The 72089-nt window shown below is 34.6% G+C and overlaps 1 long non-coding RNA gene across 1 annotated transcript; it reads left to right on the top strand.

Moving 5' to 3' along the window:
- Positions 1-16626: 16626 nt before the first annotated feature.
- On the top strand, positions 16627-17588 carry LOC136216658 (uncharacterized). The gene is made up of 3 exons (XR_010683355.1): positions 16627-16999; positions 17086-17217; positions 17318-17588. It is a non-coding gene; the product is annotated as an uncharacterized lncRNA (long non-coding RNA).
- Positions 17589-72089: the final 54501 nt, after the last annotated feature.

The following is a 72089-nucleotide window of genomic DNA, read 5'->3' as shown; positions in this document are numbered from 1 at the left end:
CTACTGGATTGAAAACCCCTGGGCCGTCTCTTATTTTAATGATTGGCTTTTGAAGTACGGGGACTATGAGGAGTGGCTCGAGATCCTCCATGTCGCCCCGAATCTCCCATACGGGCTTCTTGTATTTGACATCAGGGAGGAGCTAGAAATGCGGGAGGATGGGATTCACATCCTAAATCGATATGTAGTCCATCTGGAGAGCAACTATGCCATCAACCCCATGCAAGACCCGATTAGGAACAGGCATGCTTGGCTGGATGTCAAGCAAAGGTTGATGATGTATAACAATTACCATATTGATGATGTGCCTCTAGCCTTGTTGAATCCCATAAACTACCATTTTGATGGTAGGGTCAAGCTTCTCCCCTCAGTCATCCCATTGGGGGTGATAAATTCGCAAAGGCACGCAGCAACTCATTACTACACGGCCCCGCTAGCTATGAACGGTTTAGACCTAATCCAAGATGAGAACATACTCCAACACGACCAGCCAATGAACGCAGGGGAGCCGATCCCATTTGATTATGACAGTGGGGAGGATGATGAAGAAGGGGGATCCCAATCAGAAGAGGACAGTGAAGATGGAGAAGATGATGAGGAAGGAGGATCCCAGCCAGAAGAGGATAGCGAAGAAGAGGACGAAGAGGGGGATCCGAGAGAGCAAGAGGTGGCGTCTTCAGAGTCCACTAATCAGGAACCCATGGAAATGGGTGATGGTAGCCAACCTTTGGGAGTTGAAATCAATCAGAATGTTGAGCCTTTGATGGCTCCGATAGGCCAAGCAGCACCAGGACAAGTCATGCAAGAACTCGACATGGAGCGTCACGAGCAGTTACCCGAGGATATTTTCGAATTCCTCAATGATGATATGGTGATCGGAGGGCTTCAAGAAGCCCTTGAGGCAGATTGGTAGTGTCCTCCCAGCAGGGTGAAGATGACAAAGGGGAATACAGCCTTGAACAAGAAAGACGAGCCTTCATCCTTCTTTTTTTGTTATATATATAAATTAGGAGCCTTGTAAAGCGAGATGATAGTGGATTGATCTTCATAGAGAAAATGATGAAGATAGCCATCTATCATTTCATTCTAGTAGATGCATATATTAGTAGATATTTTGTAAAGGAAAGGTTGAAACCAGCCGATTACTTCTTAGGGCCATATCATTTTGTCGAAGTCCCCTTTGGAATGTAGGATTTTGTAAAAAATGAAACAATGGGTGATGAGTTCCAAAAAAAAAAAAAGAAAAAAAAGGGGGACCAATCACCCTTGTTTCATTCAGATAGATGCACATGATGGGGCAAATATTTTGTAAAGATAACTTTTGGAGGAGGATGACACGTCTTAGTATCAGTTCTGTTCAAACGTTATCGATTAGGGCCCATTACCACAGGGGTAAAGTGTAAAAAGGGATTAGTCTAGATGAAGGAACAGTCATCCTTCACGTGTTCTTCAAAAAATATGTGATACCTTATCGTTATGAATGATATCCTTTTCCTGGGAAATCTGTTTGTTATATCTTAATCGTAATAAGAGGCGCATATCATTCAACCATGCATAATCATCACTTATACATTTTTTTTATTTTTTTTTATTTGTTTTTATATAACCCTTTATCTGAAATATGCATAACACAGGATATTCAATAAAATCTCAATGGAATTACCTACTTACGAAATATTCGAAGAAAGGGCAGTGGAGACATGGTCAAGAGAGAGCCAACAAAGGCTAGGAGATGTTGCGGCTGTAAATGTGACTCCCGACCGGGTAAAAACAGATTTCAACCAAAATGATTTAGAGGAGTTAAAAAACATATTTGGGATGTTACCAGCTGCAGTGGTGAGGGCTTTCTCCCATGAGTATGGGTGGATACGACACTTGATATATGTACCAACTCACCCCACTATGCTTAAGGCATTGGTCCAATTCTGGAATCCTAGCATCAGATGTTTCATGTTCGGTATGAACGATTTGACTCCCACCCTAGAAGAGTACCACTGTTTAACTCATATCCCGCTGACCAAGGAAAGCAGACTCTTCGCTTATAATAACAATGAAAAGGCAAAGAAACAGCTAGCCAGATTGATAGGGCTTCAAGCCAAGGATATAGAAGGGTGGGAAACAGATCGAGAATTCAGTGTACCTAAGATGATGGCGTTTGCAGTAGATAATCTTTGCAATGACAATGGAACTCGGATGCTGGCTTTATTACTTTATGGTCTAGTGCTATTTCCAAGATGTTTAGGAAGGGTAGACTCATCGGTTGTTGTCTACTTCTCAAAGGTGGTTCAGGGTGCTAAAGGTGTAAACCCTGTAATAGGGATATTAGCGGAAACCTTCCGTTCTTTAGATTATTGCAGAATCAATAGAGGTGGAAGGTTCGTGGGGTGCGCGCCACTGCTATGCATATGGGCTCTAAGTCATTTTCACTGCCCGGAGCGCTTTGGCTTCCCAGAAATAAAATACAATAAGAGTTACAACCAGTACAAGAACTATGTCACAGATTTTGGGGAAGCTATATGGCCAAAGAAACGTCCATCGAAAAAAGAATGGTCTAGATTCCTTCAGAAAATAGACTCGTCCGACATCGTGTGGTTACCGGCTTGGAAGGAAAAGCTTCACACCATATATCGCTGTGGCGAATTCCTTTGGGTACCTTTGTTAGGTCCATGGGGAGGAACCGGATATGCCCCTTGCTTAGTAAGAAGACAGGCCGGATCTCGTCAATTTGTTCCAACTACGTACGGTCTGGATCAAGCCCACTTCACTTATGGAGAAACAAACACGAGGGACAAAGTCAATGCCGTAATAAAAGCTTGGGAAAACTTGAAAGTTATCTCAAATCGGGACCAGACCGGGGGCATTAGCGGAGAATATATTTCATGGCACCAAAGGTTTGCGGCTGAACTCACTCTATGTTTGCAAGAGGATGAAGTCTTTGAATCTAACGAGTTGCCTCGATCCACCAACCTAGATGAAGTTGTTGACGCTCAGCCTATGGCAATTGATGGGTTTGAAGCGCTTGAGGAACGGATGATGGGAATGAGGATAGAGGAGTTAGAAAGGAGAATAGCTTATGTAGAGCATGAAAGAGACTCGGCAATCCACGAGAGGAACTTGGTAATCCATGAGAGGAATGCAGCGATTTATGAAAGGGATTTAGTAATCCATGAACGAGATGAGGCAGCTCTTAAACACCAACTTTGTGTTGAGGAAGCAACCGGAAAACTTCGAGAGAATGAAGACCAGATCCGGGAACTCAAAGCTTTATATCAGTCTAGCCAGCAACAAGTGAATAACATGTGGGACGATGTGCAGCGGCTGTATGATCAGGATAAACTCCATCAAGAACAAGGAGACTTGACGAAGGAACAAATTAAGAGGGCCATGACCATTCTCAGGGAAACTGCGGCACGAGCTCGATGCATAGCACAAGAGTTAGCACAACTCAAAGACCAGCTAGTGATAGCCGATGCTAGTGGAGTTAGTTTATCATGTTATCTTGACGGACTCATCAGAGAACTAGAGTTCTATGGCAATCACGGATGAAGATTCTGATCGAGATTTTATTGAATATTATCTGTTATGTCATATTTTGGATATTGTGTGAGAAAACTTGTTTTGATGTATTGTAATCTTCATATAAGTATTTGTCTGCATGTCATTGGTTTTTCTTTCTTCTCTCCTTGCTATACATAAATCATGAAAATAAAGATTTTAATTAACAATTCATTTTAACGCCAGCAGTTCGCCAAGAACGATATAATCACCCCTGGCTCATTTTTACGAAACCCGGGCGAGAGTAAGAATGATGAACGAAGAGGCATATGAAGAAATGAGGAAAGAAATGGAAGAGTTAAAGGAACAAATGGCTAAGTTGGCTGGGCTAGCAGATCTAAAGGGTCAAATGACTCAACTAATGGATATTGTGAAAGGAAAATCAACAACAGAGACTTAAAAAGCGCCTGAATCACACGGCGCTGGGACCTCTTCTTCCTCTCACGGGAAAAAGAAAGATACTATTTTTATTGAAATACCGAGGAATGAAGAGGTTCATCAAGAAGCACCCGTCGTCCCAGATCTTGACGACGTAAAAATAAGGGATGAATTGAGAAAGTTTGCTACTGAAAGGAGTCTGCTGGAAGAAAGGTTGAAGACCATCGAAGGGGTCAATGGAACCACAGACGCTACGACACTTTGTCTGGTTTCAGATATCGTGATACCCTACAAATTCAAATCTCCCGAATTTGAGAAGTTTAGAGGGGCTTCTTGTCCACAAACTCATATGACAATGTACTGCAACAAGATGGCAGCCTACGCCAGCAATGATAAGCTTTTAATGCATATTTTTCAAGAAAGCCTTAAGGGGCCGGCATTAAGGTGGTATACCCAACTTGATCGAGCTCATATTCGCAAATGGAAAGACTTAGCAGACGCTTTTATGAAGCAATACAAACACAACATGGATATGGCCCCTAATAGAGAGGATCTGAGGACCATGGAGAAAAAAGATTCTGAAACCTTCAAGGAGTATGCCCAGAAATGGAGAGACAAGGCGGCAGAGGTGATCCCACCTTTGTCCGATAAAGAAATGATATTTAGCTTTTTGGATACTCTTAAACCACCCTTTTACAATATGATGTTAGCCAACACAACTGGGAGCTTTTCTGATTTTGCTGTGGCGGGAGAAAGGATAGAGCAGGCCATACGAAAGGGAAAATTAGAGAGTAGTTCGCCAGACAAGAATGCTTTTCGGAAGGGTATCGTAGGAAAAAAGAAAGAAGAGGAGACACATATGATTCACGGGTATCCATCTACAGAATATTCTAACTTCTCTCAGGGACCAAGTGCTTTCACCCCAAACATACCTCAAAATGGGTTTGTTGCACACGCCGCAGGGGGTTCGCAACAAAGGAATTGGAACAATACTTCCAATCAGGGGAATAACTTTTCCCAAAACACCATGGCCAGGAGACCCCAGGAGCCGATTGATCCAATTCCTATCACGTATGCTGAACTGCTTCCCCAACTACTCCAAAGCAGACATGTGTCAATTAGTCCTATAGAACCCATGGCACCGCCATATCCTAAATGGTACGATGCTAATGCCAAGTGTGAATACCATGCGGGAGTGTTAGGGCATAATATCGAAAATTGCACTGCTTTTAAGAGAAAAGTTCAGCAACTGGTCAAAGCGGGATGGTTAAAGTTCAATCAACGAGATCAGAAACCAGACGTGAATAAGAATCCACTTCCTAACCATGATGCAAAGGTAGTGAATGCGGTGACGAATGATGATCGTTGCTTGGTCAAGACCAAAGTAGAGGAAATAATGATGCCAATGGAACACTTATACCGCATAATGTGCAAAATAGGACTACTCGAGGAACATCCTGAAGGGAGAACCACATGTAGCTATCACGCGGAGAAAGTGGGACACCTAATCACGGAATGCGATCAGTTCAAGCAAAAGGTCCAAGAATGTATGGATGCGAAGATGTTAATTTTTGAGGCATCGAGTCAGAGAGTAGCAGGTGTGAACATGGTGCAAAGGGAGGAATCATCATTGCCGGTTCCTATAGTGATTAACTATGATGGAAGGCAACCAGCTCTCGTTGGGGATCTTGAATCTACTTTCATGACAAAGTTGATCATTCAGGCTCCAACTCCTTTCCCATTTGAGAGTACACGGGCAGTACCTTGGAAGTATGATAGTATGGTAGTACCACAAAATTGTAGTACCAGTCACGTGGAGGGTTTGGCTGACATTTCTGGAACGACGAGAATGACTAGGAGTGGCCGGTGTTTCACATCAGAGGAAGTAGAAAAGAGACGTCGAGAAAATACAGAAAGGCGTAGAAAAGGAAAAGCAAAAGAGGGTGATACGGTAGAGGACCCTTTGGAGAAAGAATTCGATACCTCAGATAAGTCATCCACTAAGGAAATTGTTACGGAGGATGAAGCTTGTGAACTCCTAAAGTTGGTAAAGCAAAGCGAGTACAGAGTGATTGAACAATTGAACCAAATACCGGCTCGCATATCCTTATTGTCATTGATAATGTCGTCAACATCCCATAGAGCAGCTTTACTCAAGATTTTGGACCAGGCATATGTATGCCATGATATATCGGTGGAGAACCTGAATAATATAGTAGGTAATGTGGTAGCATCCAACTATCTCACCTTTACAGATGATGAAATACCGATGGAGGGTACGGGGCACACCAAAGCGCTGCATATCTCTGTTAAATGCAAGGATCACGCTGTTGCAAGGGTGTTGATTGATGATGGGTCATCCCTCAATATCATGCCCAGATCGACTTTAGCTCGATTGCCCGTGGATAGTTCATACATAAAGCCTAGCAACGTTCTAGTCAGGGCTTTCGATGGAACTAAAAGAGAGGTGATAGGTGATGTGGAGTTGCCAATTCAAATTGGACCAGTGACATTCAACATCGCCTTTCAAGTCATGGACATCACCCCTGCATATAGTTTGTTGCTTGGAAGACCCTGGATCCATTCTGCAGGAGCGATCCCGTCTTCGTTACATCAAAAGATCAAGTTCATAGTGAATGGGAAGCTAATAGAGGTATCTGGGGAGGAGGATATCTTGATAAGCAAATGCCCTTCGATGCCTTACATCGACGTCGCCGAAGAGTCAATCGAAAGCTCATTTCAGACCTTCGAGGTTGCAAGCACAGCCTATACTACCAAAGGGCCGCAAATTTTTATGCCCCGACACTCTAAGGCAGTAATGGCAATGGCCAGGGAAATGATAAGAAGCCATTATCAGGCGCAAAGAGGTTTAGGAAAGGATAATCAAGGAAGGGCTGATTGTTTGGAACCTTTGGCAAACTACTTTCGAGTAGGATTGGGATACCACGCTACTAGGCACGAAAGGTGGAAGATACAACAACAAAAAAGAGAAGCCCGCCTTGCTAGGTTGGAAAATAGGGAGGTCAATGAAGATAAAAGGGAGTTTCCTCCCATAAGCAGTGCTTTCATAAGTAAGGGGAGGTTCTCGCTAAATGACGGGACGATGGTCATTTCAGTGATAGGGAAAGACGAGGGTGATCCAGGACCAAGTGACTGGGTGTCTGTTTGTGAAGGAGAGCTCCAGAATTGGAAAACTTATGATCTTCCTGTAAAAAAGTAATAATAAGCGTTAATTTCTTTAAATTATGCCTAAGGTTTAAAGAATGAAATGTTATCTGGCGCCCTTTTCTTTTTCAATAAAAAGTTATTCAATAAAGTGCAAGTTTTCACACCTACGACCATCTTTCTTGTCTTTTCATATATCTATACCAATATTTATTATTTCTTTTTTTCTTTTTCCTTTTATGATGTGTGCATTCAGGAGCAGTGATGAGGTATTTGACAATCATGATAATTATGAACCAATTGGCAATTTCGATAATTCGGTCTATGAAATGGACTTTGAAGGAGAAATTGAGGAAGAAATCCCTACAGAAATTGAAAGGATGTTAGAAGCAGAAAAGAAAACCATGGAACCACAAGCTGAGGCCCTAGAAGTAGTAAACTTAGGGACGGAAAAGGAGCCCAGAGAAGTTAAGATAAATGGAACTTTGGACCAAGACTTGATCTCAACGGGCTCAAAAAGGAATAAAGAGTCATATCTTGAATAAAAATGACTTGAAAGCAACAAAAATGTATATCGTAAATAGAAATGAATTAAAAGTAATGGAAATTTACATCCTAAATAGAAACGAATCGTGAGACTTAATCTCAATGGATCTAAAATAATAAAGATCTTTAATTTGAATAGAAATGAATCGTCAAACTTGACATCAACATATTCAACAAGGGTAAATTTCTATCTTGTATAGACATGAATTCTGAGACTTGATCTCGAGAAGTTTAGATGGAGACACTAAGTCTTGAATAGAAGTGAAACCTGAGACTTAATCTTGAGGATTTAGAAAGGGATAAGCATGAATAGAAGTGAATTTTGAGGCTTGATCTCAAGGAATTCAAAAGTAATAATTCTATTGGGTATCAAAGTGAATCTCGAGACCTGGTCTTGAGGAATTAAAAATGGGAGAACTTCTATCTCGAACAGAGGTGAAATTTGAGACTTGATCTCGAGGAATTAAAAAAAAATGATAACATCTATCTTGAAATAAAAATGAATTCTGAGACTTGATCTCGTTGAATTCAAAAAATGGGTAAATTTTTATCTTGAATGGAAGTGAATCCTGGAGACTTGGTGTTGAGGAATTCAAAAGGAGTAGAAATCTTGAGATTCGATCTCAATGATTTCAAAGGGGATAAATTTTATCATGAATAGAGACGAATCGTGAGACTTGATCTCAGTGGACTCAAAAAGCAACAAAAAGTTATATCTTAAACAGAAATGACTTAAAAACAGCAAATATTTATATCTTGAATCGAATCATGAGACTGGATCTCAGTGGACTCAAAAACTAAAAAGAAAAATTTATAAACTGAATAAAAATGACTTAAAAAGTAACAAAAATTTATATCTTAAATCGAATCATGAGACTGGATCTCAGTGGACTCAAAAAGTAAAAGGAAAATTTATAAACTGAATAAAAATGACTTAAAAAGTAACAAAAATTTATATCTTAAATCGAATCATGAGACTGGATCTCAGTGGACTCAAAAAGTAAAAAGAAAAATTTATAAACTGAATAAAAATGACTTAAAAAGTAACAAAAATTTATATCTTAAATCGAATCATGAGACTGGATCTCAGTGGACTCAAAAACTAACAAAAGGTTATATATTGAATAGAAATGAATCGTGAGACTCAATCTCAATAGGCTCAAAGAGTAACAAAATGTTATATATTGAATAGAAATGAATCGCGAGACTCGATCTCAGCGAACTCAAAAAATAAGGATTTCTATCTCGAATACAAATGAATCGTAAGACTTGATCTCAGCGGACTCAAAATGGGTAAAGATTTCTATCTTGAATATAAATGAATCGTAAGACTTGATCTCAGCGGACTCAAAATGGGTAAAGATTTCTATCTTCGTGAGACTTGATCTCAACAGATCCGAAATGAATAAAGATTCCTATCTTGAATAGAAATGAATCGTGAGAATTGATCTCAACGGATCCAAAATGAAGATTTCTATCTCGAATAGAAATGAATCATGAGATTTGATCTCAGCGGACTCAAAGGGGATAAAGATTTCTATCTTGAATAGAAATGAATCGTGAGAATTGATCTCAACGGATCCAAAATGCAGATTTCTATCTCAAATAGAAATGAATCATGAGATTTGATCTCAGCGGACTCCAAGGGGATAAAAATTTCTATCTTGAATAGAAATGAATCGTGAGACTTGATCTAAGCGGACTCGAAAAAGAATAAAAATTTCTATCTCGAACAGAAATGAATCGTGAGATTTGATCTCGACGGACTCAAAATGGAGGAAGATTTCTATCTTGAATAGAAATGAATCGTGAGACTTGATCTCGATGGACTCAAAATAATAAAGATTTCTACATTGAGTAGAAATGAATCGTGAGACTTGATCTCAACTGATCCAAAATGAATAAAGATTTCTATCTCGAATAGAAATGAATTGTGAGACTGGATCTCAAGTGATACAAAAATAAAGATTTCTATCTCGAGTAGAAATGAATCATCAAACTTGATCTCAGCGGACTCAAAAAAGAATAAAAATTTCTATCTCGAACAGAAATGAATCGTGAGATTTGATCTCGACGGACTCAAAATGGAGGAAGATTTCTATCTTGAATAGAAATGAATCGTGAGACTTGATCTCGATGGACTCAAAATAATAAAGATTTCTACATTGAGTAGAAATGAATCGTGAGACTTGATCTCAACTGATCCAAAATGAATAAAGATTTCTATCTCGAATAGAAATGAATTGTGAGACTGGATCTCAAGTGATACAAAAATAAAGATTTCTATCTCGAGTAGAAATGAATCATGAGACTTGATCTCAGCGGACTCAAAATGGGTAAATATTTCTATATTGAATAGAAATGAATTGTGAGACTTGATCTCAATAGACTCTAAATGGATAAAGATTTCTATCTCAAATATAAATGAATCGTGAGACTTGATCTCAACGGGCTCAAAAAGGAATAAAGAGTCATATCTTGAATAAAAATGACTTGAAAGCAACAAAAATGTATATCGTAAATAGAAATGAATTAAAAGTAATGGAAATTTACATCCTAAATAGAAACGAATCGTGAGACTTAATCTCAATGGATCTAAAATAATAAAGATCTTTAATTTGAATAGAAATGAATCGTCAAACTTGACATCAACATATTCAAAATAAAGATTTCCATCTCAAAATAGAAGTGAAAGGTGAGACTTGATCTCAGCGGATACAAAATAAAGATGTCTACCTCCAATGGAAATGAGTCGTGAGACTTGATCTCAGCGGACTCAAAAAAGATTTCTATCTTGAATAGAAACGGGTCATGAGACTTGATCTTAGTGGACTCGAAATAATATAGATTTCTACGTTGAGTAGAAATGAATCGTGAGACTTGATCTCGACTAATCCAAAATGAATAAAGATTTCTATCTCGAATAGAATGAATCGTGAGACTTGATCTCAGCGGACTAAAAAAGAAATAAAGATTTCTATCTCAAATAGAAATGAATCGTGAGACTTGATCTCAACGAATCCAAAATAAATATTTCTATCTCGAATAGAAATGAATCGTGAGACTTGATCTCAGCGGACTCGGAATAATAAAGACTTATATCTCAATTAGAATTGAATTGCGAGACTTGATCTCAGCAGATCCGACAAGGAATAAAGATTTCTATCTCGAATAGAATTAAATTGTGAGACTTGATTTCAACGGATCCAAAAGGAACACAAGTTTCTATTTTAAATAGAAAAGAAAAATTTCACTAGAGGAATTTTTGAGAAAACTGTATTTTTTTATGTAATGTAATGTGGTTATTTTTTTCAGAATATCCATAATGAGATAAAAAAAATTGTCGATATCAATTTTTTTTACATAATTATCGATTTGGCTCATTCATATGCTTATAATCCAAGAAAGATCAAGATTGCTTTCCTGGTACCTCAACTTAATCTCGTCAAAATACATGTGTTCGTGCCTTCACTTGTAGTAGACAACAATTTCTTCGAATTGGATAAACATACTCTCGGTCTGCAACATTTCTTCTTGAAGTGGTTTAAAAAGATTTTTTTTCTAGAATTTCATGTATGACCAATGTCCTTGTCTAATAGTAACTTGTGTTGAATCATGCAAACTCATTCCACAAAGAGTAATCAGCTCGTTTGATCTTGAAATCCATGAATCTTTGTGTTGTTGAAGATTATGATTCTTTATAATGTGTATTTTTTCCAAACCATTCTCATTCTTCATGTTTGTCGAAAGGTATCTTGCCCCCAATTCTTTCTTCTATTGGTTCTTTAACTCAAGTAGAAATGTAGCTTTTTGCTAGAAGGGTCATCACATTGCCCCCGATATTAGTCAGTTGTGCATGCTTAAGCTTGTAGAGAAACATCATCTTCATGATGTGTATGGACGTTGAACCAAAAAAAAATGGGGTACTATCTTGATAACTCGTTGTTCAAATCAAACATGACACTAGAATTGAAAAAATTCATTTCAAATATTCTCAGAATCATAATCATTTAATAAATGCACAAGACCATTTTCAGAGAAAAGATTTGGCAAATAATGGAGTAAAGTGTAAGCATGAAAGCTATATGTTGTTAGAAATGAGTGTCATACCTCAATGGTGTGAGATTTTTATTGTGAGATTCGGTTCAAAAGGGCTTATCCGAAAGTGATTGTGACCATAAAGTTATTTGAAATTTTTTAATGATCATGAAATAAGGAAGATTTCATTGTTCAACACATCCCTACATGATGTCATTGTTCAAAATCTTGAATCTTCGTTGGTTTCAACACTTTGAGTGCTCCCACCTTGTCGTTGAATAATGAATTTCGCCATCAGAATCAAATGTCATTTCACTTTGATGCTTCAATGATGCCCCCAAAGTTGAGTGTGCTGCAACTTTTGCATAAATCGCCCTTTGCGGGTTTTCGACTTAACATGCCTTGGTTTTTGCTTGAGTGATCCTTTGTAATTTTCTCACTCAGCATGCTCTTTATTTTATTGCCATTTATTTTCTAGTTAGATCGCCCTTGCGGGTTTTCGACCTAACATGCTAAATTTTTGCTTGAGTGATCCTTTGTAATTTTCTCACTCAGCATGCTCTTTATTTTATTGCCATTTATTTTCTAGTTAGATCGCCCTTGCGGGTTTTCGACCTGACATGCTAAATTTTTTTTCTTTTTAATCATTTTTTGCATGCCTATTTTGAGATGAGCTCACTCCATCTTCTGACTTGATTTATCTTCTTCCGATGCATTGCTTGACTTCCTTGCGCATGTCGTTAATGAATATATGTCATTGAAATCTCATTCATAGTGTTGATCTTGATAAACTCTCAATAGTTCTAGAGTAAATGCTTTCCCTTGAATGATGAGAGTACTCCTTTTATCGTTTGGTGAGGGAACACTATAACTCTTGCTCTTGTCCATGTGTTCATCTTGATCATAATTTCATCTTCCTCAATCAATGTTTATGATAACATGCAGTCTCAAATAAAATTTCGAGGTTATTGAATCAAATTAATTTTGCATTAAAACTACCATATGCTTATTTTTCATACTCATCTCCACTAACCGTAACTAACATCATGATTAGGGATCGAAAGGTCTTTTTAGGTTAAAGGTAATAATGAGGGAAAAGGCTTGGAAAACCAGTTGAATTTGTCAATTTTCGTATGTCACGAGGAGATTTATTTGCTCTAACTCGGCTGATTTGACCTGATCGTCTTACGACTGTATGTACTTGACCTGCCTTAATTTTTGCCTAGATTGAGGTTTTCAACCTAGCAGGCTTACCCTTTCTTTTGCCTAGACCGCCATTGTGGGGTTTTTGGTCTAGCGGGTTCTTTTCTTCTTTCCTTGCCCTATTTTTGCCTAGACCGCCCTTGTGGGGTTTTCGATCTAGCGAGCTTTTTTCTTTTTGTTTTAGCTGCATTTGACATTGTATTGCAGCATCTTGGAACATCTATTGATTGACCTGGTATTGGTCACTTTGAAGGTATATTGATTATATGACTTTCGATCATCCTTCAGTTAACTGGTTTTCTTGTAGGAAAAGTGAGAATTTCGTGATATGAAAGAAAGGTTTATCATCGGCTCAAAGGGCGAACAAAGGAACATGATGAAAGGGTAGGTAAAAGGCTGAATGAGTGATTCAAAGAAGGCCTTAGTCATTTTCCTAATCATGAGTTAGTCAGATATTTCGCCTCGAGGAATAATCAAATAAGTTCTAGAGTTTTGAAATTAATTTAATCCATTAACCAAGATAATTTTTCTAAGACATGCACAAATCACTAACATAACTATCTACAGTAGATTGAGATATCTGAAATTGAGTTTATGTTGCACAAGCCTCCTTGACTTCCTCAATATTCGAGTCGATAGTCATATGCACTTGTTCTCTGAAGATTCCTTTTTTACATAAACCTATTGATGTATCAACACCAGTCAGAGTCCGAAAACTTCTTCACTTATCAGGCGTGCTAGAACAATGAAAATCTTACCTTCATTCATGAACACTATAATTTCTCAAATTATTTATGGCCATTTTGTAAGGTATGTACAAACATATGGTGAGTATTATGAAAAAAAAGAATAAAATATTGAGGCATGACATGGAAATGATAAAGTGCATTCACTATAAAATGATAATCCTGAGAACATTTGAAACGAACTCCCGTTTTTACAATTCTTTCCTTAAATTGAGGCAGAATTCCGATAAGTCAATGCCAATTATTTCTTCATGTTTCTGAATAAAAAATGTAGAAACTATAAACCAAATTTGTATGGTTAAGGAGAAATCAATTCTTTCTTTCCCGTCGAGCGTCTTGGTTCTTTCTTTCCATTTGACCATTATCCGGGTTGTGGTAGTAACAAAACTTCAGAAGGTTAACATATCCTGCTATGCTCTTCAACCAAATTCGTCATTATTTTTTCATCTTTCTCTTTTGAACCCAACATCTGAGTTATCTTCTCAACGTCGTCCTTCACTTCTTACAGTAACTATTTATCGATGATCGTTGTTTTTTTTTCCTTGGACTATATGAACGAGCCAAATAAAATAGTTATGTATTTTTTCTTTTTCTTTTTTTTTGATAAAAAAAATATTTATTTAAGTGTTGAAAAAAAAACTGCAAATATTAAAAATAATGTCAAAAATTTTTTTTTTTGAAGAATTCCTCAAGAGTTTTTTTTGAATAATAGTTGGGAGAAAAAAAAAAAAAAAGAATTGAAGTTTCAACCACTTTGTATTAGAGATCTAGACTAGACTAATAGAAGATAATTTTTCATCAATCAGAACCTGACCGATAATGAAGTATATATATATGATGAATCTAATTAAGCTTATATGATTTTTTATAAAACAAACAAAAATAAAAAAAAATGCTTTTTCCTTGAGAATATGACATATACGCATATTTACTAATATGAAAGTAAAATTAATTTGATTTTTTTTATATATTTAATAACCACAATTGTAAGACCAAATTTTTTCAATCTCACCAGAAATTTAATCAGTGTATTAATTAATAAATTTGAAATAAAAGTGAATTTTTTTTTAACAACCTAGAAAAGTAATAACATATTTATTTCAAAAAAAATTATACAACAATTAAATTAAATAACCAATATTTAAATAGATAAATGGGTAATTATTGTATCAGTGAGATATACTATAATTATATTAAAGATCCGAGGTTAAAGTAATGTTATTATAGAAAAATGTATTCCTAAAAGGTATTATTGAAGACAAATGGGTAGCTTTTGATCTAATTCTAACGGGTGGGTTTTCAAACCATTTTTTATACTAACTCTCGAACCGAGTTTAGTAAAATCTTTCCCTTGGAAGAAAGCGGTTTGAGTTGAGAACGTTTCACGGGCCTAACCAGGTTTCTCATGGCGGCACCCCTACTTTGTTCTCACCTAAAATCCTAAAAAAGGTAAGACCAGAACCTGGCCTTTGAGTGTTCGTGTGATAGTGAGGATTATGACATGTACTAAATAATGTGATAAATATAAAATAAGATAATAATAATAAAAATACATCGCATATATTAAAGAAATAAAACAAATAAAACAAACAAGCAACTTAATACAAACCACATCTTGGATTAGCTTGATTATCCCCAGCAGAGTCGCCAGCTGTCGCTACCAGATTTTTCAGGGGCACGAACGCCGGAAGCTAAATCGGTTAATAGTTGTTCCTAATTAAAACTATTTTTTAGAGTCGCCACCAATCAGAATTAAGGCGTGATTGGACACCGGAAATGGTGGAATTTTAACGGATAAGGGGGTCTGCGAAATAGAGATTTTTGGTCCGTTTGTCGGTTACGTGTAGGGAAGAAAAACTTGATTAATCACCCTACCCCGCCCAAATATTGGTACTAAAAAAATGTGGTTTTTGTGTTAAATTTATTTGATTTATCTCAATTTTATTTGTACTTTCATAATATAATAAAGGCATATAATTTAATTAATTACATGATTAATGTCGTAGGTATTTAATATTTATGTAACGTTAAATCATTAATTGTATCCTTTTAATTTTAATAATTTGGACAACATTTAATTCACATTTCTATAACATATAACTACGAATTAAAACGTTTAATTTTATATAATTTGGGTAATGGTTAATTCATATTCCTATAACATACTAGAACTGTGAATTAACTCATTCAGTTTTTGTTTATTTAGTAACGTTTAATTCTTATTTTTATAACATAGAAATAACGAACTATCTCGTTACCCTTTTTTATTTTTTATACCCTTGTAGCACATACATATAAATTGAAACATTCCACGTTAATTAAGTTTTTATTTTTTTTTATTATCGTTTTCATACCTCTATGACATAAAAATATAAATCGATTCATCTTAACTTTATAGTGTACACGTTTGGTTTATATCTCTATGACATAGAGCTATAAATCAAATCGTTTATTTTTTCGTAAAAGAAAAAGGTAGATTAAATTTAACCATATGAAAACAAATGATATTTTACTAATGATATAACACATATGTTACGTGAAAATAAATTGGTTGAACTATGTAAGTAATATGAAATTAAGTGATGAAGGGTCCAAATTAGAAATGAATTAAAAGGGATTGGAAAGTTAAATTAGAATTTTAGACAATTAAAAGAGGGCCTAATCTAGCTTAACTCAAACAATTAGGGACCTAATTAAAACATGAGGGATTTAATTACAATTTGGATTATCAAAGGAAATTAAAGGTAACATGGGGGGATTAAATTGCAGAATAAAAAATGAAAAGAGTCGAATTGGAGAATTAAATAAACAGGGAGGGGGCGAAATGTAATACGGAGGGACTTGATCTAAACAGTTAGAATGATGTGGGGCCGAATTCACAAATTATAGAAAAGGAAGGTATCAAAACGAGATTTCGCGGGGGTAATTTGGGAATCTAAAATAGTAGGGTATATATTTGAGTTTTTAGGGTTTTATCTTTAGATTGCCAGCCACCTATCTCCTTATTCTTCCTCTTCTCTCTTCTTTTCTCGGATACCCTAAGCCTGGAAGCTCAAAGCTTCGACAATGGCGTCCCTTTCCCTCTCGTTCACTTGCTTCTCCGACTTCCCTCCACCTTTTTCTCCTTTTCTTCTCTTTTCCAGAACCCTAACACCTTCTCCCATGGCAGCCTCTATTTCTGAATCTTCTTCAACCTTCGAGAAGATCTAAAGCTTCTTTACTATCCATGGCTTCTTCCATCTTCATCCTTCAACTTCCTTTTCGAAGACCCGTGAGCCACGGCCGCCATCCTTCTTTCCTTCTCTGTTGATCCGACGATCTGCGATGGCTTTCCTAGCGGAGGGAGATCAGTGGTGGAGGTTCAGTCGGTGAGTTTTTTTTTCTTTAATCTTTTCTCTGCTTGGTTCGGCTCAAGTCCGACGTCCCGGTGACTAAACTTCCTCGGTTTTTGCAGGTGAAACGGAGCTAAACTTCTCCGATCTACCTTGTCCGTAGGGTTTACAGACGGGCGGCCCTTGCAGAGGGCGGACGGCCATCGTTCGGCTCCCTAGAGGTCCAATCTACCCCTGATCTGGTTTCTCCTGAGGTAAATAATGTTTATTGCGTTTTTTCCTTTTCGTATTTTCGTCGTTAACGGAAATGTCACTGATTTATTTCTTTTCTTGTTCGTTGGACCCGCACTGCAGGTTGGTGGTGACTCATGGGTTTACTACAGATTAAAGAAAACAAAGACCCTTATTTGTGACATTCTGTGTTTTTCCTTAGAAAAAGGACTTGCTGTTGATCTGAAACGGAGATGCCGTGTTTTACTCTTTTCAGAAACCTTTTTATCTTTTGGTTTTGGTTTAGTTGCAGATTCTGTTTTTTTCTTATTTTTTTGGTCTGGATCTGAGGAAGAGTATAACCTCATTTTTTTTTGTTGCATTGTAAATATATTTTTAATGTGAAGCAAAAGAGTCGAACAGTGAATGAATGAAAGAAGATGAAGATGAGATACAATGGCTAAGAAAAAAAGATAAAAAGGAGTGAAATAACAAATGATATGATTTTTCTAAAGCAGGGGATTTCCAGATCTGGAAAGTAGAACCTATATTCCAGATCTTTTGGAATCCCTTGCATCTTTAATGTTTTTTTTTTAAGAAAATGAGATAGATGAATGAGAAGAGGATTGCAATAACAAAAAATGCTGAATTTTTCAAAGCTGGGATTTCCAGATTTGGAAAGTAGAACCTATTTTCCAGATCTGTGAATCCCCTTACATCTTTAACATTTTTAAGGAAAATGGAATGAAAATGATATACACTAGATCAGAAAAAGATAAGAAAAATATTGAAATAATAAGAAAGATAGAACTAGATCTTTGTATTTGGATACTGGCTTCTTAAAAACTCAGCCTTTAAAAGCTTAAAAGAAGAAAATAAATTTTATTGTTATTTTAAAAATGGTAGAAGTAGATGAATAACTGAGTTTGAAAACAGTAGAGGAAAAGAACTAATAAAGACAAAGAAGATGGCTTACATGATCTTATTTTTCTGCTTCTTTTTGACATATCCCACATGCTTTTTTTGACCCTCTCCTTCCTCTCTTTTTTCTTTTCTTCTGTCTCCTTTTTTTTTTTGTCTTATGCTTGGCCCCTTTCTTTATATAGAGAATTTTCTAATTAATTAAGGACTAATAAAGTGTTAATACAGCCTAATTAGAGTTGATTTGGATTTGTGCTTGATTGGGCTTGAGTTCTGAATTTGGGCTTGTTGGAATAGGTTTTGACCCCTGAAATCTTATAATTTCTGAAGTTATTTAACAAGATATTCTGTTTATTATTATTTAAACATTTTAGATTTTGTTTGTAACTACATCAATAAAATTAAACATCATTTCATTCATATCTAATTAAAAGAAATAACGTTCATTTAATTAATAATGGTCGTTTTAATCAATCGATTTAATCCTTATAACATAAACATTCAACCGATTTTAGGGATTATATATATAATTTCAATTCTTTTTTACAAATATTAGTTTATTAAGTAAATATCTACAATAAAAATATTTATGAAATAAATTGGTTTAAAAATGTAAAATTATAAGAAAAAATGAGAAATTACCTCGGACAAAATGGGTATCTACATACGTCAATTAGAACAAGTTTATATGTTATAGCTACTCCATCTGAATGTAGATTCTAAGTATAAAACTGTGTAATAAATTAAGACTCCATTAACGGCATTTCTAACAAAATTTCATTTACCATTAATTTTGTTTCATGGTTGCACCACTCTAAGCTCCATCAGCTTTTATGCGTAATCGAAGTTAGTGTTAAAATTTTATAATTTTTACACAGCGTCTAAAATTATGTTCTCCTCCTAATACACATATTGCTAAATTTATATTTTATGTGATCAAATGTGGAACCAAATTAACCATAGATTGACTTGTGATGAATCTTCTCTTGATGAAATATGAAATTGCCCCACCTAAAAAACTTTAGTTTTAATATCACATGATTTTCTACATAAAATCTAAATTTATTTTTCTAATAAATCAAAGAACTTTTTTAGCTTATTTCTAATAAAAGAAAGATTTTAGTACGATGTGATTGTGAAAAAGAAGACAAATCCAGGTTGAAAACGGCCCATGAGATGCTCATCTCATATGTGATCTTATTTTGAGGGACCTTGGTTATGATTTGAGGGATACCTGTCCAGGACCCGTAAAAATAAAGGGCTAAAAAATATTTCTATATTGTACTTATAAAAACGGATATGAATATGAAACATTAGGATTGATTGGTCCAGTTGGTCTAAGGAATTGCTTTAAACTGTCAATTTAGCTTTAGGTTGGAGGTTAGAATCCATCTTCTAATTCTATTTAGTGTACTCGCTACTACACTACTAAGGTTATAAAAAATAAATAAGTAAAATTTTAGTCATTTTTCAGTTTTTTCTTTTACATTTTTGCTTTTTCTTTTCTTGTTTTTGTGTTTTACTTTGATAGTGTTAAAATCAATTGGTGGCTTTTGTAATTATAGAAACATTAAAAATTTAGTTTGTATTTTTCATTTTTGGTGGTATATATCTATAAATATTTTTATATTTTTAGCCTAGTTATGCATAACACCAATAATAATTATTTAGCTTTTAAACTTTATAGTATAAATTTAGAATTATGGGTAGCTTTTACGTAGAAAACGTTGCATTTGAAAGTTTGGTGCAATTTCAAGCTTAGTTGATTAAAAATGAGTTTTTTCCATTAACCTAAAATGTGCAACGTCAAACCATATTGAATGACCATAATGGTGGATGTTGGAGTGAGGATAAAACATGAAGTTACACGTAAAAAAACATCATTATCGTCAATTAAGTTTGAAACTATTCCAACAACATCATTATCGTCAATTAAGTTTGAAACTATTCCAACTAAGTTTAAGATTGCATTATTTTGTGCGTGGATGCTAATTACTCCCTTCCAACATAAAAAAACAGAATTATCGTCAATTAAGTTTGAAAGTATTCCAACTATGTTTGAAATTACTTTGTCCCTTGTTGTCAAGCAGTTCCACTTTTTCGGTCCGAGAAATGCATTATTGGCCCTTCCGCGTGGCGACATGGGGGCGAAAAAAGGAAAGAGAGGGATGAGGTTTCTCTCGCTTTTGGCATAGCAGCCCCCCGGTGTAATAAAAAAAGTTCATCTAGCCTCCAACATAAAAATAAAATAAAATGTATATATGAAGGAGTCCAAGTTTATCATAGTAATGAAAGTATGCTTAAAAACTGAAACAACATAAATCCTTCATAGAAATATGAGATTTGACTTTGGAATTATAGCAACGCAAGTATGCTTAAATATTCTAGCGTGTAATGTAGAAGAGCACATGCAGACCATCAAGTCTCGATTTTGACTTCATCTTCAGTGTAGAAGCTACTAAAATCATCAATCTATTAACTAGTAAGTCGAGAATCAATGATCTCCTCATGGAAAATATGATAAAAAATCAAAGGATATCCTTTTAGAAATAAACAACAATAGCTTTAGTCTCTTTCTTATTCGCACACAAAACTCCCTTTATTCTTAATTTGAAGAAGCTATTTGTATTTTTTTTTCTTCCATTGGTTTTAGAATGAAAAAATCTAATATTTATTCCCATCTAGGAAGTCAAATATTTCTAGAGCACTAGCGTCATATTATAGTCTATTTCTTCTGAAGCTGCACAATCTTTTAACAATGTTCTAAAAATCGCTCGTTTAGGCGGGGATTTTTAGAACACCATCCCCATTTCCTCAAGTCAGCGGATTTAATGATTTTTGACCGTCCATGCGGTCATAGACGGATCTAGGTGTCTCATAGGCAGTTACAGACAACCTTTTTGAAAAAATTAGCCTTAAATTTTATGTCAATTTTTTTAATTTTAAATAAAAGGGTTAATTACAAATAACTGCCATATGGTTTGGTCGATTTGTGATGTGGTACCTGTGGTAATTTTTTTTTTGTTTGCAAACACAGCCTCGAGGTTGTCACTGTTAATAAAATCGCGGCAACTAATTTAACACTGTTAAATCACATGGGCAATTATGGAAAAAAATTTGACCTTTTTTTGACTTTTTTTTGTTGAATTTACCGTTTCTTCTTGTTCTTGTTCTTCTTCTTCGCTTTCACTCCCCTTCTTCTTCTTCCACTTTCTTTTCTTCTTATTCTTCCATTTTCTCTTCTTCTTCTTCCTCCTTTCATTTCTTCTTATTTTTCTTCCTCATTTCTTCTTGTCTTCTTCCTTTTTTCTTGTCTTCTCTTATTTTTTTTATTCTGGAATTTCAAATGTAGAATGTCTGGATTTTCCAGACGTTCATCATGTCTAGAATTTTCAGACATGAAGTTCACATCTGGAAATTCCAGACGTGAAGAACGTCTAGAAAATCCAAACGTTCTTCACGTATGGAAATTCCAGATCTCTGAAATTCTAGAATTCTGAAAATTTCAGAATTTAAAAAAGTAGAAGAAAAAAGAAGAAGAAGAAAATAAGAAGAAAAAAAGAAGAAATGAGGAAGAAGAAGAAGAAAAGAAAGGAGGAGGAGGAGAGGGAAGAAGAAAGAGGGAGAAAGAAAAGAAAGAAGAGAGACAAGAAAAAAGTAAAAAAAAAAAATTCAAAAATTTATTTTTTCCAAAATGCCCATGTGCCATATCAGCAACTTAATATAGGTTACTTTTGTGCCTTTGGTTGTAAATGTTTCATTTTAAATACTAAGGACAACCTTGCTAAATTTTAATCCAATGCTGATGAAGCCATTTTTCTAGGCTATTCAACTAACAGCAAATCATATAGGATTTTCAACAAAAGAACTCAGATCTTAGAAGAGTCAGTACATATTGAGTTTGATGAGACTAACCCTGCAGATAAGGCAAATCAAATCTTAGAAGATGATCCTAGCCCAACACATGCTAAGCTAAGCACCACTCCTAAGTCATTCCAGCTCGGACTCACCAAAGGTAAAAGCGAAACTGAAATTACCTTTGCTGACCAATCCACTGTTGCAGATATTGTTGAAACACCCAACATTGAAGGCATTACGATACCAAGAGAAGTCAGAATCCCTAAAGGACACTCTTAGAGTAACATCATTGATGCTGGTGAGAAACACCTAATGGCTCAGCAATGTTGCGTTCGTTTCAATTCTGGAACCCAAAAACTTTCTAGAAGCTAAGAATGATGAGTTCTGGATGAATGCTATGCAAGAAGAACTTGACCAATTTAGAAGAAATGAAGTTTGGGACTTAGTACCACATCCAAAGACTCAGAAGACTATCGGAACCAGATGGATTTTCCGAAACAAGCTGGACGAATAAGGAAACGTCATCAGAAACAAAGCCAGACTTATGGCACAAGGGTACAGTCAGCAAGAAGGTGTTGACTATGGTTAGACCTTTGCTCCAGTAGCAAGGCTAGAAGCTATTCGAATATTGTGTGCATACACCAGTTTCATGAACTTTAAATTATTTCAAATGGATGTCAAAAGTCCTTTCTCAAATGGAGTTATAAATGAGGAGGTCTATGTCAATCAGCCTCCGTGGTTTGAGGATCCAAAATTCCCAAACCATGTTTATAAACTCAAGAAGGCTCTGTATGGTTTGAAACAAGCACCACGTGCTTGGTATGAACACTCAACAAGCTTCCTTCTAACTAGAAATTATGTTAGAGGTAAATCTGATACAACCTTATTCATTAAGAAAAAGGGCAAGGACACTCTATTGGCACAAATATATGTTGATTGTATTATTTTTGGTGCTACTAACGAGTCATTTTGCAAAGAATTTAGTAAACAGATGCAAACTGAGTTTGAGATATCCATGATGGGAGAACTCAACTTCTTCCTTGGACTTCAAATCAAGCAAGGAAAGAATGAAATTTTCATTAGCCAAATAAAGTATGCTAAGGAAATATTGAAGAAATATGACATTGTAAGTCAATCTCAACACGTATGGGTACTGACACTGGCCTCTCAGCAGACGAACATGGTAAGTCAATAGATAGAAAATTATACTGAGGTATGATTGGCTCTCTACTTTATCTTACTGCCAGTAGGCCAGATATTCAGTTCTCAGTATGCTACTATGCTAGATTTCAAGCTAACCCCAAGGAATCTCATTATATAGCTGTAAAAAGAATCTTTAGGCATTTGCAAGGTTCTGTGAATGCAGGTCTATGGTATCCCAACACTTTAGAGTTCACACTTCTTGATTACACTGATGCTGACTATGGACGAGACAAGCTGGAACGAAAAAGTACCTTAGGAGGATGTCACTTTCTCAGCAACAGCTTGGTGTTTTGGTTCAGCAAGAAGCAGTCATCAGTAGCCCTGTCAACCACAGAAGCTAAGTACATTGCTGCTGGAAGCTGTGTTGCTCAAGTCCTCTGGATTAAGCAGCAGCTGGATGATTACGAAGTATATATTTATTGAGGTCAGGTGTAAAAACAAAAGCGCTATTAACCTATCTAAAAATCCAATCCAGCATAGCAGAATGAAGCATGTCAGCATAAAACACCACTTCATCAGAGATCATATACTAAAAGGTGAGATCAAGCTGACCTATGTTCCAACTAAGGAGCAGCTTGCTGACATATTCACAAAGCCTCTGGCTCGAGAGCAATTTTGTACGTTGAGAGAAGAAATAGGTATGTTTAATCCTCTTTAATAACTCCGAGTATAAATTGTTCTGAGTGAGAAACTGACTTGCATGCTTTGAGTTCATACTGAGTAGATGACACATCTTCTAGAGTTAGCACGCGTACCTAGTTAATAACTAGGATGACATCATCATCATCATCATTACTTGAGAAACCAAGCACCGTAAATAACATTAATGTCAGAATTAAGGGCTCTTAGTGGTTAAACTTCTGACGGTTAGGTTTCTAACCTCTCACCTTACTCAACTTCGTCTATAAAAAGAGAAGAAACTTCTCTCATTTTTTCTTTACGCTTGAAATTCCGCTATCTCTCTCTCTCTCTCAATTCCTCTCTTCTTTCTGTAAACTTGTTCTTCATTTCTCACGAACATCATGTCTTCATCTCAAGATGGAAGAACCTCCTCCAGTGTCTCTCACTAATATTTTACCACACGCTTTTATTAGTATATAATTTATTTTGTGTTTTTTTTAACGCATGTATGTGTATTTAGTTAATAACATTATTTTAATTTATAAAGTATATATTTATTGCCACATACACAGTCTTTTGCTATTTTTCGACAACTGCAGATGTGAGAATAATTAACACGGCATGTGGAACTATCAATGTGGATTATGGGCGGATCTCTGAGATTATTCCGCCTCTGGTCTCGCAAGAAGACAACGAATCTCTAACTAAGATGCCCGATTTTTCAGAAATTCGAAACGCGGATTTTAGCCTTAACAAGGAAAGTGCACCTGGGCCAGATGGGTTCGGAGGTTTATTTTATCAGCATTACTGGGAGATCATTGGCACAGACGTATGCAACATGGTCACCCACTTCTTCGAAATTACATCCTCCCGAGTCAAAATTCGAATCTTATGACGTTGCTCCCGAAGACTGAATGTGCGAATCAGATCTCTCAATTTCGTGCCATAGTGATGAGTAATTTCTCCTTGTTAAGCCCAAAATATACCTAAAATATCATCAATAATTACATCAATATTGCTATGAATTTGTGCTGTTTATATCTGTTTAGAATACTTTTACTCTCGAATATGTTTCTTTTATGCAAGGTACATAAATATTTGGTAAAATCCAAATAGGAATGAAAAGAGCTCAAAAACAGAATAAAAACCTTACAAAAGGAGTCAAAAACGACGAAAATTAATAACGCCAAATCGAGGACGAGAACGAAGTCAGAAACGGAAGAAAAATTCATATTCTCGGTTGAGAATCCAAATTCTCGGTAGAGAATTTTGGGGCCGCGACCGAGAATCCTAAATTCTCGGTCACGACACGTGTCGTCCAGATCTCCCTCCCTTTCGTCCGAAGGCTGAAAAATCACTTCCTCATTCTCGGCCGAGAATTGCCATTCTCGGTAAAAGCAGAAATTCTGCCAAGCACAACAAATACATGTTTAAAATCCAAGAAACGCGTTCGTTTGAGTGGATAGAAACGTCTCTTCACAACGGATACGACCCTTCACAGCGGACACGACACTTCCTTCACGACTCTTCAACATCTATAAATAAAGAGTTGATTGAGAGTTGAAGGATGAATGATGAGAGAGTTAGATTTTAAGATTAGTGCAAGAGTTATGAAGAAACTCTGACTCAGAAATGAGTCAGAGATTAGAAGTTCGATTCTGTTCAAAGCAATATGATGTACACATTGTTTATTCAATAATAACAAACACAGTAGCATTTAGACATTGTTCAAATTTAGTTTACATTTTGGTAGTAGATAGACCCCGTCTCTATTACGAAGATTCAACGAGAAGATTGAGTAGAGGATCCTCCCCTGAGCCTGACAAACTCTAACGAAACCCAAGGAAAGGATTGACAACCCGTTCACTTGCAAGTCGTCGAATGTTTCCATGCTCCATGTTCTCTGTAAACTTGTATCAATTTATATTTCATCTAATAATGTCCGTTCTATTCGATAGATTTTTATGCAGCACTTTGGTAAAGGATCCGAAGTGGATTGATGCTGGTGTTTTCATTAAAACGTATTTAATTCAAAATCTTTACAAGGAAACTTTGTTGAACACTTAGGCAAATTATTATCTCGGAAGAGTTTTAATTTGATTAAGGGCAATTATCTCGGATAAGGGTTTTGTCATGTTCAAAGCCTAATAATTAGAGGTTCCATTATTTATTTCATCTTTATAATTCATACAAAGTTTAAAGTTGTTTTCTTTGCTTAATGCAAACAAATACATTTGTTTACTTTTCTAAAAAGTACTAAACGTTCCTGTCTTGCAAATTCATTCTTAAATCATAATATTTTCTAACATCTTCATACTCTAATCTAATTCTTATCCTAGCAATTTCAAAACCAAAACCGAGTAAACGATTTTCCATATTATAAACCTTAAAAGTAAATTTAACCGATTCAAAATAAGTTTTGTTTGAAAAAACGTTCCCTGTGGGATCGATATCTTTTATTACTACAAGCGTATACCATGCACTTGTGGAAATCGCTCAACAAGTTTTTGGCGCCGTTGCCGGGGAACGCCAAATTTTTAACAAAAATTTATGTTTTTCGTGTTTTATTTCGAACCTTGGTTTATAATATATTTATTTATTTATTTTATAATTTTATTTTATTTATTGAGGATGGTCACGAGGACTAAATCCTTGTTATTATTTAACATTTGCAATTAGATGTTTGCAGATAAAAAAAATTCAAGTTTTTTCACAGATAACCTGGAGATTTGATCATCAGTATAAATGCACAGAAGGAGTCTACAGAAAAGAAATCCAGTATACAGATACATCAGAAAGGAAAAGAAATTTTTGAAACAGGATGTCAGACGTGACAGATATAATTTTTTCCAGAAAATTTACCTTTTTCCCAAACACATTTACCTCTTTTCTATACACTTAATCCTTCACCAAAACATCATATCTCTTTGTTAAGAAGATATCAATTCCTACACTAAACCCAAATAATTTCCTTTTTATCATTTCCTTAAAAACACCTACAATTATCTCTTTAAGAAACAGCTGATCAACTCTTCTCAGACAGATGAGCAAGTACGATGAAATTATCTTATCCGCCAGGAAGGAATTGTATACTTTTAATATAGTTTTGAAAGTTTCGGTTCATGTGCGTAGTTTTTGTTCGTGGCCAGAACTAGAAGTTCGGGCATTCAACCGAAATCACTAGATCCTTAAATTGAGAAAACGCTAAAAAAAAAAGAAAAGCGCTTAAAAAATGTTAAAAAAAAATATGTACAATACTAATTTCAAGTTGGGGGTATAGTTCTACTTTTTAACTCCCGCTTAAAATTATTTCCAGGTAAGTTAAAATGGACAAGTCCATATTTAGTTAATAAAATATTTTGAATATGAATAAGCTCAAATTCAAGCAATTGAATTTGTAAACATGTTCTTTGAAAATTAATTCGCTTAGTTTTACGTTTAGATTTTCATACTTCTTATCTCTTATTCATAATTTTTATGTTTATTTGTTTTTAGTTTAATTTATTATTGTTTTATTTTTATTTCATAAGTTTGATTTGTGTATAAACAAGTTTTATCCAATAAAAATTCTTTAAAGTCATGTTTCTAAATGTTTTGCAAAAAAAAAATTTATTTCTGAACTTACTGAGAATGTGAATTCTCAGTTGAGAATCTTACTTTCTCTGCCTTGAAAATTTCTGAACTTACTGAGAATATGAATTCTCTACAGTAGAGAATTCAGGATTTCCAAGGAAAGGAAGAGGAAAAAACTTCTGAACTTACCGAGAATCGAAATTCTCGGTCGAGAATCGAAATTCTCGGTAACTTCAGCGAGATAAAAAAAAATTTAACTTACCGAGAATCGAAATTCTTGACCGAGAATCTAAATTCTCGGTAACTTGAGCATAATCATAAAATTTTTCAGAGAGATTTTCTCTCTGAAAATGAATTGTCGCGACCGAGAATCGCCATTCACGGTCGCGACATGGGCGGTATCAGACATATATTCTTTCTTTTCTTCTTCAGTTCATGCACCATTGCTAAATATTACGAACAATTATGATCATTCATGTTCAAATGGTGCGAATTTATACCTTTTCAATCCCAACAGACTCATTGATTTGTCCTGCATCCATCATTAATAATTAGAGGAAATCGGAATTCTTTATTTTTCCTTTCTTTTCCTCTCTATTCTGATTTCTTCTCAATTATTGAGACCTTTTTCAAAAAGTTCCAGAGACTTTTTCCTATTTCCAACACATGCCTACCAAGCATAAATCTTCCATGAAGATTACTGCTGCACGCAGTAAGCGTCCTGATATATCAGAATGCTACAGTGCACCATTTCCCATTTACACACATAATGAAGAACGAAAATATAATAAAACTGTTTGTTGTGTATAGTTTGTACATAGGTTTGTTTTCATTTTTATATATGTATGTTCTTTGTGTTCTTATGTATATGTGTTCTTCTAATTTTAATAAACTATCAAATTTGATTCTTTGATTCTTTTTGCTTAAAAATACGTTAACCATACAAGTTATACGAATACATCTGAATCTAAATTTAAATGAAATAGTTTAACTTTTAATTTGAATCTGTATCCATTTCAGAAATGTTTCTGAACATCTGACTTTTCATATATATTACATGCTCATAAATTGTAAATAATTAATAACTATTTCATGAACATTCATTTTATATGATAATTCTAAGTTTTGTTCTGTATATATGTTTTTCAATTTTGATAACATATCAACTTTGATTCTTTGGTTCTTTTTGATTCGTATGTGTTAACTATGCAAATTATTTGAATGAATCTGTATATATGTTCATATGGAACAATATCACCTTCAGCATGAATTTGTCTATAATGTTAAAACGAATCTGTATGTCATTTCATTATTCTGCATAAGTTTCAATGTTTCAGATTTAATATGAATCAGTGATTAATAATTTGATTTGTTTAATTTTCATTTGTTTTTGTATATAGGTTTGTTTCTAATCTTTCTTGTACATATGTTAATATTCATTTATGCAAATATGTGTTATGCAATAAAAATTAATTTATTTTCATACTTTAATCTTATATTATGGTTTATGTCTGTTCAAATTTATAAACTATTAGCAAATGAATCTGTTCATATATATCTTCAATGTTAATAAGTTATGATCATTATTAACTATACTAAATTTTCATTTTCATGCAACCCGTGAGTTTAGTTTTAATTATGAAATCATGAACTTATATCATGTTGATTATTATATCAGTATGAACTTATTAAAATAAAACATACAATTTCATATGAATCCGAATCAATTAGAATAAGGTTAATGTTTAAGGTTAAATGTTTCTTTATTTGAATGCTGCTTTAATTCGAATAAGGTTCATGTTTAAGTTTTATGCATGAATAAATACCTACATGAACTTACATTCATTATCTTTTAGAAGATTAATTTACCTTATGTGACTTAATGCACATTCATGATTAAATTCAATTCTCTAACAGCGTTAATGATCATTTATGATTCATTTAATTCAGTTCGGTCATTAATTGATTCATTAATTCAGTATTTATAAAGGCTAAACCTTTGGTTTACCTTGAATTTAGTGTTTTAAATTTGTGTTCTTAAGTGCAGGTACAGTTTACATTAAGTACAGGACACATTTAACCAATTAAATTAAACAAACCAAGTTAACATAGGACATAAACAGCCACTTTGGACCTATCCGCGGCCGAGAATTATATATCCTCGGTAAGTCCAGCAAAAACGGACCGAATTCAGAGCAAAATGTTCTCTGAATTTCGCGTGCCGCGACCGCAGATCGGCATTCTCGGTCGCGACACGCGACCTGTAGGCCGATTGTAATCCGGATTTTTGACAATTTTGCAACCTTTTCCTCTACCTACACTACTTCCTAACACATATATAACCCTATCACTTATACAAACATTACACACACTCTGTTTAAACTACATTTTGTTCTTCCACAATCAAATCCTCACCATATCACCTTTACTTTTTACCACAATTTTTACCTATCCAAAATATTTGTTTCCCAAACACAACATCCATAACCTAACCCTCTATTCCACACCATGCCTAAACATCAGCAGGTTTCCTCTACCTCCATTCAACATTATTTCAGATGGGGTCGGGCAAGTGGTACAAGCACTATTATGGACATAGTGCGTAGTGAAACAGACATTATTATGTTGGTTACTCTTTCCTATGATCCAGAGAATGTGGGGATTACATTTAGGGATTTCGGTTAATTTAATGAAGTTGGGGATGACGAGATGAGTATTTGGTTTGGATATCATACAAAATAATTTATTGTTAAGCCCTCAATTTTCAAACCAATCCGGGTTGGACATAATTTGCCTAGTTTAGATAAATTTATTGGATCAGGATTCGCCGTCCGGCTTTGTTTGTTACTTTTGGATTACATCTTCAAGGATTTCGTAGTAGATAGGATTGGACTACTTTTTGATAATTTTTTTCCATCTCAACCAATAAGCACGTTGCTATGCGTACTTTGATTACGAGTCTTGTTTTGGATGCTACGAGTATTATGGAGCAGTTTTTAATCACTTACTCCTACTTATTTTCGATGTTGGATTATGCCACAACTTTTACACATTCATTTAGTGGTTAGCCACAGTTGGCTGGTTTTGCAAGTTCGATGTTGAAATTCCGGGTTCACATTGTAATGGTATTAAAGAGGATGGTAATGCGCAGATACATTTTGGTAAGAATGACGATATGCCTGAAGATGAAAAGGATGAAGAAGGTGCGGGGGTGGAGCATGTTGATGCCTACACACAAGCACAAGGACATGTTGGTAACGAGCACAATGATCAAGTTAATTTGCCAAGACTTTTGAACCAAATACATGCACGCAACCGGCAAATGAATTTACGGTTAGATGCTATTATGGAGAACAATCAAGCGATGAGTTCATGATTAAACACGGTGGATGCACATATCCATACTTTGAGGAGAGATCACACGTCAACATGACGCCAGTTATTATCATTTTTCCGTCGTCACGACGTTATGAACGCACCATCTCCACCGGGTTCTTCTTCACAAGAATAGGTTTTATCTTTTCTTTTCTCAACTCATTTATCTCTTATGCTATTTTTGATTAAGTTTGGTACATTTTCAATTTCTATTTATGTTGGATAAAATCCATTTCATATTTATCTATTTTCTTTTCATATGATTTATTTCGTACAATTTTTCGTGTTTTATCATTTTTGCACCAATGAGGACATGGTCCAATTTAAGTGTGGGAGGAGATATACATATATCATTTTATTTTTAGTACGAATAAATGCAACGAATAATATTTTTATGCAATGAATAAGAATAAATTTATAAATGCAACACTTGTTTTATGCAAATGCAACATATATTGCAACACAATTTATTTAACATTATTTTTCATAACGTTACATTTTCATAACTTATGATTATTTTTAGGTTATCATTATCGTTAGAAATAATATTTCTATACGGGTAATATTTTTCAAAATTTTTCACAAATCTCCGATACGATTTTAAGTAAAATTGTCTCGAGTGAATGTATTTTAGTTAAATAAAATTCTTTATATTCAATCTCTATTTTATATCATGCAATTCATGATACAATAAATCTTATTTTAAATTTTCAATTAGGTTTATAGGCATTAAATTGAACTAACAATTTTTAGGTCGGTTTGATCTCGTCTTACATTAACACCAATTGAAGTTTCTAAGGAAACTTTAGCCATAATACATGTTGAATTTTAAGTCAATATAGGATGAATGTGCTATCTTTCTTTTTCCCAAGATACAAATTTGTAATTCATATTAATTAATCAATTAGTTGAATTCTTAACTTTTGGCCACGATTGAGACCAACCTTATCACAATCGAGGTATGAAAGGGAAGAAAATTAAGTACCGTTTACTTTTGGCCACGGTTGCGACCACCCTTATCACAATCGAGGTATGGAAGGAACGTTAAAAGCAAAAAATATATAAGCGTGTTTAAGTTTAAAGTAACGATTGCGTCCATCCATGGCATGGTCGGTACCTCTTAAGCGAACATAAAACAATAAAAATACGTATAAAGTTACGATCAAGACCACCATTATCTCGGGCGTAACTAAGCAAATAATTAACCTAAGTACTTATTTAAATATACAATATATCTCATATATTAGTTTAGGTTTGGGAAAGGAAATTTTGTGCTTTGAAATGCCGTGAGACGAAAGACTCAATAACATGTGTGCTTATATCGTCCCGAATGCTTCAATTCAAAATTGAAAATACAAGACGAATGATATATTGTATTTATACTAAGTTAGTTTGATATTTTGCGTATAAATTTGCCATGCGAAGTTAGTCTTTTCGGCTTAACTAATTTAAGAGATAATACCAAGATATATGTTTTATTTTCATAAACGAGATTAGTTAAAGAATAAATTTAGTGAAATTTTGCTCGGGACTAGCAAAAGATTAAGTGTGGAGATTTGTTAAGCCCAAAATATACCTAAAATATCATCAATAATTACATCAATATTGCTATGAATTTGTGCTGTTTATATCTGTTTAGAATACTTTTACTCTCGAATATGTTTCTTTTATGCAAGGTACATAAATATTTGGTAAAATCCAAATAGGAATGAAAAGAGCTCAAAAACAGAATAAAAACCTTACAAAAGGAGTCAAAAACGACGAAAATTAATAACGCCAAATCGAGGACGAGAACGAAGTCAGAAACGGAAGAAAAATTCATATTCTCGGTTGAGAATCCAAATTCTCGGTAGAGAATTTTGGGGCCGCGACCGAGAATCCCAAATTCTCGGTCGCGACACGCGTCGTCCAGATCTCCCTTCCTTTCGTCCGAAGGCTGAAAAATCACTTCCTCATTCTCGGCCGAGAATTGCCATTCTCGGTAAGAGCAAAAATTCTGCCAAGCACAACAAATACATGTTTAAAATCCAAGAAACACGTTCGTTTGAGTGGATAGAAACGTCTCTTCACAACGGATACGACCCTTCACAGCGGACACGACACTTCCTTCACGACTCTTCAACATCTATAAATAAAGAGTTGATTGAGAGTTGAAGGATGAATGATGAGAGAGTTAGATTTTAAGATTAGTGCAAGAGTTATGCAGAAACTCTGACTCAGAAATGAGTCAGAGATTAGAAGTTCGAATCTGTTCAAAGCAATATGATGTACACATTGTTTATTCAATAATAACAAACACAGTAGCATTTAGACATTGTTCAAATTTAGTTTACATTTTGGTAGTAGATAGACCCCGTCTCTATTACGAAGATTCAACGAGAAGATTGAGTAGAGGATCCTCCCCTGAGCCTGACAAACTCTAACGAAACCCAAGGAAAGGATTGACAACCCGTTCACTTGCAAGTCGTCGAATGTTTCCATGCTCCATGTTCTCTGTAAACTTGTATCAATTTATATTTCATCTAATAATGTCTGTTCTATTCGATAGATTTTTATGCAGCACTTTGGTAAAGGATCCGAAGTGGATTGATGCTGGTGTTTTCATTAAAACGTATTTAATTCAAAATCTTTACAAGGAAACTTTGTTGAACACTTAGGCAAATTATTATCTCGGAAGAGTTTTAATTTGATTAAGGGCAATTATCTCGGATAAGGGTTTTGTCATGTTCAAAGCCTAATAATTAGAGGTTCCATCATTTATTTCATCTTTATAATTCATACAAAGTTTAAAGTTGTTTTCTTTGCTTAATGCAAACAAATACATTTGTTTACTTTTCTAAAAAGTACTAAACGTTCATGTCTTGCAAATTCATTCTTAAATCAGAATATTTTCTAACATCTTCATACTCTAATCTAATTCTTATCCTAGCAATTTCAAAACCAAAACCGATTAAATGATTTTCCATATTATAAACCTTAAAAGTAAATTTAACCGATTCAAAATAAGTTTTGTTTGAAAAAACGTTCCCTGTGGGATCGATATCTTTTATTACTACAAGCATATACCATGCACTTGCGGAAATCGCTCAACAAGTTTTTGGCGCCGTTGCCGGGGAACGCCAAATTTTTAACAAAAATTTATGTTTTTCGTGTTTTATTTCGAACCTTGGTTTATAATATATTTATTTATTTATTTTATAATTTTATTTTATTTATTGAGGATGGTCACCAGGACTAAATCCTCGTTATTATTTAACATTTGCAATTAGATATTTGCAGATAAAAAAAATTCAAGTTTTTTCACAGATAACCTGGAGATTTGATCATCAGTATAAATGCACAGAAGGAGTCTACAGAAAAGAAATCCAGTATACAGATACATCAGAAAGGAAAAGAAATTTTTGACTCGGAAAAATCTGTTGGGAGCTCATCCAAAGTAATTCATTCGTGATTAACCTCCTCAGATCCCGTTTCTTCTACCCCTCTGGGCAGGCCAAACTCTTTATCAGCAATTCATCAGTCTCGTCATCTTGCAAAACCTGTTACCACACAATTTAGGGGCAAATTAAATAGTGGATTGGCTTAGACTCCAGTCTAAACTTCTGGTTTGACAAGTGGATTGACCCACCGGTTGCGGTTCAGCTGTTAATTCCGATAAAGCAGCAAACTGAATTATTTAATCCGATAAGCGATTTCTTGACTGACGAGACTTAGTCCAACATCGATATTTTCCTAGAACATATTCAGAATAATATCACCAGGATTCGGAGGGGTCTAGACGAGGACGACAAATGTATCTGGAAATCGGCTAAAAATGGCATTTTCACGGTAAAGGACTGCTACAATACTATAATGTTACCTGACATCTCAGTTGATTGGGGCGGTTTTATTTGGCGGCAGTACATACCACCTAGCCGCTCTATTTTATGCTGGAAGCTTCTCCACGGTAAGCTAGCAACGCATGACATTCTACAAACCAGAGGTTTCTCCTTAGCGCCCAAGTGTGAGCTTTGCAAAGCTAATGTTGAAAACATTTTTCGTTTATTGACGTGCAATTGCGGCTGACTTCGGCATAAGTCTTCCTTCCTCAAGCTCGTTTAACGAGTTTTTCAGCAATCTGCAGCTTGCGGCAAGACGCCCTTGGGGGAGAATTTGGAACCTTGCAATCATCACTTGCCCGTGGCTCATCTAGCGCACTAGAAACGCTGCCATCATTGATGGCGAGCTCCCTTCAATCCAAAATTTGGTAAATCGGTTACAGGGCTTTATCAGAGAATGTCGTAATGCTTGGCCGCCTCTGCTGACTAATCGGATCAGACCTCCTCCGGAACCAAATTACATCCAGGTGCGTTGGGTCCCTCCCCCGGCGGGTTGGATCAAAGTAAACACAGATGGCTCAGCCTTAGGCTCGCCATGACCTGCTGGTGTGGGGGGGATATACAGAACAGCGAGAGGATTCGCCATGGGTTCCTTCGCCTTCTCAATTCCAAACTCCTATGCACTGTTTGTGGACCTTAACGCTATCACATTTGCAATTGAAATGGCTTGGGAGAAGAATTGGCACATGCTATGGATCGAAACAGACTCCGCTACTGCTGTTCATATGCTCCGTACCAAATCGACGAACATCCCTTGAGAAATTCGTCAAGATTGGCTCCGTTGTCTGGCCCGCGGATCGTCCATGGAGATTAATATCACTCACATATACAGAGAAGGGAACTAAGATGTAGACTATTTAGCTCGTCATGGGGTAACGACTTCGGAGATCACCTGGTGGCCATCTGCACCGGAGTTTTGCAAACAATTTATTTTTGAGGATCGTTGTAATATTGCTCACTTACGTTTCTTTTAGACTCTTTCTCTCTTTGTATTCTTTTGTTTTTTAATAATATTGGGTTCGACGAGTCCCAGGGGTGTCAACCTAGTTGGGATGTCTGGGCTCTCGTCTCCGTCCCAACCTTCATTCAAAAAAAAACTAATTGTTTGATAATTGAAATTAGATTTAATACATCATTTGATTCTTTAATTTGTTTTAAAAAACTTGATTAGCTTCCTGAATTTTTAAAGTATTATGATATCTCCATCAACTAGCTTGAAATGTGTTACCGATATTAATCGTTTTACTTTTTCAAGGCACGTGCAACACTCCTTCCCCGTATATTAAGACTTGAAATTAAGTTGGAAAATGATTTTTGGGGCTAGGGTTTTATAACTCAAACGAAAAGGAGAAGACTTTTCTTTTTCATTTTTTTAGCAAGTGAGGTATCTACATATGCATAAAATAGAGATTTTTATACAAGGAATTTTTATTGGACAAAGCTGATTATTACATTCTTAATTTGAAGGTGAAATATTTTTAAATTAATGAGAAATCAATTGTTTTCTTTTATTGGATATTGTTTTAGTAATTTAAATGAAACCTTACATTTTAGTGATTTATTACCCATTACTAAATTTTCACTGCACCGACACAAGGCACAATAGAAGAATTCAGGCATTTAAAAATAATAATAAAATAAGAATAGACAAAACTGGAAAATATACGTGTGTAGAACTAAATTAGAACAAGAATTGTTTAGAGATTGATATTAATAGTACACCTAAATCAATGAGAAAACTTCATTCAAAAAATAACCCACTCAAATCGAGTAGTAAAGGATACATGTAATTTGGAGCAACATATACATTTGAATGTAACTATAGATTTATTAACTAAGGGATCGCCATGTGCTAATCTACAAAAACGTATGGCACCACCCACTATTATAATATATATCAAGTACAATATTCAAAAGGTATTTACTCAATCATTCTCCTACTCGCCTAAGCTCACATGCTTCACCGTATTTCTTTACTTACTTAGGCATCAGAGTATGTGGTCACTAGTTTCCGGTTCCTTCTTTGAATACTTTTCTGTCTTAACTCAAACAATCAGTACATCCAGTATGATCAAGTTGGAAATCAATACATCAAGTGGTGCGGTGAGTGTAGAAGAATAGAAGTGTCTAATGACATGAATACGTTCGTAATCTAACCAACCGCTGACATTCCTTCTTTTTCAGCGCGGCTCACAAGAAATTGATACCTGGTAAATGCAAGCAACAACCTGATTAGAAATCATCAGACATTAGATCATCAGATAGAGTTCAAGATTTTTGTTAATTTGTGTAGTTTAGGATGCTAATTGATTTTGAGCTTATTAAGGGTGAAATGACATTTATACCTCAATTAGAAGAAGTTTATATGTTATAGCTACTCCACCTTAAAAGTAGATTCTGTGTAATAAATTCAGACTCCATTAACAACATTTCTAATGAAATTTCATTTACCATGAATTTTGGTTCATGGTTGCGCCACTATAAGCTCCATCAGCCTTTATGTGTAATCAAAGTTAGTGTTAAAATTTTATAATTTTTACACGGAGTCTAAAATTATGTTCTCCTCCTAATATACATATGGCTAAATTTATATCTTACGTGATCAAATGTGGAACTAAGTTAACAGTAGATTGACTTGCGATAAAATATGAAATTGCCCCGCCTAAAAAACTTTAGTTTTAATATCAAACGACTTTCTACATAAAATCTAAATTTATTTTTCTAATAAATCAAAGGACTTTTTAGCTTATTTCCAATAAAAGAAAGATTTTTGTACGATGTGATTGTGAAAAAGAAGAAAAATCCAGGTTGAAAACGGCCCAAGAGATGCTCACTTCATGCATATGTTATATTATTTTGAGTGCGGATCTGGGTTATGATTTGAGGGATGTCCATCCAAGACCCATAAAAATAAGAGAGCTAAAAAATATTTCTATATTGTATTTATAAAAACGGATATGAATATGAAACATTATGATTAATTGGTTCAACTGGTTTAAGAAATTGCTTTAAACTGTCAATTTAGCTTGAGGTTGGAGGTTATAGAATCTCCATCTCCTAATTCTATTTAGTGTACTCATTACTACTACACTGTTAGAGATTATTATAAAATCTATAATTGGGTCTTAACTATAAGTTTGAGCTTTTAGTTAAATCGGTTCCATGACATGGTATCAGAGCATTTAGGACCAAACGGTCGAGGGTTCAAGTTCTGACAATCTCATTAATTTGTAGAATTAAAAACACATGACGTGATTGGCCTGTGTTGTGCACGCTGCAAGCCCAAAGGGGCATTTGCGTGTGGAGGTGTGTTAGAGATTAATATAAAATCTGTCACACCCGACCCTAAACGACATCGGGTATAAACAGAAAATAGAATAACGAATTTCTAACAGTCTAAAAGGCGAACCGATTTTATAATAGATAAAAATTTATTCGGACTACCTAAAGTTTATTTAATTATTTGGCTTGAACTCGATAATTCTATCGAGCTTCCTACGTATTCCGAAAGTCTTTTAATCTTTAAATCGGAATCAAAGCCACATAGTTCTACCTATTTTAGGTAGTTCTCTTAATTAATTGATACGTTGATTGACACGGTAATCATTTAATTGTATAATTTACTTACTATATAATTATATATAAATCTTTTTATCAAAACGAATCAAATCAAATCAATGTTTTATCAAACTAACCCATAAATAAATATGCGTTTTATCAAAACCAATTCGTAATCAATTACACATTTTATCAAACCAACTCGTAATCAAATAAATCGCTTTAACAAAATAACTTGTAATCAAATAAACGTTTTATCAAACTAGCTCGTAATCAAATAAACGTAAAACATTATATTTCAAATCATTAAGCATTTTCAAAACATAATACAAAATTTGTGTGTGTCCATCCTCGAATTCCACCCGTGTAGTTTCTCATAACATCAACAATATCAATAATCGAGATATCTCATTCATATCTCGCCTTGCCTAACGTTAGGACTTCCAACTGTGCTCCCTGGCCATACCGCCCTTAGGTATGGTCTTACTATAGGTCCCGTGTAACGTGACAGTGTTAGTTCCAAGGGGGGGGTGGTTAGGAACTATTATAAATTTTTGTGTTAGTGCTGACTTAATTATTGTTTAAGACTTCAACTCAGTCTTTAGGTCAGCACGGCTGAGTAGGATTTGAGACAGCTTTAGTCAACTGATGACTAGAGCCGTTTCTATCGTGAGTTAGGAAGCAACACTTTTGTCTATTTCCAACTCAGCTCCCAGATTACTCAACTCAGCGTATAAAAGTTATTGTTTTACTGAGTAGTATTTAGCAAACAATATATGTATAAAGAGATAAAAAGGGTTAGAAGTTACTCAGCAGACTTATCCTGGTTCGGCCTCTCCGCCTACGTCCAGTCCCCAGAAATCCTTCCGAGCTTTTTGAATCCTCTACTGAGCTCTTTAAAGGTAGATCACAAACCGTTTACAATAGCAACTAAGTATGCAAGAGTACCTTCCTCTATTCCTCTACTCAATCATATCTCTACCGCTGAGTACTATAACTGAGTAACTCAGCCTCACTTTTCTAACCTTTTACAAATGATACAATAATTGTTCTTAGTGAAACAAAGAACACTTTAGATGACTAAGTCACTCTAGACTTTTACACAAGAATAGGAGTTGGTGTAAGAGCTTGCTTTTTGCTTTTCAAGATAGAGCTTCTATTTCGTATTTTTATCAATGAATTGACTTTGTGAAGATCTACTATGATTCAAGTGTTGAAGAGGCCTATTTATAGTGATGTCCGAGGTATCAATTATTTGCATCCCGATATAACCGTTGTGAGAAAAAGTTCTTCTTTCGTCATCACTTGGTCAGCACTCAGTGCTGCAGGCCAATCATTTCTTCTGTCTAAGTCAGGCGCTAGGTCTGCCTGTCTGTTGACATCAGATAGTCCATGCTTCTTCTAGAAAAGTCTTCCCGACAAATTTCTGTGGCTTCTGAATTGTCATAATGCTTTGAATCAGTATATCCTGTTTCGTATTCGGAGTAGTATTGGGTTTGGGATTCCTAGTTGGATTAGGATCATGGGTTCCTAGTTGGATTGGGATCATGGGTTCCTAGTTGGATTGGGATCATGGGTTCCTAGTGGGATTAGGTTAGATTGGGTATTATAAATACCCCATTATGTAACCTAATCATTGTAATCTGATTTTTGCCTCCTAATAAATACTATTCTCCTTCTGCCGTGGACTAGCCAACACAACGTTGGTGAACCACGTAAATCTGTGTTTTTACGATTGCTTGTTTATTTATCTTTCATTTATTCCGCACAATAAACTAGTATCAGAGCTTTCGGTTTCCGATCGGGGTTTTGTTTTCTGGAGAGAAAGATGTCTACGATGAACGTGAAAATCGAAAAGTTTACTGGGAGAAATAGTTTCAGTCTATGGTAGATCAAGATACGGGCTTTGTTAAAACAACAAGGTCTGTGGACTCCATTGAAGAAGGCAACGGGAGAAGTCACTGCTGAGATGATGATTCTGGAAGAAAAGGCACATTCAACAATTATGTTGTGCCTCACAGATGACGTCAGCACTGAGGTCTCAAACGAAGAGACTGCTGCCGGTCTGTGGTTGAAGTTAGAGAGCTTATACATGACAAAATCTCTAACGGACAAACTTCTTCTGAAACAACGTTTGTTTGGCCTGCAAATGCAGGAAGGTATGCAACTCAGGGATCATTTAGATCAATTGAACACATTATTACTAGAATTACGTAATATTGATGTGAAAATTGAAGATGAAGATGCTGCTTTGATTCTGTTGGTGTCTTTACCGCTTTTATATGAGAATTTTGTTCAATCATTTATTGTTGGTAAAGATTCTGTGAATCTGGAAGAAGTTAGGTCATCTTTTCATAGCAGGGAGTTGCGCCATAAGGCGAGCAATACAGGTGCAGATAATCAGGCCTCTAAACTGGTTGCCAGTGGCAGTAAGGGAAAGCGAAACGGTGGAAAGAAGAAGTCTAAGAAGTCGTTCTCAAAGGGTCCCAAGCCAGACGAGGAGAAAGGACATTGGAAAACTGATTGTCCAAAGAAGAAGAAGAAATCAGAAAATCAACCAGGTTCTGCTGCTGTAGCAGATGGCGACAGCAGCTCTGAAAATGATATTGCTTTAGTGTGGGTTCTTGATTCTGGAGCATCTTACCATATTTGTCCAAGGAGAGAGTGGTTTTCAACATATAAGCAGGTAGATGGAGGTAGCATTTCAATGGCTAATAGTCATGTCTGCAAAGCAGTTGGAATAGGCTCGATCAAGTTGAGGACACATGATAGTAAGTTCTGCACGTTGAAAGAAGTCAGGCATGTTCCATTGATGATGAAGAATCTGATATCTCTGAGTCTGTTAGACAGCAGGGGTCTCAACTGGTCAGGAAAAGATGGAGTTCTACATGTCTATAAAGGTTTTGATCTGATTCTGAAAGGTGTGAAGCATGGTACTTTGTATTTCTTGCAAGGTTCCACTGTTACAGGTTCAGCTAATGCTGCATCGTCAGAGATTGACCAGGAGGATATTACAAAGATATGCCATATAAGACTTGGTCATATGGGCGAAAGAGGGATGCAGATTCTATCAAAGGATGATCTTCTTGATGGTCATAAGGTCAAGAGTCTGGAGCTTTGTGAACACTGTGTCTTTGGGAAACTACATCCCAACAAGTTTCCCAAAGCTATTCACATAACAAAAGACACACTTGATTACATCCACTCTGATTGTTGGGGGTCCATCTCGAGTTGAGTCTTTGGGAGGTCACAAATATTTTATGTCCCTGATTGATGATTATTCAAGGATGACTTGGGTCATCATGATGAAGCATAAAAGTGAAGCTTTCAAGAATTTCCAGCAGTGGAAAGCATTGGTGGAAAACCAAACAGGAAAGAAGATAAAGAGGCTACGAACTGATAATGGTCTAGAATTCTGTTCGTCTGAGTTTGATCAGTTCTGTAAGGATGAAGGGATTGCTCGGCATCACACAGTCAGGAATACACCGCAACAGAATGGTGTAGCTGAACGAATGAACCAGATATTACTGGAGAGAGTGAGGTGTATGCTCTCTAACGCTGGGTTAGAAAGAAGATTCTGGGCTGAAGCGGTGCACACAACATGTTATCTGATTAACCGTGGACCACACACCGGCATACCACTCAAGATGCCTACAAAAATGTGGTCAGGAAAGGTTGCTGATTACTCAAATTTGAAAGCTTTTGGGTGCACAGTTTACTATCATGTTAATGAGGGTAAGCTAGAGCCAAGAGCCAAGAAGGGAGTGTTCGTAGGCTATGGAGATGGAGTTAAAGGCTTCAGGATCTGGTCTCCATTAGAGAAAAGGGTCATTTTTAGCAGAAATGTAGTCTTTGACGAAAAATCCATGCTTAGACCCATTGTGAAGCCTACAACTGCAACAGAAACTGATAGCATTGATAAACAGGTGGAGTTTCAGGTCATACAGAGTGAGAGTGACTTGAAGGAACAAGAGTTAGAAGCAGAAATAGAGCTACCAGAGTCTACACCATCAGTTTCTCAACCATCTGAAGCTACACATCGTAGCTTAGCTCAAGATCGACCAAGGAGGGTTGGAGTTAGGCCACCTAAGAGGTATGAGGACATGGTGGGCTACGCACTATAGGTTGCTGAAGAGGTGGACACCCGTGAACCATCAACTTACCAAGAAGCTGTTTCAGGCACCGATTCTGATAAATGGCTTGCTGCTATGGGAGATGAGATGGAATCCCTTCATAAGAATCAAACATGGGATTTAGTCATACCACCTCCAGGGTGAAAGATTATTAATTGCAAGTGGGTTCTCAAGATAAAGGAAGGGATATCACCTACATAGGGAGTCAAGTATAAGGCTAGAGTTGTTGTTAGACGTTTCAATCAAAGAGAGGGAGTGGATTATAATGAGATATTCTCACCAGTAGTCAGACAGACCTCTATTAGAGTGTTGCTAACTATAGCTACACATCAGGATTTGGAGCTTGAGCAACTTGATGTAAAGACAGCCTTTCTGCATGGAGATTTGGAGGAAGAGATCTACATGACCCAACTAGATGGTTTCCAGATTCCTGGAAAGGAGAATTATGTTTACAAGTTGAAGAAGTCCTTGTATGGACTTAAGCAGTTTCCCAGGCAGTGGTATAAGAGGTTTGACAGCTACATGATGCAGCTGGGCTACACCAGGAGCCCATATGATTGTTGTGTCTATTACAATAAACTAGAAGATGAGTCATTTATCTATTTGGTGTTATATGTAGATGACATGTTGATAGTTGCAAAGAAGAAGCACGACATTCAAAAGTTGAAGGGTCTTCTCAGCGCAGAGTTTGAGATGAAGGATTTGGGTGCAGCTCGAAAAATTCTGGGAATAGAGATTTACAGGGACAAAAGCAAAAGGAAACTTTTTCTGTCACAGAAGGGCTATATTCAGAAGATATTGTCAAGATTTGGCATGTCTACCGCAAAGCCCATATATACTCCTAGTGTTGCAAGTGCACATCTGTCTATTGCTTTTGCACCTAAGTCTGCTGAAGAGAAGGAGTACATGTCTCCAGTTCCCTATGCTAGTGCAGTAGGAAGCTTGATGTATGCAATGGTCTGCACTAAACCTGATCTTGCACAGTCTGTTAGTGTTGTTAGCAGGTTTATAGGTGAACCTGGCAAGGAGCATTGGCAAGCTGTGAAGAGGATCTTTCGGTACCTAAAAGGTACATCTCACGTTGGTCTCATTTATGGAGGTGATACAGAGTGTTTGGTGACAGGTTTTTCAGACTCTGATTATGCTGGAGATGTTGACAGTAGAAGATCTATGACTGGTTATATTTTCACTCTTGACGGTTCAGTTGTCAGTTGGAAAGCTACTTTGCAGCCTACAGTAACTTTGTCTACTACAGAAGCAGAGTATATGGCACTGACTGAAGCTGCTAAGGAGGGGATTTGGCTTAAAGGACTGGTTAGTGATCTTGGTCTACATCATGATCAGGCTACAGTGTATTGTGACAGCTTGAGTGCAATCTGTTTAGCCAAGGATCAGGTTCATCATAAGAGGACCAAGCATATAGATGTGAGGTATCATTTTCTGAGAAGTGAGAAGAGGGTCAAGGTGAAGAAGGTAGGCACTGCTGACAATCCGGCTGACATGTTTACCAAGCCTGTTCCATAGAGCAAGTTTCAACACTATTTGGACTTGCTAAACGTCAAAGATTATTAGTTGCCCCGTGGGGGCGACTCTGAGACAGAGGGAGAAGTCTGTTCATCTGGCACTGTCATGGGTGCATCTGTTATGTTTTCAGGAGGATTCAAGTCAAGGTGGAGATTTGTCGTAATGCCTTGAATCAGTATATCCTGTTTCCTATTCGGAGTAGTATTGGGTTTCGGATTCCTAGTTGGATTGGGATCATGGGTTCCTAGTTGGATTGGGATCATGGGTTCCTAGTTGGATTGGGATCATGTGTTCCTAGTGGGATTAGGATCATGGGTTTCTAGTGGGATTAGGTTAGATTGGGTATTATAAATACCCCATTATGTAACCTAATCATTGTAATCTGATTTTCGCCTCCTAATAAATACTATTCTCCTTCTGCCCGTGGACTAGCCAACACAACGTTGGTGAACCAGGTAAATCTGTGTTTTTTCGATTGCTTGTTTATTTATCTTTCATTGATTCCGCACAACATGAATGTTTCAGAAATGTACAGACTTTATCTTCAAAGCTGATCAACATTGCTGCTGACCTGACGATCATTTTGCTTGACTCAGTGGCTTCATCTTCAAGCTTTTTAGAGAAGAATTTTCTTTTCCCAAGCTGAGTTACATTTTGCTCAGCTTCGGCCGTATGACTTTCATATGCTGACTTCATCTTGGATTTCTCTTATGAGCTTTTAGTCCTTATTCTCTTAATGTCTTATAAAACAATTCACTCAACATTGAACAAACACATTAGTACGAATAAATCAAAGCACTTAAATTTAATGTGAATATATTTTGATAATGGGAATTTAATTTAAATAATTTTATCAAATCAAAATCATGTGGAAAGGTGTTTCAACACTTACAACTACTACCCCTATCCCGGGCAATCCTTGATGGACAGCCATTTTATTTACCTTTCAAAATATCACAACATAAAAATCATTGTTGGATTTCAATCCAAATCACATAAATAATAACAACAATAACCGCAACAACTTTCTCAATCCAAAAATAATTCGAATAAAATAGTCAAATTCATTTTCCAATCCAATTTTCAAAGTACCACGATTATAAATAATTATTCTTCAAATAATCAAAATCAAAAGTATATAAATACTTTAAAAATATTTAATGAAAGCATTCAAAGTCATTTTAATATTATATAAATAATTTAAAACTAAATTTTAAACAAAATACTTTTATAAGACTTATTTTTATCTGTCATTGGGATTGTAACGTGTAACATTAAATTGGTATCATTAATTTCAACCGAAAGTAGTTAGACTCGTGACACTGCTAAGAGTCTATCTGTACTAATTTTATGTTCCAAACTCTTGTACTAATTTTATATTGGACTTTATACTGACTCTATTTGGTAAATATCAGTATTAGTCTTTTTATTTATTAAGTTTAACTTTTGCTTAAAATATTTTATTCATAAGATTTAAAATAATTGAAATATTCTTATTGAATTATTTTCGTTCACTGAGATAGTAAGTTTAAACCGACGTAGTTAATTTGGACTGATTATACTTTTAAACTCGTTACGTGGCTAAAAGTCTTAATACAGACTGTTACTTTGATAAATCTAAAGGACAACTAGTCTAAAATTTATATTTTATTAGTCATTCATAGACGCTAAATTATTAATCATAAATCTATTAAAATTTGACGAAAGTATCGAAACCAAACTTACTCAAAATCATACCTACAACATTATAACAATAATTTGAATATAAAATTTCGTTACTGATATATCGTCCTCGGTCACCGACAATTTATCGGTGTGATCCATTGATAGCGGCTAGTTCACACCGATGTGAGAAGTTCAATAATGGTGGTTCCACGCTCTATTTCTTCATAGTTTCGGGTGATTTTGGATTGTCTCTTTTAACTTTCATGAAGTTTCAGTGACTTTTACCGACTTTCACCAAGAGAAAAACGAAATGGTTATTTTTGTTTTGTTTTAATTAGAAGAACATATTTAAGAGAAAGATATATTTATGTCTTTTTGTATCCCTCTACTTATACTCATCATTAGAAAGATATATGTTATGTACATGGCAAATAGTATTTATACATGCCAACATTAAAATTAAATTACCATGATGTAAGATACATGGTTTACACTTGTTAAAAATATATAAATATATAATATACTTCTAACTTTTTTTTTTTTTTGATGAAGATTGGGATGAATAATATACTTCTAATTTATTCTTATAACACATATTAATCTTCGTAGAGGACACGTTTTCTTCCATTAGAAAGATTTGAACTTTGCATAAAATAATACTAGTTTAATCCCATATAATCTAAAGCATTGAAATTGATAACATTGATCATAAAGAATTTAATTATAAAAAAAAAGTTATCCAGAACATTATTATAAAAAGTTTGTTTAGTTTTTTAATTTACACACAAAACTATTTAATACATATGCTTTTAGTTAATTAATACTTCAAATGATATAATATAATCTACCATCGAGATATAGATTAGGATAAACAAATTTAACGAGATAGGAAGTTCGAATTTTAGACACGATTATGATGAACACGCACCTAATTAAGACCATAGCAATATTGCCTCTTATGGTTTACTAATAAAAGTGGACTAGAAACTTTGGTAGGGACGTGACAAAATCTATGATTGGGCCTTAACTATAAACTTGAGCTTTTAGTTAAATCGATTCCATAACATACACTACTAAAGTTATAAAAAATAAATAAGTAAAATTTCAGCTATTTTTCATTTTTTTTTTCTTTTACATTTTTTCTCTTTTCTTGTTTTTGTGTTTTACTTTGATAGTATTAAATTTTTTAATTATAGAAATATTAAAAATTTAGATTGGATTTTTCATTTTTAGTGGTATATATCTATGCATATTTTTATATTTTTAGCCTAGTTATGCATAAACACCAATAATGGTTATTTATCCTTTAAGCTTTATAGTATAAATTTACCATTATGGGGTTTGGAGGAGAATGAATTAACTCTTACGTAGAAAACATTGCATTCTTAAAACTAATGTTTAAAAGTTTGGTGCAATTTCGAGCCTAGTTGATTAAAAATGAGTTTTTTTCCATTAACCTAAAATGTGTAACGTCAAACCATATTGAATGACCAGAACAGTGGATGTTGGAGCGACGATAAAATATGAAATTATACATAAAAAACATCATTATCGTCAATTAATTTTAGAACTATTCCAACTAAGTATAAGATTGTATTATTTTATGCGTGGATGCTAATCACTCCCTTCCAACATAAAAGAATCATTATCGTCAATTAAGTTTGAAACTATTCCAACTACGTTCGAAATTACTTTATCCCTTGTCGTCAAACAGTCCCACTTTCTCGGTCCGAGAAATGCATTGTTGGTCCTTCTGTGTGGCGACATGTGGCAAAAAAAGGAAAGAGAGGGATGAGGTTTCTTTCACTTTTGGCATAGCAGCCCCCGTCGTAATAAAAAAAGTTCATCTAGCCTCCAACATAAAAAAAAATTATATATATGAAGGGGTCCAAGTTTATCATAGTAACAAAAGTATGCTTAAAAGACTGAAACAACATAAATCCTTCATAGAAATATGAGATTTGACTTTGCAATCATAGTAACGAAATTATGCTTAAAAGATTCGAGCAAATCAGTATCTCTGATAATGTCGAACATCTATGTCACCTCCTCACCAATAATATCCTAGCCTGTAATGTATAAGAGCACATGTGTATCATCAAGTCTCGAAGCTTTTAAAGGATGCATATGACAAGGCGATTTTGACTTCATCTTTAGTGTAGCTACTAAAATCATCAATCGATTGACTAGTAAGTCGAGAATCAATGATCAAAAATCAAAGGAGATCCTTTTAGAAATAAACAACAATAGCTTGAGTCTCTTTCTTATTCGCACACAAAACTACCTTTATTCTTCAATTTGAAGAAACTATTTATTTTCCGTCTTCCATTACTTTTAGAATGAAAAAATCTAATACGTTTTTCCCATCGCCAAATAGTTCTAGAGCACTGTTATCATATTACATTCTCTTTCTTCTGAAGCCGGACAATCTTTTAACAGTGTTCTAAAAATCTGTAGTCTAGGTGGGTATTTTAGAACACAATCCCGATTTCCTCAAGTCGGTGGCATAAATCGGTTTAGCGATTTTTGACCATCCATGTGGTCATAAATGGGTCTAGGTGTCTCCTAGGCAGTCCTACAGACAACCCTTTTGAAAACGTTAGTCCTTAAATTTTATGTCAATTTTTTTTAATTTTAAATAAAAGGGTTAATTATAAATAACTACCATGTGGTTTGGTCGATTTGCGATGTGGTACATGTGATAATTATTTTTTTAAACACAACCTCGAGGTTCTCACCGTTAATAAAATCATGGCAACTAATTTAACACTGTTAAATCACAGGAGCAATTTTTTTTTTAAAAAAATTGACTTTTGTTGTTACTTTACGGTTTCTTCTTCTCTTCTTCCATTTTATCTTCTTCTTCTTTCTTTCTTTTTTTCTTCTTCTTCCTCTTCCATTTTCTCTTCATCTCTCTTCCTCCTCCATTTTCTTTTCTTCTTCTTTTTATTCCTCATTTCTTCGCTTCTTCTTAACGGTGACAACTTAACAAAAAATTAAAATTCGTTTTTCCCAAAATGCCCATGTGCCACATCAGCAACTTAACAGAATCCATCTAGTTGCCTCGATTTTGTTAACGCTGACAACTTCGAGGTTGTGGTTGCAAAAAAAATACCACATGTACTACATCGCAAATTGGCCAAACCACATCATACTTAGTTGTAATTAACCCTAAATAAAATAGTAAATAAAAAAACCTTAAACTATCAAATGTATTTTTAAATATGTTAATTTAATTTTTTGACACGTTTTGTTATTAATATTATTTTATTGACCCATTTTTTTTTTCAAGGAAATTAATGTAAATAATATTAAAATATATATGTTTTTCTATCTTAAATCTTAAATATTTTATATGTTATTCTTACATAGTATGGATAAGGTGCAAAAATACTCATAACATTTAAAAGGAGTAAAATTATCCGTAACGTCTAAAATGGTGCAATTTTACCCCTAATTTTAAGAGAAATTTTACTCCTAACGTTATCCATTTGGGCGAATTTGAGAAATAATTTATTAAACTGTCTTTTCGGTGATGAATTTTGTAATCTACACTTCACATGTGAGTCATTTTATCACTCAATAGTAACAAATCATAAACATATGATTAGACGTGATTTAAAAACATTTATAAATATATTGTTTATTGTACAAGCTGGAAAATAAAAATTCAAAAAAATTCCCCGAATGTATAAATATTAACCTTCAATTCTATTATTAAATCATAAAAAATGTGATTTTTTTAAACGAATTGATATACAACTGGTGCAAAAATAAGGAACAAAATATCAATGCTTTATAATAATGTTTGAGATTGATCAAACATGCAAATGTTAGGGGTAGAATTACTCTTAATTGCCAACGTTAAGGGTAAAATTGTACCATTTAAATGTTAGATGTAAAATTGCTCCTAACCGTAAATGTTAGAGGTAGTTTTGCAACTTATCCCTACATAGTTTAATTCATATTTTAATTATATTTATATAATAAATTATTTAATAAAAAATAAAAATCTGATTAATCCCAGATTAATCCATGAGGGTCTTGTCTGCCCGTCTAGCGCCTAACGCCTTTTACAACCTTACTCTTTAGACACCTCAACACTCTCTGAATCTTCTAGCATATCCTCAACTCGGCATTGATGGGTTTCAAGACGCTCAGTATATTATTTGATCTTAAACCCGGCAAGCACCGTATGAATATATATATATATATATATATATATATATATATATATATATATATTGTATTGTTAAAAATATAATATATATAATATAAAAATAAAAATAAATCTTACCAAAAAAAAAAAAAAATAAATAAAAAAATTAAAGGAAACAACAAAATAAATAAAAGAAGGGCATTGAACATGTCTTCCCTGCAACACAACACAGCTCTCACCATTTGTAATCCAACGGGAAAGTCTTTTTCCTTTTGCCTTAAATTCTGAGATCCATCACAGTGAAAAGAAATTAAAAAGAGGGAGAATATTGGAGAAGAAAGATCATGGCAGAATCAGTGGGGATATTGTTCAGTATGAAATTCAATCTAACAACTGTGATTATTCCTTCCTTCTCTTAATGTTTCTGCTGCTTTCTTTTTGAAAATCAGTAAAATACAAAAGCACAGCTTTACTTTACAGTTTGAAAATTAGGGCAAAGGGTAATAGATGTCATTTTTCCTTTCTTTTTCATTATATATTGGTGCTGCCTCTTCTTCAACCTCACTCACCTTCTCCATTTCATCACTTCTCATCAGTTTCAGCCATGGCTTTTGTATTCAAACACCTTCCTGAAGAAATCATTGTTGATATCTTTTCTCGTCTACCTCTCAAATACCTGGTCAGATGCAGAGCTGTGGCTAAACCATGGCTTCACTTCCTCACCATCTCCACCTTCCCTCAGTGGCTCCTCCAACGGCACATTTCCTGTGATCCACTTATCCCTTGCCCTCATGACCAGAGCTTCCTCATGCTCACTTACGACACCCATGGTTACATAGACAACAGACCTGAGTGCAAGTTACTGGCTATGGGTGGAGGAAGCCATGAAAGGAATTTTAGAGTTGCTTCAGAAATCAATTCACCTCTAATCAGAGGAAAAATCTCTTACCAGATCAAAACGGCTTGCTGTAATGGATTGTTGTGTTTGTTAATCGATGATGATAATTCTCTTGTTTTATGGAATCCATCCACTGGAGGTCATAAATCAATCCCTGTCCCTGAGGTTTCTTATTTCCCTCGTGGTGTTTGTGGCCTCGGATATGATCCGGTAACTGATGATTATAAAGTGGTAACCATTCTCCATAAGAAGGTTATGCATGTTTTCTCTGTGAAGAACAACCACTGGAGAAGAATTGGGGATTTTCCTAACATGATTGGACTTCCCTACGTTTTCTTCGAGGAGGGAATTCCAATCAATGGAAGTCTTTACTGGACTGGCACTAGGATGTACAAAATTGGGGATTTGATTATCCGTCTCAACCTATCGAATAATCGATTGACAGAGGTCCCTCTTCCGCCGTATGAATGGAAGCAAGAGAAGGCGAGTTGCAAATTGATGACAGAACTTAACTTGTTAGCCTGGGGAAACTCTCTGTGTGTTCATAGTCAGTTTGATCAATCAATGTGGGTTTTGAAAGAGGATGAAGACAGAGAAAACGGTGGAATCAGATACATCTGGACGCATATGATGACTCTACCGAAGATATCATACCATGATTATCTACTTCAACCAAGGTGTTTCACCAAAAGTGGAAAACTTGTTGTGTTTGTGAAAAGCAGAAATTATGTCTTGTTCGATGGGAGAGGTTATGAAGACCTTCATGTTGAAGGCCTCGTTGATAGTTACCATAGCAGTGTTGTATACAATCAGAGTTTGATTTCTCCTCAATTCCTTGGACGAAATTGATTTTTTTTATTAGTATGTTTGTTGTCTTTTATTGAATTTTAATATGTAAGAGTTTTATCTATGTCTGCCTTATTTGTTTTAGTTCTATCTTTTCCAGTTTTATGTTTTTATCTTTCTCTTCTCTGAATTCATGATTTTTCTTTTAGTTATTTAATGGTTTTAAACAATAAAATAAATGCAGTACAACTAGAGCGGGTTTTAAGGGGGCTCAGTCTAGGCGGCCACCTATGTAAGGGTGGCAATGGGGCAGGATGAGAAGGGGAATGTGTTTCTCATTCTGTCCTTAATATTTACGGGAAAGGTTTTATAGAATCCTTATTAAGTATCGTGGTGATTTTTTGATCCCATCCCCTCCATCCCTATATGGTTTTGGGAATGGTTCGGGGAATCTTCATGCCCAAAAAATTGATAAATGATAGAACACATGCCTAACTTTTTCGGTTATCATCACGATGTTTAGTACAAAGTATTAGCACGCCATATCTAACTAATAGGGAGATTTCATTCGATTATAAAAATTTAGTTTTTCAATTACGCTTTAATTAAATTACTACTGTTTTGTCAGAAAATTTCCATTTGTTTTAAATATATCATACACTATTTAATCCGCACTTCTATTAGTGAAAAATAATGTTGTTACACCAGTTGGAGCTCCTGCTGCAGGTAAATGTCTAAATGAAAATTTGCGTGAGGCAAGTAAGGGTGTTCGAGATAATGCTGTAGGTGTATGCCGATTGGATTTGATAGGAAGGTTAGGCAAGGGAATGACATGCTTGGTGGGAAATTCTAATTTTTCCAAATGTGCTATTGGGCGGCATTTTAATGGAAGTGCTGCTTGGTTTGATAAATTGCAGCAAGAGGAATTACATTCCTTTAGTGCAGTACATGTTGAATTTGGATGTGAAAATACTGGGTGGATTTTGGGAGATGACATTACTAATCAAAATGATGTGATTGGGACAAATATAGTAGTTAATTCTTTATCATCAAATTATAGGTGGAAGCCTCTGGAAATGAATTTTTACAAACTTAATTATGTCGCATCATTTTCGGTAAGATCGTGCCACAGCTTGTTTTGGATGGTGGTTTGGGATTGCGATGCTTTGGTGTCTATATCTGGTGGAAGACCAATTGGTTCAACAATATTTGTATTGCATGCAGAATTATTAGCAATTTTATGGTCTTTATGCGTCGTTAAAGATTGTGGGTATCAAATGATTTTGATTGCATCTGATTTAGTGTCACCTATCAATTTGCTTAAAGGATATCAAAATCTATCAAACTAGTTAGGTGTAATTCAATGAGATATTTTTGAGGTTGCTCGAACATTGGTCTCAATTGAGTTTGTTTCTTAGAGTTATCAAAGGAAAGTTGTCGCACATAATTTAGCTGCTTGGGCGCACTCTCTTTTTAATATGGAAAACTTGTTGGTCGCACATAATTCTGGTTTAAAATTTCCTTGTTTGTATCTCATCTTGTATGACCAAAAGTGGAAAACTTGTTGTGTTTGTGAAAAGCAGAAATTAAGTCTTGTTTGATGGAAGAGGTTATGAAGATCTTGATGTTGAAGGCCTCATTGATGGCTATCACAGCAGTGTTGTATATAGTGAAAGCTTGATTTCTCCTCAATTCCTTGGACCAAATTGATAAATTTATGTTTGTTGAATTGTAATATGTAAGAGTTTTATCTGTCTGCCTTATTTGTTTTAGTTCTATCTTTTCCAGTTTTATGTTTTTTTCTCTGAGTTCATGATTTTTCTTTTAGTTATTTAATTGTTTTAAACAATAAAATAAATGCAGTACAACCAGAGCGGGTTTTAAGGGGACTCAGTCTAGGCGGCCACCTATATAAAGGTGGAAATGGGGCGGGATGGGAAGGGGAATGTGTTTCTCATTCCGTCCTTAATTTTGCGGGAACCGTTACATTTCATAGAATCCTTATTAAGTATTTTGGGGATTTTTTGATCTCATCCCCTCCCCCTGTACGGTTTTGGGAATGGTTCGGAGAATCTTCATACCAAAAAAAAAAATGATACATGATAGAACGCACGTCCAACTTTTTCAGTTATTAGCATGTCATATCTAACTAATAGGGAGATTTCATTCGATTATAAAAATTTAGTTTTTCAAATGCATTTTAATTAAATTACTATTGATTGATTTTATAAAAAAAAAAATCACGTATTTTGTGAAAAAATTTCCAATTGTTTTAAATATATCATAATACACTATTTAATACGCAATTCTGTTCGTGAATAATAATGTTGCTACATAAGTTGGAGCTTCTGCAAGCAAGGGAGGTAAGGGCGTTGGAGATAACGCTATAGGTGTATGTCGATTGGATTTAATGGTAACTTGGTAAGGTTAGGCAAGGGAGTGGCATGCTTGGTGGGAAATTCTAATTTTTCCCAATCTGCTATTGGGAGGCATTTTAATGGAAGTGCTACATGGTTTGATAAATTGCAGCAAGAGGAATTACATGTTGAATTTGGATGTCAAAATGCTGGGTGGATTTTGAGAGATGACATTACTAATCAAAATGATGTGGATGGGATAAGTGTAGTGGTTAATTCTTTATCATCAAATTACAAGTGGAAGCCTCCATAGATGAATTTTGATAAACTTAATTGTGACGTATCATTTTTTGTGAGATTGTGCCAAGGCTCGTTTGGGATGGTAGTTCGGGATTGCAATGGTTTGGTGTCTATATATATATGGTGGAGGACCAATTGGCTCAACAATATCTGTATTGCATGCAGAATTATTAGCAATTTTATAGTTATTACCTGTGGTTAAGGATTGTGGGTATCAAATGATTTTGGTTCCATCTGATTCAGTTTGAGCTATCAATTTCCGTAAAGGAGATCAAATTCTGTTAAACTAGTTAGGTGTAATTCTATGAGATATTTTTGAGGTTACTCGAACATTGGCCTTAATTGAGTTTTTTTAGTAAAGCTGGCAATAGAAAAGTGAGAAGCCGGACATCCCAACTAAGTCGGCACCCCAGACTAAGCACGATCCCAGTGCCAATATTAGTAATCAAAAATTAAAAATAGTTACATGCTAAGAGAAATTAAGGAACACTCAAGTGAATCGGTACACAGTACGACCCCAAGAGTTACACAGAAGAGCTATCCAATACAGAGTCTCACCATTCAAAGTGAGGAGCTATTCTATCATAATTAGCTAATGCATCGGCTACTTGATTCCCTTCTCTATCTCTATATATGTGGAAAACCTTAAACGACATCAAGTTCAAGCATTCCAAACATTGAAGCCAATCTTGGCAAACTATCCATCAGCCTCAATTGAGTTTGTTTTTTAGAGTCGTCAAGCCAACGTTGTCGCACATAATTTAGCTGCTTGGTACGCTCTCTTTCTCGTATGGAAATTCTCGTTGGATATTTCTTTGTTTGTGTCTCATCTTGTATTCAGAACAATGTTTTGTTTCTTGCTTCTTAATACAAGTTTTCTGTTTACCCTCTCAATTTTCATAGAATGTGTAAGTAGCCCTTAGTGGTTACAAAAAAAGTAAGTCGCATGCAGAAAGTATGTTACACAGGCCTTGGAATGTATTATAGAATTAAAACATATTAAAAAGGAAGTTCTTACTTGCTAAATTGTAAAATTTGTCCTCTTTGATATTAGAATCTCACACCCTATATTAGTTGTTTTACTTTTTCAACACGTTTGCAACATCTTTCCACATATCAGAACACTTTGAATGTTCAAGAACAATCAAACTATTGAAACAAGTGTAGGAAGCAAATGATGAATTAAGTATTTAAATTAAGTCATTGAAACAAGTGTAGGAAGCAAATGATGAATTAAGTATTTAAATTAAGTCGGAAAATAATTTTGGCACATGGGTTTTATAACTCAAAGGAAAGGAGAAGACTTTCCTTTTTTTCTTTTTTCTTTTTTCTTTTTTTTTTTTGAGAAAAATGATTATTACACCTTGATTTGATGGTAAAATATTTCTAAATTAATGAGAACTTAATTGGTTTCTTTTATCGGAACCAGAATTCAGGCTTTTAAAAAAATAGATCAGAACGAAATTAAAACGAGAATTTTTAGGTATTGATATCAGTTATAATAGTACACTGAGACAACTTCACTCAATCATTCTTCTAGCTCGGCTAAGCTAGCATACTTTTCAGAATTTCTTCACTGACTTAGGCATCAGAGTGGGGTTGCTCGTTCCTGTCCCTTCTCTAACTACTTGTCTGTCTTATCTCAAGCAATTAGTAAGTCCAACAGGGTCAATTTGGAAATTAATATACATCAAGTGGTGCGGTGAGTATGGAGGAATAGAAATGCACCATGACTCAGATGAATAGCTTCATAATCCAGTAAGCCTTTGACATTCCTTCTTCTTCAGTGCCGCTGACAAGAAATCAAGCTCTGGTAGATGCAAGCAACGACTTGATACAACTCTTAGAGATCACCCCAGCATTAGATAATCAGATAAAACCTTATTAATTTATGTAGTTTGGGATGTTAATTGATTTTGACCTTATAATTTAGAGGTTAAATGAGCTTTATACATTAATTAGAAGAACTTTATATGTTATAGCAACTCCACCTTAAATTTAGAATCTAAGTATAAAACTGTACAATAAATTCAGACTCCATTTCATTTACCATTAATTTTGTTCCATGGTTGTGCCACTATTTGCAACAAAGTTAATGTTAAAATTGTACTATTTTTTAAAAGGAGTCTAAATTCTATTTTCCCCTCAATATGCATACGACTAAATTTGTGCTGAATATGTCCTGCCTACAAAAGGTTAGTATCAATTTCGTATCTTTTTCTTGATTCATTGAATACTATGCCTACCTTCACATTTACTATGTCTTATATCTTCTGTTTATCAGTTATGCAGTTGTATGATAAATAGTAAAATGTCATTATGCTGTAAAATTCTTGGATTCATCCTTTTTGAATTGACATTAACAATAACCCTTTTACCAAGTTATCAGTTATGCAGTTTTTTTTTTTGGTGTTCTATATAGGTAACTTGTTGGAAATGTGCCTTAGTTAATTTATTAGCAGATAATGTTTTTATTTAATTATTTGAATTTAGGAGAAGTTATTCAGTTATTGTTTATGTTTAGGAGAAGTTATGGATGTCAGTTGTAACTGATGTTTGTAATTCTGTATAAATTTACTGAAGTTCAATAGAAGTTTGTGTTGGTTCCAAACTCTTGAGTTGGTTCCAAACTCCTAAAAGTTAATTACTACAAATTGGTATCAGAGCAAATTATCTTGAGGGATCTATGAGAATGGAAGCAGATGCAGTATCTTTTAATCAGGTTGCTGCACCAGTTTTTGATGGTCAGAATTAGAAAGCTTGGGATACTTTGAACGGTCTCTATCATGGCAATGATAGAACAAGATGAATGCAATTGTTAAATCTCAAAACAGATTTCGAGATTTTGAGAATGGAAGAAAATGAGAGAGTTTTCTGATAAACATGACAGTGATAAATAAAATCCGATTGATGGGAGAAGATCTACCCGATAGCCGGATCATAGAGAAGGTGCTTGTAAGTTTGCCCGAAAGATTTGAGGCAAAAATTTCATCTCTGGAAATTCCAGAGATATCACTCAAATTTCCTTGTCTGAATTAATCAATGCTCTACATGCACAAGAGCAAAGAAGAAGTTTAAGAAAAGAAGTAACCCAACAAGTAGTTGAAGGTGCTTATATGGCAAAGGGTTCATCTTCAAAAGGAAAAACTCAGTCCAAATGTGCTATCTGTAGCAAGCCCGGTCACCATGAAGACGATTGCTGGCACAAAGGGAAGCCTCAGTGTCACAAGTGCAAAAGGTTTGAGCATATTCAAAAAAATGGTAGAACCAAGTCTCAAGAAAGTGCCAAGTTGACACATGTTGTCGAAGAAGAAGGAGAAACATTGTTTTGAAATTGGTGAGATGTGCACCAATATGAAGCATTTGGAGAGAAGTGCTCCAATTCTAGAATGGTGATGGGAAGTACATCATCAAAACAAACTTTGAAACAAGTTGGGTGTTCCAATTCTAGAATGATCATGGGAAGTACATCATCAAACCAAACTTTGAAACAAGTTGGGTGTTTGTAAATGGTAAGGCGATGAGGAGTTTGTTGGAAATGTGTATTAGTTAATTTATTAGCAGATAATGTTTTATTTAATTATTTGAATTTAGGAGAAGTTATTCAGTTATTGCTTATGTTTAGGAGAAGTTATAGAAGTCAGTTGTAACTGATGTTTGTAATTCTGTATAAATTTATTGAAGTTCAATAGAAGTTTGTGTTGGTTCCAAACTCTTTGAGTTTGTTCCAAACTCCTAAAAGTTAATTACTACATAACTCATGGGGATAAGAACCATATGACATCGGAGGGTCTAAGTACTAGTGGAACATCTTGTTTTAGGGTGGCAAACATTATGCTCTATGGGAGGATCCGTTTAAGAAATCGCTTCTAATGCAGATTATGTTGCAATTTTAAGAGTCAAATTGGTCATGAGGTTGACTATTTATATTTAAAAAAACGACTTCCATTATTCATTATTTATTACTCAAGTTCGTGAATTCTAACTAAATTGTAGTTTTGGTGTTCTGCAAAATTCTAACCTTATAATTCTGGTTTTTTTAATTCTTAGGTTTCGTTGAAAAAAAATAGAATTATAGTTCTTACCGATGCATGTAAAATAGAATTGCTATGGTTTACATTCACTTGCAAGGTTCAGATTATTATCATCATTTCCTATGGTTTACTTTCACTTTGATCAATCACGTAATAGTAAAGTATTAATGACTTGGTGCCGAACCATATATTTGTTTTCCTCTTCCAGATACAAACACTTTTGAATGCTAGTGGAATTGGAAACTTTTGATAAAAAGTTTACGTGATACTTGAAGTTTTGAGGCTATTGAATGCAATTGGACAAGAACAAGAGATTATTAAATACAATTGGACGAAAATAGGGAATCATTTAGAAGTTTTAAAAATTCAAGAGACAATTGAAATTTTGGACCAAATAAAGAGACACCTGATGTATTAAGCCTAAATAAAATGTAAAAGTATAACTCTCTTAGTTATAATTTTAGTGTATTGAGTTTTTAATCTTTTATTTTAGCAAAATAAGTATTTGATTTTTTTTATCATATTAAGCTAATGAATACCTAAAAATCATTTTAAACATAAAATTTTGATTAATAAAATGCTATTTATATTATATGCATTCCATGTTTACATTTCTAAAAGTTTGCAAATAGTTTTTTTTTTTAATGTTAGATTTTTTCATAAACAATTATATAATTTTATTTTGAATAGGAAAACATATAATTTTAAACGCAAATAAAATGAATAATGTTTTCTTAACCAAATTATATATTTACAACTAACTAATTTTATAGGGATAATATATAAAAATATCCTCAACGTTTATAATTAAGAGTAATTTTACCTCTAACGTTGGCAACAGAGAGAAACTTTCAAAAGTTTCTAAAAACCCACAGTTTCGGTCTCCAACCTTCAGCTAGAGGTGGAAATTTCGTGTTTTGTTTCAAAATCTTGTTATATTATATATATGTTCCATATGGTTTTAGATGTTATAAATGCTAGAAAAATGATTTTCGTGGCAATCGTGTCATGTCAGTCGGGTTCTCTGTGTAAATCGTTTTTTCGTGTTAGAAATTGCCACCCATACCTTCAGCCAAATCAGAGTGTGCTTCTTGTTAGTCCCATGTAACGTGACAAAGTTAGTTCCAGGGGGGGGGTTAAGAACTATTTAAAAAATTTCACGTAAGGCTGACTTATATTTTTAACAAAGACTTTTACTAAGTCTTTTAGCACAGCGATACTGAGAAAGGTCAAATGCAAGATTAGTCAACTGCTGACTAAAACTGCTTCTAACGTGAGTCAGGAGATAACACTTAAGTTTATTCCTGAACTCAGCTCTCAGATCGCTCAACTCAATGTATGTTCTTTTTAGTGTTTTACTAGGCAGTACACAGCAAGCAATATATAAAGGAGTAAAGGGTTAGAAATATGTTACTCAGCAAACTTATCCTGGTTCGGCCTCCTTGCCTATGTCTAGTCCTCGGAATCCTTCCGAGCTTTTTGAATCCTCTACTGAGCTCTTTAAAGGTAGAGCACAAACCGTTTACAAATAGCTACTGAGTATACAAGAATACCTTCCTCTATTCTTCTACTCAATACTATAACTACTGTTGAGTGCTATAACCGAGCAACTCAGCTTCTCCTTTCTATTCTTCTAGAAATGATAAAGTGTTTATTCTAACAAAAGCTAAGAACACTTTAGATGAATGAATCACTCTAGACTTTTACACAAAGATATGAATTGGTGTAAGTATTTGCTTTGCTTTTGAACTTCGAGTTGGGATTTCGTCAGCGTTTCGACTTGATGAAGATTTGCATCGAATGAAGCATTTGAGAGGCCTATTTATAGTGACATCTGAGGCACCGGTCATTTCGAATTTCGAAATAATCGTTGGAGGGAAACGTCTTCCTGTCGCTTTCACTCAGTCAGTGCTTAGCGTCTTCGGCCAATAAGAATGTTGCATCTTCTGTCTTAGTCAGGGATCGGTTGCTTTTGCACAGGCTGGTGAGAGTGTCTCCACATTTTGGGAAAAGTCTTCCAGACAACTTTCTTCTTCGTCTGAACATTTCCTTAAGTGGAAATACTTTATCTCCAAGTTGTCCAGGCCAGCTGCTGACCTGACTTCCTTGTCGTTTAACTCAGTAGCTTCATCTTGAAGTAATTGAGAAGGCTTCTCGATCCTTCTCCCTGCTGGGCTCGTTTTGTTCCACTGGGCCGCGTGTCTTTCGACTGTTGACTTGGGCTTGACTTTCTCTTGTGGGATTTTGGGTCTTACACTTTTAATATCTTGATTCTTATAAATCAATTAACTCAACATTGAATAAACACATTAGTATTAATAAATCAAAGCATTTAAATTTAATGTGTTGGAATATTTTATCATGGGAATTAACTATACTTTAAATAATTTTATCAAATCAAAATCATATGGAAAGGTGTTTCAACACTTCCAACTCTTTTTGTTTGAGTTCTGTTGAGAACCCACCGGTTGTAATTTCCACTTCAATATGGGTATGTTATAATTACCCTCTGTAATTTTTACATCAAGAATGCCAAAAACTTCTTTATTCCACCTAGGAAGAACATGACGCAACTGGTTTAGCTTTGTGCACAAAGATTGCATAGGTGGTAGCCTAGGATGGCATCCATGCCAAAAACTATAAATAAGCTCACGTAAATTAGGATATTGAATCCATATGGACTGAAATCGAAATCTAGCAGGCCTAGACTGTCGCATTGTACATCGAAAAAGAAGCAGGCAGTGATCCGAATGATGTCTTGCTAAGGCTGTGCTGATGTATGCATCCTATTTATCAGAAAATTCAGTTGATACCAGAGCCCTATCACGCATACTTTCCACTCTAGTCGTACCGAAGTGACCATTGCTCCAAGTGTAAGGTAGACCCTAGGCAGTAACATCTATAAAATTGCCACTCTCAATGAAGCTGTGGAACCCTCTACAAGGGCGAGAAGCTGGTGCTCTACCCGTTTTCTCATGTGAGCCAGGTATAGCATTACAGTCTCTATTGGTAACCCATGGACCACTCATACTTCTCTGTAGTTCCATAATCTCCTGATATAAATACACCCTCATGTCTGCGCTTACACTACCATACACCATATAGATGAAATTGGAATTCCCCAATACCTTAAGATTCGACAATACAAATTGCTCATGTGAACAACAAACAGTAGCAGGAGAAAATAAATTGGATGCAACAAAAACCGATAATGAATAAGGATCCTTCTGATTAATAGTAATACGTGTCATACCCAGGCTATCCTAGAAAGAAGAGTGAACATGACTTAAATCAACCATGGGATCTGTCAGGCACATAATATTCGGTTTATACAACTTACATAAATTTGAGAGATAACAATGGGTGTTCGGATTGTGAATACCCCTGCCATTCTAATATAGAACATTCATTTATATCGAATACGTAATTTACTGATCCGTTTTACTCGGGTTGACAAAGACTTCTCTTCTGGGCACTTATCTCTATGCTTTGCATTCTTTGAATTGATCGTCTGCCATGTATTGTCATCATCATCTGCCTTGTTTGCCTATGACTTGGAACCAGAAGTCGGCGTGAATGACAAATCACTAGTGAATATATATCAAATTATTTGCACCTAGTGAAAGGGGCCTATCTTCGGGATCAAATTCTGAGTATTCCAATGATCCTCTCAATTGCGGACTTCCTAGTAGCTTAGGCATAGCTTCCCAAGTTTCATGTGTAACTACTTATAATTCTGTGTTGCATGTCTCCCTAACTGTTATTATAGGATGAAGCTGTAGGTCCGAGATGATCCACGTGGTAATCTCAATGATTGGGATTTCAGTTCGAGGGGATTACTTTGTGGGCTATTTTCTATCTTGCCCTATTGCAGCGGTCGGATGTTTGTCAAATGCATTATCTACCAATGGCTTCTTATTCATTTACAGTCATATGCCATATGTCCAATGTTCGAATAGACCCGATAAAAGCTTAGCAGCTTCTCATACACAACTTCAATCCATATTTGTTTCCCATCCCTTTCAATATCCAATTTCGTTGGTAATTCAAACTTTAAATCAACATCCATTAGCATTTTGGCAAAGTGTCGAAAATCCCCATCCAAAGTAGCCTTATCAGCCCGAATCACTCCCCCAATACACTTAGCATTGTCAGATAAAATCTGGACATCCTAATATTCCCATAGGAAAAAAGTATAAGTGAATCCAAATTTTATGGGATTGATCGGAACTCAGGGCTGTAATTGGAAAGTGGCAGGTTTTACGTTGACAACTCCTTTTGCAGTCACTTATTCTTCAAATCATGCGAACCTAGAACAACATGATAAAATCCACGCCCTATGGGGATCAGCCGTCAAGCGCCATTTAAGCCCCATAATTTGATAGCGTCTATTTAAGATCAGTAACCTTCCATGGAGAGTCACCTTTATTCAAAATTAATCTGTCGATTAACAATGAAGAGCACCGGGCAACCCATCTACCATATGTCGCCTGAGTAATTTTGACTGTTTTGATTCATCCAATTTTCGAGACGGTTTCCGATGAGGGAGGGGCCTCCATGAGATTGTTCTTCACAATCCCAACGTATGATCCTCGAGTAGGAGGTTGTCTTTGCGGTATAACTGATTCGTCAGTCTGACATAGTCGTAACTTTGGATTGAAGAGAACTATAATAACAAAGTACTCATCAAGAGAGGTAGGAGGAGTAGCGGCCGACTCGGCCATAACGGCCAAAAGGGGCACCGAAGCCGTCAAGAGTAGGCGGCTAGGGTTTTAGAGAGTAGCCCAGGATTTTTATTTCAACTTAATTGTATTATTTCGATAAATATTCCACTAAAAAATTAGTTAAATTTTATTTTAAAAAAAGGGTAAATTACACCCATGGCCACTGAACTTTACTCATTTTAACATTGTGGCTACTGAACTTTATTCTTTTTAACACCGCTAGCCATTGAACTTTAACTAATTCCTCAAAATGACCGGTAACGACCTCAAAATGAAAATATTCAAAAAATTAAAGTTGTTCAGAACGACATTTACCATGAAACGATATTTTTTATTTTCCAAAATCACATTTTTAGGAGCTTTCTCTCTCTACAAATTCACTCTCTCTCTCTCCTAACCAAAAAACACCTAAATGACCACAAAACGAAAATTTTCAAGAATTAAAATTTCTTAGAATATTATTAACTCTTTAAACTTTTTATTCTGAGGCCGTCAACGGTCGTTTTGAGACATTGAGTGGTCGCCGGTGTTATAAAGTGTAATGTTCAATGGCCATACGGTTAAAAATTGAGGTTCAGTGACCACAATGTTAAATGGGTAAAGTTCAGTGGCCATGGGCGTAATTTACCCAAAAAAAATATGTAAAAACTAACGTCTAAGGCCTCGAAAACAGTGGAGATGTCTTGAGTACAACACTAAATTAGAGAGGTTATTCAAGAAATGTGTTGCTGACATCACAACATTATATCGAGAAAATATAACTTTATAGTTTCGAGTACGTAAGAGTGACAACATAACATAAATCAACATTTTCAACTTTCGTGCTTTTTGTAGAAATGATAAAATCGATACATGATAGAACACACATCCAACTTTTTCGGGTATCATGACCATACAAAAATATTTGATTTTATTTGTTTATTACAAAGTATTTAGCACGTCATATCTAACTAATTGGGAGATTACATTTGATTATAAAAAATTTAATTTTTCACGTGCACCTTAATTAAACTATTATCGATTGATTTTATTTGAATTTAAAAAAATTATGTGTTTTATGAGATAAAATTTCCGATTGTTTTAAATATATCATAATAAATTATTTAATATGTGGTTCTATTAATATATAATTTATTTTATGCTTTTTACATGTGCACTTGTTAATACATTATTTTAATATATAAGGTATATGTTATTGTGGCATACACTATATGTCTACTGTATAATTTGATGTAGAAATTATTAACAATTATCCATTGAAACTAATTCAAAGGAAATGAGAAGATGATTTTAATGACTTATAGGGCAGAATAATATATAGAAGGATGATTTTGGCTCCTTACAGGGTAGAATAATATATGGAAAGATGATTTTTATTGACTTACAGGGCAGAATAATATATAGAAGGATGATTTTACTGACTTACAGGGTAGAATAATATATAGAAGGATTATTTTCAAAAAAAGAAATAAATATAAACAGAAAGTAAAATTGGGGTAGGGATCCTCTAGAGTTGGTGGAGTTATAATCTCAACCATTATATGACTAATTAAATATTAAAATTTATTAATTAAATCTCATCCAGCAATATTGCAATTAATGGTTGAGATTACAACTCTACCAACTCTAGAGGCTTTTCAACTCTAGAGGATCCCTACTCGTAAAATTGCCAAATTAGGTAGAGTTGTCCACACATTAAATGAAACAGATTATGATATGTTATATGGATTCAGTCTTTTTCTTTCTTTCTTTTTTCCAAAAAAGAAAATGAAAGTTGAGCAGTAGAATTCCAAAGAGAGCACCAAGAAGCCATATTAAAACCCCTATTTCTCGTTAGTTTTCTTAGAACTGAACAAATAAATCTACGATTTCGACTTTCAAGCTTTTCCGGTTCTTATAACCAAGCAAAAAAGATTTAAATTTTATTTATTTATTGCTATGTATTAGCACATCATATCTAATTAGTCGGAAGATTTTATTCGATTACTAAAAAAAAGTAATTTTTCACGTGCGCTTTAATTAAATTACTATTGATTAAAATTATATAATTTTATAAAAAAAATTCCACTTGTCTTAAAATACAATGTTGTCAGATAAGAATTCCCATTATTTAAAAGTTATCATAATATATTTATTTCGCGCTTTTATTAGTATAATTTATTTTAGTTAACACATTATTTTAATTTATGAGGTATATATTTATTGTCTCATACATAGTCTTTCGCTATTTGTCGATAACCGTATGATTCGATGTGTGGTAATAATTAACACGGAAAGTGACATTATGCATTGGAACTAACTGTTTGATAATTGAAATTAGGCTGTACACATCATTTGCTTCATGAATTTGTCTAAAAAGTTTGATTAGTCCTTTGAACTTTCAAAGTATTATGATAGCCCTCTCAATTTGCTTAAATATGTCAATATCCCCCTCATCTTGCTTGAAGTGTAATCAATTGATCACTTGATTGTAAAAAAAAAAACAAGTCACATACGGAATGTATATTGCACACGTCTTGGAATGTATTACATAATTTAAAAATTAAGTTCTTACTTGCTCAATTGTGAAACTTGTCTTCTTTGATATTAGAACCACATACCCCGACATTGGTTGTTTTATTTTTCCAAAACGCGTACAAAGCTCATTCCGTATGTAACTTACTTTTTTGAAATCAGGTGATTAATTACATTTTAAGCCGGTTGAATGGACTATCCAATCATTTTAAATAAGGTGAGAGTTTAAGGGTCAATCAAACTATTTAAACAAATGTAAGGAGCAAATGATGAATTAAGCCTTGAAAGTAAGTCAGAAAATTAAGGCTTTTTTTTCTTTTTCATTTAGCAATTGAGGTTTCTACATATGCATGAAAGAAAATAGAGATGCTTATACAAGGAATTTTTATGGAGAAAAATGATTATTACATCCTTGATTTGAAGGTAAAATATTTGTAAATTAATGAGAAATCAATTGGTCTCTTTTATTGCAATGGGAATTCAGGGATTTTAAAAAATATAAAAAAAACCAAATTAAAACAAGAATTTAGAGGTATTGATAACAATTATAATAGTACGCTCAGACAGCTTCACTCAAAAGATGTACATATGTTCCAGTCAAAAGAGTTTTAAAGGACATAAGTACTCTGCCCCTTATTTATCGTCGGAATAAGCAGAATAGCAGGCATCTTTGAATGTAACAATTAACTTATCCATTAAGGGATTTGTTGGGCGAATTCCGCAAGTGCACGGTTTCGCTTGTAGTAATAAAAGATATCGATCTCACAGAAAACGTCTTATAATTTGATTAAAAATTACTGTATTGATTAAATTCGTTTTATCGAGGTTTATAGAAAATAGTTAATGGTTTCTAATTCTAATTTTGGTTATAGTTAAGATTACAATTTATAGAAATTATATTTAGATTAAAGTTCATTTCAATGCTTATTTACACTAAGCGAAAACACAACTTATAACTTTGATTTGTTTAGAAAGATATAACAAATTATCAATTAATTCAATTTAGAAGCATTATACTGTAATCAATCTATACCTTTCGACCTAAAACTAAAAACCTTAATCAAATTCGGAATCTAAATCCGATTATTCGAATTACCGCAATGACCAAATATAAATCCGAATTTGCTTAAGTGTACAACAAAGTTTGCATGAGAAAATACCAAATTTCTTTCTAAATATTTTTGCATGAAAACACCAATTAGATTTACTTAAAGACTATCGTTAGATCCAACTTTAAATAAAACAAAAGTGAAAATGGAATTGTATTAAAAAAAATATTTATTAGTTTGAAATGAAACATCACAAGTTAACAGAGAAGAAGTTTGAACGGCATTTGACTACATTGAGTTCCGGGTTGCCAATCTTTTACTCAACTTCGTAGATTTGTCAGACTGTGGTCGCCTCCAATACTGGTTCCTCTCATTGAATCCTTGAAATAGCACCTTTCGGTCACTACATAGTATAAACTCGACTTCGAAGAAAACTCTAATGTAAACTATAAAATCTGTACATTGTATCTCTAACTATTTGTGTTTGAACAATAGTTGAACAACAATTAATCAACTATTGAACAACACTCAACAACAATTTTTATAGAATTCTTCTGCTATTTATAATATTCTAAAAGGTGTGCTAAAGAGAAGTGTCTGTTGGTGAAGAGTTGCCTCTATCCGGATGAAAGGATGCGTCGCTTGGAGAATAAAACATGTAAAATGTGCTGAAAATGCTTGCTGTCCCTGTAGAGATTTCAAGAATCTCAACAGATATTTGGGGAAGAGGAAGGATGGAGGGAAGGAGTGGCGTGCATGGCTTCCCTTTAGCATGTCGCGGTCGAGATTTTGATAATATCGGTCACGACAGTAACTTTTTCTTCACTTCCTTGTTTGTGTGCTGAATTCTCTAACGCGGCTTCTCATTCTCGTACGTGATTTCCACTGAAAACTTGATTTCTTACTCATTTCTACTCCATTTTAGCTCCTATTTGGATTTTTCCAAATAATTAACACCTTGCACACAAGCAACAAATACCAACATAAAATCTTTCCAAAATAATATAATTAATATATTTTTTACATGAAATTGACATATTTATGCATGCTAATTTAGGTATAGTTTGGGCTTATCAAGATTGCCATGTGATAATCTACTAAAATTTAGGGCACCGCCTAAATCTACTATGTACACCAGTATTTATATACTAAGTACAGTACTCAAAAGGTATTCACTCACTCATTCTTTTAGCTCGCCTAAGCTCAGTATTTCTTCACTGACTTAGGCATCAGAGAGGATTACCGGTTCCGGACCCTTCTCTAACCACTTTTCTGTCTTATCTCATGCAATTAGTACGTTCAGTGGGATCAATTTGGAAACTAATACATCAGGACAAAAAAACGAACAAAATGAAATGAACGTTGTACACTCCGAGTTGTCTCACCGGTTCATTTGGTCACCAGAAACTATATATGGATCTCGTCATTATGGTTTGATTTTTTCCAGAAACGGTTGTGGGCGACAATTGTTTGGTGGTTTCAAATTATGATTGCTTTGGGTTGTTCAATGTGCTTCTTCACGTAACCCAGATCAAAGTAATATATAATTTTTAGGGATTCTTCGAAACCGGCCCCGAAAGTATTGGGATACATAGGAAGCTTGATAATGGTTATTATCAAGTCGAAGCCAAATAGGTAAATAAATTTTATACAATCCGAATAAATATGATCTATTAGAATAATGGATTAAGAATATAATAATTTATATGATAATTTGATTTGGTGATAAAATTGATAAACATTTACGTTTAATAAGTGATCAGTAGATTCATAGAAAACAGGCTCGCATTTTAGACTTATAGACATTCGTTATCTTGTCTCACTACCGTACTTGATTCCGTTTAGGGTCACGTGTGATATAAATTATATCTAATAGTAGAGGAATTACATAAATTATGTCTAAGATTTTTTTAAGTCAAAACTTTATGTAAATTAAGTCTCCGTAAAATATATGTAATAGTAGAGGATTTACGTAAAGTTGAAAGGTCTTATGTGAACCTCGATTTTTTTATGAACTTGGAGATTTTCTTTGTAAAATAACAACTTTGCGTAAATTATGTATCACTTTACGTGAATTACATCTAACAGTATAACATTTACGTCAAGTTGAAAGGTTTTACATAAGCCTCAATTTTTTCGTGAAGATGGAGATATTTTCGTAATACAATTTATGTAAATTTAGTGTCACTTTGCATAAATAATGTTCAACAGTATAAGGTTTAGGTAAAGTTGAAAGGTTTTACGTCAACCTCAATTTTTTCACAAAGTTATATAGAAGTTTTTTTTTGTAAAAGATTAACTTTAGGAAAATTAAGTCTCACTTTATGTAAATTATGTCCAACAGTAGAGTATTTACGTAAAGCTGAAAGGTTTTACGTAAACCTAATTTTTATCGCAAAGTTAGATATTTGTACTTTACGTAAATTATGTCTAATAGTAGAGATTTACATAAAGTTGAAAGGTTTTACGTAAACCTAAAATTTTTTGTGAAGTTAAAGATTTTTTTGATATAACAACTTTATGTAATTAGGTCTCACTTTACATAAATTATGTCCAACGAGAGAGGACTTATCTAAAGTTGAAATGTTTTACATCAACCTCAAATTTTTTACCAAGTTGGAGTTTTTTTAAATAAAGAATTTATATAAATTAAATCTCACATTTTTTTAATGAAAATAGGCAGTTGGTTGGGCAAAACTCAGGACATCCCAACTAGGTCTACACCCCCTTGCAGAACCCCCGAGACCAATGCCAATATTATGAAAAGAAAAGAAAAGGAATACAAATCGTACAAAGTTATGAGAAACGGTAAATATGTCGTCCCGCAAGGTTGCAAAAGAAAGTAAAAGAACAAAAAGTGGGGAGCTCATCCCACTAGACAGGAGCATTTACTGTTCTACCATAGTTTGCTAAGTGGATTACTAAACCTAGCCACCATTTTCCACCCCTAGCCCCATGAAAAGACGAAATTGCCCTTTCAACAAATTCACTTATCTTCTCAAATTTTCAAATCCTCTCAAAAAATACAAAACTCTCCAAAATCTAATCCGGACTAATTTGGTAAAGAAAAAACATGGGAAATGACTAATGATACATAATTTTGTTCAAAAATATGTTTTATTTACGATTGTTATAAGTAAAATCGAATGATTTTTTAAAAATCAAATTTTCGGTGTCGGGCATGTGAAGAATATGCCTCCACCAAAGGTGGGGCGTATGAACATCACGCCCCACCATAGGTGGAGGCATATGAACAATATGCCTCCACCTATGGTGGGGCGTGATGTTCATATGCCTCCACCACAGGTGGGGCGTGATGTTTCACATGCCTACGTGAGAATTTTTTTTTTCTAATTTTACATTTTAATTATTATTATTCTAAACAATTATAAATACTATAATTATTCTAACAAATTGTAAATATTATTTTGAGATTAATATTTATAAATTCGGAGAATTTTTTAAATTTTTTACTCTAATTCGTATAAAAGACAGTATATTTTTAATATTTTTTTCTTATTTCTTTCACATCCCAACATATGTTTGTGATTTGTTACTGATAAAATAACGCATGTGTGAAGTGTAGATGACAAGATTCATGACCGAGAAAATAGTTTGATGAATTATTTCTCAAATTGACCCAATTTATCAACGTTAGGGGTAAAATTGCTTTTGGCTTCCAACATTAGGGATACTTTTTTTTTTTCTAATTTTACATTTTAATTATTATTATTCTAAACAATTATAAATACTATAATTATTCTAACAAATTGTAAATATTATTTGGAGATTAATATTTATAAATTCGGTGAATTTTTTAAATTATTTACTTTAATTCGTACAAAAGACAGTATACTTTTAATATTTTTTCTTTTATTTTTTCACATCCCAACATATGTTTGTGATTTGTTACTGATAAAATAACGCATGTGTGAAGTGTAGATGACAAGATTCATGACCGAGAAAATAGTTTGATAAAATACTGGTAAAATTGCTCTTGGCTTCCAACATTAGGGATAAAATTGTACCATTTTAGACGTTAGGGGTAAAATTGCTCCTGACCCAAAACGTTAAGAGTATTTTTGCACCTTAACCCTAAAAACAATAAGTTCTAAACAATTCTAAATATTAAAAAATTACAACAAGTCAATTCGTCCGGTTCCATGGAATAATAATAATTAAAATATAAAATTGGAAAAATAAATTCACACGTGAGCATGTGAACAGTCTTTCTTAAATCTATCACACATCGATTCATTGAGGAATGGAACCGGACGAATTGGCTTGTTGTAATTTGTTAATATTTAGAATTCTTTAGAACTTATTGTTTTTAACACATTTTAACACATGTTTGATACTTAATGTATATTTAATTATAATGTTAATAATTATAATATTTAAAATTTTTTAGAATAATTATAATATTTATAATTGTTTAGAATAATAATAATTAAAATGTAAAATTGGAAAAAAAAATTCACACGTGGGAATGTGAACATCACGCCTCACATTATTTAATTATAATGTTAATAATTATAATTCAAATTATAATGTTAATAATTATAATATTTAAAATTTTTTAGAATAATAATAATTAGAATTTATTAACGGGGACGCGTAATGCACCGGGCCGCCCTTTAATAATAATTAGAATTTAAAATTGAAAAAAAAATACTACGTGGTGGGGCATGTGAACATCACGCCTCACCACGTGGTGAGGCGTGATGTTCACATGCCCCACCACGTGGTGAGGCATGTGGCTGTCACGCCTCACCACATGGTGAGGCATGTGATAGCCACACGCCCGTGTTTCGTAGAGAGAAAAAAAAAAAAATTTTCCAAAGACCAAAACTAATAAGGATAGTTTGGTCATTTCATGGGGCTAGGGGGGGAAATTAGGGCTGGGTTTAACAACACCCTTTGCTAAAGAATCAGTGACCTAGTTTCCCTCCCTGTAGATGTGCGAAGCTACCATATTAATTCAATTGAGGCGTTGTAGGAAAAAAAGCCAATCCTGCTTAATCGACCAAGGTACGTCTTTAGTGCAACTCTGAAGTATCCCAACCACATAAGCTGAATCACTTTTTACCCAAAGTTGGGTCCATCCCCAAGACATTGTGGTTTTGATCACAAAAACAGCAGTTGTAAGTTCAGCAAGGAAGGGAAAAGAGAGCTCCATGGGGAATGCAAATGCGCCTAGGAACTGTCCTTGTGATCCTCGAAAGATCCCTCTGCAACTTGTTGAACCCAGGCATCCCACGACTGATGCGTCTGTATTAACCTCCGTCCACCTCAACGGTGAAGGCTGCCAGCAGACCGGAGTTATATTAGGAGCTTTCCACGGACGTCTATCGATACCAAGCTCCCGCAACAGTTGCACTTCCACTAAAAAATTCCCCGAAGATCCGAGTCTGAAACTCGATGCCTCTTTAACTGAATGCCATAATTTTCATAATGATACGAAGATGGACGGTGGCTCGTCTTCAAAGATACATTTGTTTCTGGAAAACCATATTACCCAGACATCACTTACCATAGCAGCAGACCATAAAGCTGTTGTTTGTGAACTAAATCTTTGTTTTGAGGCGGCAGTGATCACTCTTTGATATTGACACCCGTGTGAGTGGTGCGACCGAATAAAGAGCCAATGCCTCGCCAGATTTTAGTTGCAAATGGGCAAGCCATAAAAACATGAGTCATCTACTGATATATATATAATTTATGTAAAGTGAGTCTTATTTTACAAAAAAAAAAAAAAAAAGTCGATATTTTAGAAAAAAAAAATC

This window comes from Euphorbia lathyris, chromosome 2, assembly GCF_963576675.1.
Source record: "Euphorbia lathyris chromosome 2, ddEupLath1.1, whole genome shotgun sequence".
Lineage (NCBI taxonomy): Eukaryota > Viridiplantae > Streptophyta > Magnoliopsida > Malpighiales > Euphorbiaceae > Euphorbia > Euphorbia lathyris.
The sequence above is the reverse complement of the archived record's forward strand: the minus strand, read 5'-3'. Positions and strand labels throughout refer to the sequence as shown.